General features: G+C 43.8%; 1 protein-coding gene and 1 pseudogene across 1 annotated transcript; both read left to right on the top strand.

Annotated features, from left to right (window-relative positions):
• The first annotated feature begins 37337 nt into the window (after positions 1-37337).
• On the top strand, positions 37338-48280 carry LOC119516071 (cystatin-13-like). Its single transcript, XM_037812246.1, has 3 exons — positions 37338-37565; positions 40906-41019; positions 48197-48280. Exons 1-3 carry the CDS (start codon positions 37338-37340, stop codon positions 48278-48280), a joined length of 426 nt encoding a protein of 141 aa, XP_037668174.1.
• A 14100-nt stretch (positions 48281-62380) lies between these two features.
• LOC119516066 lies at positions 62381-63697 on the top strand (annotated as a pseudogene).
• Positions 63698-72089: the final 8392 nt, after the last annotated feature.

Genomic DNA, 72089 nt, shown 5'->3' with positions numbered 1-72089 from the left:
GAGTGGCGTGTTGCCAGGAGCAGAGCAGAGCAGAGCTGGCTGCCGAGCCGGACTTATTTCCTCACCTCGGAAGATGACAGCCCCACACCAGGGCACAATGAACTCGCCTTTATCCCTCACATGCAGTGCGCTCAGCCTCGGACTCCTGGATTAGCAAAATACCTCAATCAGTTGGTCGATGACTTGATTTTCTGAGAACTTTTCACTTTACTTATGAAAAAATAATCATAGATTCTCAGACACAGGAAACCATCTGAGACTTTTTTTGAGGACTATCTGATAAAAGTATTTGTGTTTAAGCATAATTTACAGAAGGAAGTTTATGAGAATAGATATACCAAAGAAAACTAGTTGGGCTTTATTTCAGTAATATGTCTCAATGCCTCAAGATTTTCTTATGGAGGGAAAATGCGTACAGATTGGACCCATTAATAAAACCAAACTAAGATGTTTAAATATGTAAAAAAATACAAATGGCCAAGAAACACATGAAAAAATGTTCTAAGAACAATAATTAGGGGGAAACTCAGAAACAAATGTCAGACACAAAAATACTTCTTAAATAGAATTTCAATCTTTATAAATATCCTCTTTAAAGTGAATTTCAATCTTTAAAAAATATTAATGAGATTTCTGGTTCCCAAAGGATAGTAGTGGCTGCTTAAATATGAATTTTTCCACACATCCTCCAAACACCATACGCACCAACAAAGAGCAAATGCATGCCCGTAATCCGTGCAAGCAGCAAAACTAGGAGACAGAATACAAAGAACATCAATTTAAATATAACTGGGTAAATAAAAGTCCAAAGCTAGCAGAGCGAACATGAGAGCCCAAGCTGAGATGTGAAGTCAGCAGGAACTATCTGGACAAAACAGAGTAAAAGTCCAGCAAGAGCAGGTCCCACCCTGAGTGGGACAGACTGGGAGCAGGCAGACCTGGGGGACCAGAGCACCAGCAGGTAGGAAATGAAGGAAAGGGGCTGGACCAGGGGTGGAAGTCTTCAGGAGACAGGGCTTCTGAGAGAAAGGGAGGCATTTCTATGGAGCCTTAGCAGTGAGGTTAAAGAAAGCAAGTGGTGGAAATAAATTAAGACTCTTAACTGAAACACAGGAATTAGAAGTCACACCAAGCCCTTACCCATCCCTCCAAGACACCGCTCCTTAAAGAGAGGATTCAAACTAAGGAAGCTGTGAAGCCACCCAAACCCCCATCTCCTGTCAAAGACACACATGCTTCTGCTGGTCAGGAAACTCCAAGACACTTGAAAATAAACAGAAAAAGACAAGAAGCAGTCACAAGAAGAACCAGTATCCATGTAAACGGAGTCCCTGAAGAGAGGGGAAGGGGGACCCAATGGAACAGAACTAATATTTAAAACTACAATATCAGAAATTTTCTAGAAACAAAAGAAGACTTGAATCTAAGTATTGAAGAGGTCTACTATGTGCTGGGAAATTTGACCCAGAGTGGTCAACTCTGAAGCACACCCCACAGTGAGAATATAAGATTTTATAGATTTGAAAACAAGCAAACAAACAATCAAAAAAACTTTGGGGTTCCAGGCAAAAAGTTATAAAAGAAAACCAGGTTAGCATCAGACTTGAACAGCCACGTGCAAAGCTAGACAACAGAGGAGGAACATTTTTTCAAGAAACTCAAGGTCAAAAAAGAAGTGTAAGCCAAGGATTATATGACCAGCTATGCCATCTATCAAGTAGCATTAATATAAGCACTTTAAATAAGTAAGAACTCAAGGAATACTGAACTGTACTGACTTCCAGCTAAGAGATAACTAGGGAAACATCAGTAAGAAAACTGGGGGTAGCACTGATTATGTTTTCTTACTGATTCAAGACTAAAATAAAAGTAGGGACAAGGTCAACGAATAGAATAGAAATGTTAGGTATTCAGACAAAGTAGAAGTAACTTAAAACAGCAACAACAACAAAAGAACAATGGAGAAAATAGGAAGTAGAACACATTCACTGATTGGCACGTAAGGAAATAGGTGTTTTCCAAAGAAGACACACAAGATAATAGATGCCTAAGTAAGGAGAAGAAGCTAAGGGTATTAAAAAAGATATAGATAGTTGATTTTTTTTTTAAAAAGAGTTAATTAAAAAAAAACAATGAAAAAATATGCTGAGCCCCCTTGAGGAGCTGGTGGAGAATGCAGGGGTGTTGGGCTTCCCCACCTCGATGGTTACTGATGTGCTCACAGACATAGGGGACTGGTGGTTTGATGGGCTGAGCCCTCTACCACAGGACTTGCCCTTGGGAAGACTGTTGCTGCAAAGGAGAGGCTAGGCCTCCCCATAATTGTGCCTAAGAGCCTCCTCCCAAATGCCTCTTTGTTGCTCAGATGTGGCCCTCTCTCTCTACCTAAGCCAACTTGGCAGGTGAAATCACTGCCCTCCCTGCTACTTGGGATCTGACACCCAGGGGAGTGAATCTCCCTGGCAACGTGGAATATGACTCCTGGGGAGGAATATGGACCTGGCATCCTGGGATGGAGAACATCTTCTTGACCAAAAGGGGGACGTGAAAGGAAATGAAATAAGCTTCAGGGGCAGAGAGATCCCAAAAGGAGCCGGGAGGTCACTCTGGTGGGCACTCTTACGCACAATATAGACAACCCTTTTTAGGTTCTAATGAATTGAGGTAGCTGGCAGTAGATACCTGAAACTAACAAACTACAACCCAGAACCCATGAATCTTGAAGACGATTGTGTAACAATGTAGCTTATGAGGGGTGACAATGTGATTGGGAAAGCCATATGGACCACACTCCCCTTTGTCCAGTGTATAGATGGATGAGTAGAAAAATGGGGGGGGGGGGCACCCAGTGCTCTTTTTTATTTTAGTTGTTCTTTTTCACTTTAATTTTTATTCTTATTATTTTTGTGTGTGTGGTAATGAAAATGTTCAAAAATTAATTTTGGTGATGAACGTACAACTATATAATGGTATTGTGAACAATTGAATGTATGCTTTATATGACTGCATGTTATGTGAATATATCTCAATAAAAATGAATTTAAAAAACCAATTTAAAAAATACATACATTGAAAACACCATTAAAATGTTTAAATTTTGTTTTTAACTGTAAAACCCTAACCCTAACCCTAACCTAGCCCTAACTTGAGAAGAATGTTGTCTATTGTATTTGCCCATATATTTATCTTTTTTTTTTTTTGCTCGTCCATTATTCCTGCTGTTCCAAGTTAACTTCTGTTATCATTTTCTGTCTGTCTGAAGAACTTCCTTTAGCATGTCTTTTACAGCAGTCTGCTGCCAATGAAATATCTTAGTTTTTCTTCATCTGATGATATCTTTATTTCAGTACCATATGTAAAATATATTTTCACTGAATATAGAATTCTATTTGGTAGTTCTTATCTTTCATCGCTTTAAAATCTTGTTTTACTTCCTTCTGGTCTCTAGGGATTCTGATGAGAAAACTGAGCCATTCAAATCTTTATTTCTCTATAAGGAGTGTCATTTTTCTCTAGGAGATTTCAAGATTTTTGGTTTTAGATTTTAGCAGTTTGATTCTAATGTGTCTTGAGGTGGATTTCTTTGGGTTTGTCTTCTTTGGAGTTTACCGAGCTTCGTGAACCTGTAGTCTTATGTCCTTAGACAAATTTGGGAGACATTCTCTTCAAATTCTTTTTGCTCTACAATCTTTCTTCTCTTGTTCTGGGAATCTAACGACATGTCTGTTAGACCATTTCATATTATCCCACAGGTCTCTGAAGCCCTATTCATGTTTTTAAATCTCTTTTTTTTCTCTCTTTGTTGTTAAGATTGGATAATTTCTATTGATATAAATTCAAGTTCATAAATTCTTTCCTTTGACATCTCCAATCTGCTCTTGAGGCCATTTAATGAGTTTTTTTAATTTTGGGGTTTGCATTTTAAAACTGTAAAATGTCCACTTGGTCTTTCTTTACATCCTCTGTTTCTTTTCTGATATTTCCTACCTTTCCATTTGTTTCAAGAGTATTCACCCTTACTTCTTGGAACATTTTGATAACTGTTTTAATGTCTGACAGATAATTCCAATATCTGGTATCTATTGATTGTTTTATCCCATGAGAGTGGAATATTTTCTGTATTTTTTCATATGCTGAGTAATTTTGGATTGTATTCACTGTGTTAAGAGACACTACATCTTCTTTAAGTCCTGTGTAGAAGGTTGATATTTTTGTTTCAGCAGGCAGTTGAGCTGGTTACCATCCCTCTGTGGGTTGTGTTTTCCATGTCAATTTCAATAGCCTTTGCAGTGCTACTTGGATCAGTGTTGGATGTGTACCATCCAGTGGCCAGTCTGGCTAGGTGGTGGTCTCTGCTTTAGTTCAGTTCCAGAAGTCCTTGATATGCTCTTTAGGGTTACATTCACACTTGTGCAGCTCAGGGTTCTGCTCAGGCTTCACCATTTTAGTTTGTTAGGCTGCTCAAACAAATACTATGAAATGGCTTTGCTTAAACAATGGGAATGTTTTAGCCTCCAGTTTTGAGGTTAAATAAATTCCACATCAGGGTGTCATCAAGACAATGCTTTCTCCCTGAAGACTGTGATGTTCTGGGCTAGCTGCTGGCAATCCTTGACTCCTCTGAATGTGACAAGGCACCTGGCTGTCTCCTGGTCTCTCCCTTCTGTTCTAGGTTCCATTGTTATCTGACCTCTTGCTTCCTGTGGCTTTCTCCCTTGTTGTCTGAGTTTCATACTATGATAAGGACTCCAGTAAAAGGATTAAGACCCATTCTGATTGGGCTGGGATAGACACACTCTAACTGAAGAAACCTCATCAAAGTTTCTACTTACAGTGGGTTCATCCCCACAAGAGTGGCTTAGATTTAAGAACAAGGCTTTCTGGGGTACATACAGCTTCAAACCACCACAATCACTTTCCTGAACTTCTCTCTCTCTGTGATGTCTACAGGGTTTTTGAGTTACCTGAGCTTCACCTTTTCTGCTCTCCAGACAGACTGCTGGGGGTTTAGTTGCCTTGCTCTGCTGTACATTCCCACATCTGAACCCAGTTCTGGGCCAGACAGGGAATAAAGCCTTAGGTTTTGCTCTACCTCTTGGAACCTCTGCTTCTCTATGTGAGAGGAACATTCCCCTAGCTCTGTGTTTCATTGGGCCTGAAGATCCTATGGCCTCTGCTGGTGTTGCCATGGCTGCTGCTATGGGATTGCCTAGGGGCTGGGGCAGTGAGGCCACTGAGAAAGGATACAAGGGGGACTGCTCCCACTCTCTATGAGCTTTGTACATCTCCTTTACTGCATCTCTAGCCAGAACTAGAGGGATTCTCCTGGAGCTTTCTCTGTCTTCATCCTGGTGTCCACTCCCAGGTTTGTGGCTGTCTTGAGTCCCTGCTGGGGGCACCAGAGGAAAAGAAATGGTAAAAGTCTAACTGGTTCAGTGATATGTCAAATTATGTTTTTCTTCTCCAATTTGTCGGCTATATACATGTTTCAGAGCCCTCAAGTAGCTGCTTCATGCATTCTGTCCAGGTGTAATGGTTGCATTCTTTGGAAGAGTCAGGGTGGCTTGTGTCTAATTCATCTTATCTTGAAGCAGAGCTCCGTTCTGTTTGTTATAAGCTATATTTCCCAACTAAACACTCCTACATCCAAGGGGGCCTCTGTCCTGGGGCTTCAGTTTGGTTTTATTTCCTCTGGATCTGGTCTCCACCAAAATGATTGCAGAGAGGATTTTTTCCATTCCTTCCCCTTTCCTTTCCCTTCCTTTCTTTTTCTTCCTTCCTCCCTCCCTCCTTTTGGCACTGAATTTCTTTTTTTAAAAAAGTGGAATTATGACATTCCTTCGGGGACCCACCCCTGCTGCCTGCCTTGACTCCAGTCATGTGTTTAGGAGGAACAGAGCCTACTCTCAGCACCGAGAATGGGCTCTGCCTGATCCAGGCCAATCAGTACACAGCACAGTCCTGTCTACATATGTGCGAGGATGGGCATGTAACTCTCATCCCAGCCAGTGACAGAGCATCAGGAGATGTGTGCTGGGCCTTCCAGGAACAAGAAACCTCTCTTCCTTCTTCCCATTGCCTCTCCAACACTTATTTTCCCTGGTTTTGTTTTGTTTTTTAATAATTTCCCTGTTTTTTAATCCTAGTGGCTGTGAAGTGCTATTTCTTTGTGGTTTTGCTTTGCATTTTCCTTATGGTTATTGATGTTGAGCCTCTTTTCATGTGCTTATTGATCATTTATCTTTTTGGAATAGTGTCTATTCAAGTCTTTGCTCATTGTTTAATTGGTTTCTGGGCTTTTTGTCATTGAACTTTGGGTGTTCTTTATATAATATGGATATAAAACCCATATCAGATATATGATTTGCAACTCCTGTTCTGTAGTTGTCTTCATTATCTTGGTAAAATCAAGATACTGCAGGTGCTCCACAGGGGTTGTCTGAATCTCACCATGAAGACCTTCCACTGCAGGCATCTGCAGCTTTGCCTGAGGGCTTTCTCTGGCCACAGGGTGTGTTTACCCACAGGCAGACTAGACCAAAGTGCCTGGCTATTTATGCACCTGGGAGCAGCCCTCTGTAGATGACAGACAGGGCTGACATTCTATATCCCTGCTTCTTGGCCCCTCAGCTGGGAATCTCTGAGGCACATGCTGTACACAGTCTCCCAGAGATCTCCACTGGACTGAGCCCCCATTGCCCATTGCAGCAGCCTGCTCCCAAATGCACCTTGACTTGTCTTCCTTCCTTCACCTCTCACTTCCCCTTCCCTGTGTTTCCTGGACACTAACAGCAGCTGCAGGTGTTGGCAGATGCTGGAGCCCTCACATATGTAGAATTAAATGAAAACCACCTAAATGAGAACCATCAAAGCTTTATTCAGAGCTTGATATAGCAAAGGAGTCAGCCACCATCACTTGCATTTGGCAGAGACTCAGAAGCAGGCAGAGAAAGATTTAGAGTGGAAAAATGGGAAAACTTCAGCTATGCCATTGTCGGAAGCTGTTGGCCTGGAGGTGGGCTAACTAGGAGCCAGGCATCCTATGTGGTCGAGTAGAGGAGGATATTTAGCTTCCTCCTGTCGGTCCTAAGTTGGAAACAGAGGTCAAAATTAGGGAAGCTGCCACTTATTGATCAAGTCATTGCAATTTGGGGCTGATTGCTGTAGAGAATGGTAAATGTCCTGGAATGACTGTTGCAGGTAGTGGGTCTGAGATTCCTGGTCATTGTCTGCTTTTTTTTAAATTTAGTTTTAATGAGATATATTCACATACCATACAATCATCCATGGTGTACAATCAACTGTTCATAGTACCATCATATAGTTGTGCATTCATCAACTCAATCTATTTTTGAACCCTTTCCTTACACCAGAAAGAATCAGAATAATAATAAAAAATAAAATTTGAAAAGAACACCCAAATCACCCCCCCATCTCACCTTATTTTTCATTTATTTTTTGTCCCCATTTTTCTACTCATCCATCTATACACTGGATAAGGGGAGTGTGATCCACGGGGTTTTCACAATCATACTGTCACCCCTCGTAATCTACATTGTTATACAATTGTCTTCAAGAGTCAAGGCTACTGGGTTGGAGTTTGGTAGTTTGAGGTATTTACTTCTAGCTATTCCAATACATTAAAACTTAAAAAGTGTTATCTATATAGTGTGTAAGAATGTCCACCAGAGTGAGCTCTCAACTCCATTTGAAATCTCTCAGCCACTGAAGCTTTATTTCGTTTCATTTCACCACCCTCTTTTGGTCAAGAAGATGTTCTCAATCCCATGATGCCAGGTCCAGATTCATCCCCGGGAGTCAGGTCCTGTATTTCCAGGGAGATTTACACTCCTGGGAGTCAGGTCCCATGTAGGGGGGAGGGCAGTAAGATCACCTGCCAATATGGCTTAGTAAGAGAGAGAGGGCACATCTGAGCAACAAAAAGGCACTCAGAGAAAGACTCTTAGGAAAAATTATGAGCAGGTTTAGCCTCTCCTTCGCAGTAACAAGCTTCATAGGGGCAAGCACCAAGACAGAGGGCTCAGCATATCAAGCCATCAGTCCCCAATGTTTGTGAGAACATCAGCAACAATCCAGGTGAGGAAGTCCAACACCTCCGCATCCTCCCCCAGATCCTCAAGGGAGCACTGAATATATATTTTTATTCTCCACCCAAATTACTTTGGGATGTGTTGCTATTTCACTCTAACCTATACAGACCTACCATATCTCACTTCCTATTCAAAGTTCCACGTAATTATGGTATTTGAACAAACACTGTAGTAGTTACATTGCTTAGAAAATATAAACATCTCTTCCCTTGGTCTCACATGGAAGTTGAAGTTTTAAAACACAGTCAGTTTCAACCTTTACCCTTTGACCAATTTGCCCTAGTCTTAACCAGATCTGCTTCATTCATATCTCTAATTGATGTCTGGGCTCTTTTTCAGCTTTTTTTTTTTTTTAATAGTTGCTGTATGCATTAACACCGACATTCATATCTGCTGAACTCTAGCTCTGAGTTTCAGGTGTCACACAGATATCTGATGTTCCAGAGACCAATCAGGTTATACACCAAGGGATCAACATCTCAGAGTTTGGAAATAGCCATTACAATTCAGGAATAGATTTGACTGCTGTAAGAGCTTATAATCTAAGGATGATTACAATAATCATTTCCCTGTCAGGCTGTGCTCTAAGATTCAATTCTGAGTTTACACATTGTAGTTAGTCTGTATTGGTGAGGCAATATAGCATTTGCCTTTGTTTCTGGAGTAGTTCACTCAAAATGCTAACAACAAACAAACAAATGCTGAGAGACTTTGCCAATAAAAGACCTGCCCCACTTCAGATTCTAAAGGAAGCCCTACCAACAGAGAGACAAAGAAAGGAGAAAGAGATACAGAGAATTTTACCAGACATATATAGTACCTTACATCCCAAATCACCAGGACACTCATTTTTCTCTAGTGATCACAGATCTTTCTCCAGAAGGGACCATAAACTGGGACATAAAACAAGCCTCAAGAAATTAAAAAAAAAAAAAATTGAATATACTCAAAGGACATTCTCCAAAAACAATGGAATACAAATAGAAGTCAATAAATTTTGAACTATAACTCCACTATTTACTTCCTACATGATAAAAAATACACAAACTCTAAGGACAAATCAGTGGTTTTGAACACAATGTAAAACATGTAATTTTAGACAACTATATAAAGGTGGGGGAAGAAGGAGTATAGGAACATTGTTTATGTGCCCTGTTGAAGTGAAGGTGGTATCAAAGAAAAACAAGATTGATAGGGATTTAAGAGGTTAATTTTAAGCCCCACAGTAAACACAAAGAAATTATCAGAGAATATAACCATAGAGATGAAAAGTAGAGTTTGGGTTAAGAGAAATGGGGGAAGGGGCAATGGGGAGTTAAGAAAGGAGTATAGGGTTGCTGTTTGAGGTGAAGGGAAATTTCTAGTAATGGATGGTGGGAAAGAGCATAACATCATTCTAAATGTGATTAATCCCACTAATGGAAGTCTAGGGAGGGGGTGGAATGGGAAGATTCAGGCTGTATATATGTTTCCACAATTGAAAAAAGAAAAGAAAAAAAAAGACAGTCTAACTAGATGACAATTGAATGCTAAGGATGAACTTGGATGGGATTGGAGGGTGGAGGACAGGTGGCTCAAAGGGACACAGTTGAGACATAAGGAAAAGGAAATATAGAATGTAAGCATTGTATCATTGTTGAATCTCTTATACTTAGCTGTGCTTAATGGAATTACATAAAAGAATGCTCTTGTTCATGGGAAGTACATACGTGAATTGCAGTGTATGTTCAAGGATGTGTGCAGCTAACTCTCATATGTTCAGAAGACAGAGAAATATATGACGGATGATAGATGGGGAGGGAGGGAAAGAAATAGTGATGTGACAGCATGTTAAAGTTGGTGGATTGAGCTATCAGGGGAGGGGGGTCAGGGTATGATGGAATTCTGTGTATGGGGCTAGTATTGTTTTTGCAACTATTCATGTAACTTTGAATTTATCTCAAAATAAAAAAATAAATAAAATAAATGCTATCTACAGGATCCCTTCACCTCCTTGTGTGTCTCACAACTTCACTCCGTCTTGTAGTTGCTCAATATTCCATTGTCTGCATACACCACAGTTCATCATTCTGTTCCTCAGTCAGTGTGCCCTTAGGCCACCTCCACCCATTGTGAATCATGACTACTGCCTCCATAAACACCAGTGTGCAAATGTCCATTCATGTCTCTGCTCTCAGATCTTCCAAGTACATACCCGATAATAAGGTTGCAGGACCTTGTGGCCCCCACATACTTAGCTTCTTGTGGAACTACCACAGTGACCTCCAGAAAGGCTACACCATTCTGCCTCCTCATCAATAGTAAGTAGGTACATCCCTCTCCCCATGTTTTCTCCAGCACTTTTACCCCTATTTATATTTTGTCCTACAATTTTATACAGATATAGTCACAAAACATACAACCATACACAGTGTACAATCAGTCATTCATGGTATCATCATATAGCTGTACATTTAACACCACAGTCAGCACTTGAACATATTGATTACTATGAAAAAGTTTTTTTGGTGAATAATAAAAAGATAATAAAAATAAAAAGAAAATGTTATATAATACAATATATTAGTAAGGAAAGAAAACAACACCACTAACAAAAATCCCGTATCCCTCCCTTATATCCCCCTCTCATACATGTTTAACTTTCCTATATTGCCTTTGTTACATTTAATGGAAGCATATTACATGTTATTGTTGACCATGGACCCCAGTTTGCTTTGATTATGTTTTTCCCCCAATACAATCCCTTTTTCAACACTCTTCATAGTTGACATTCTTTGTTCTCCCACATGTGAGAACACTTTTAAATTTGTACATTTAGTAACAGTCATTGGCCACTCCAGCTTTTGCCAAGTTATACAATCTCAGTCTTCATCATCTATCTTCACCTCTGGTGTCATACATTCCCCTATCCCATGTCTTTCAGCTTTACTCACAGACATCTTTGTTCAGTGTACTTACAATATTGTGCTACCATCACATAGTATTATGCTATTTCTGGATCTATACAATCAATCCTGCTGTACATTCTGTGCTCCTTCAGCATCAAATACCTGATCTCTACCCTCTTTCTATCTCCTGATAGACTGTGTTATCAGATTTAAAGCTCAAAGTTTGCTCATTAATGTTAGTTCATATTAGTGAGACCATACAGTATTTATCCTTTTGTTTCTGGCTAACTTCACTGAACATAATGTCTTCAAGGTTCATATATGGGCTGCTTCCATCTCTTGGCAATCATGAATAATGACGCAATAAACACATGTCCTTCTGTGTCTTAACTTTCAGTTCCTTTGAGTATATACCTGGCAATGGAATAGCTGGGTTATTTGGGGCAATAAATTTCCCTCTCAGCACTGCCTTTGCTGCATCCCATAAGTTTTGATACATTGTGTTTTCATTGTCATTTGCCTAGAGATATTTACTAATTTCTCTTGTAATTTCTTCCATTACCCACTGGTTTTCTAAGAGTATGCTGTTTAGTCTCCATATATTTTGTGAATTTTACAATCTTCTGCCTGTTATTTATTTCCAACTTTATTCCATGATGATCCAAGATAGTGTTTTTTATAATATCAATATTTTTAAATTTGTTGAGACTTGCATTGTCCGGCGCCGCCCCGCTCGACCCCTGTTCCCTGGCCGGCGAGGGGAGAAACAAGGGATGAGAGAGAGAGAGAGATGCAGACCACGCAAACTGACCTGGCTGGAAGTCACGACTCGAGCCACACGGCGGTTGCGAGAGCAAGTCTTTTACTGAAGCTAGATAAGCATTCTCTGTTACAGGTTTCCACGCGGGGCAGAGTGCCTCGCGGGAGAGCAGCCTCGATGTGGCCGTCAGGTATGGCTCCTAGTGGGCTGTCTCCCCGAGGTTCGCTTGGGCAAACTCTTAAGTACTCTACTCATAACCAATGATCTAGCGCCGCGCATATGCACTCAATTGGCAGATAGGAATAGTGAGTGTGCACGTCATAAGCGGAAGCAGGATATGGGTGCCATCTTGGCTCATTCGATGGGCGGGGGGACTTTGGAGCAGGTTTACAGCGCATGCGCTATGCCCGTCCCGGGAGACGGCTCTCCACATCTCCCCCTTTATTATTTATATCGACCCAGTGTCCCCAGTGATGAGTGTGCTCCCGTGAACCCAGATGGCTCACAATTTGTTCCGGTGCTTTGGGGAGTCTGGACTAGGTCTCAGCCATTTAGCGGCGGAGCCTCTAGCACCGACCAGAATGCTCACCTCATATGGAGACAGGAGAGTCCGTGAGCTGGAAACAACATGACTCTCCCTGCAGTGCTTTGCCTTGCAACTGGGGGACAAAGGCGGGGGCAGGGATAGCATTAACCAGAGTCGGAGGTGTCACTAGGCGTCCCTATGCATTGGCTAGAGTCAAGTCTGGCCACAACTATGACTCTGCCTTAGGGATCTACCTGAGACAAAAATTATGACTGCTGGCGTCGCCCGTTATACCCGGGACACAGCTGCGCGCTTAGCTACAAACCTCGCTCCCGAGTGCCCCGCCCGAGGCGGCCAGGATGGGGTATGGCCATCAGAATGGTCGCTGTTGGGGGTATCAAAGGTGGAGGACATAGCCATCATAATGGTAACACGGTACTGCCGCGCTTGAAACAGGCGTTCTAGCAAAGATTTAACAATGACTAATCCCACCAATGGTCCCACCATCAAGAGAATCCAATTAGTCAAATTGGGCCAAGAGAACCAAGAGGTGACTTGGTCCCACAGATTTTTTACAGTCTCGCCCAGTGTGGAAAGGTCGAAACTAACAGGCTTCAATTTCCTAATGTTCTCAAGTCCCTGAAGGTCGGATTTCACTTGGTCGGAGAGATTGGTGAAGTTGGGGAGATAAGTGTTCTTGAGCCACTCGGCGACATCTTGCTGCTCCTCTGTCAAGTTCACCCTAACCGGGGTGACACAAAGCCTCCCGAATAACCATCGGGTATCACACGTCTGCTGGAGAACTCTCCAGAGTCCATCTATTTCTAGTCCAAGTTCATCTATCTCCGCTAGGAGTTTCTGAATGGCCTGGAAATTTAAGTTCAGCATCTGATTGTGGCGGCGTAGCACGTCTCGGGTAAGGTATGCCTCTTGGACGCCGATCCTCTTTTTGGGCAACCGCGGGGTGGTCAGTCCTCTTGTCGGTCGTCGCCATCATCAGCAGGGTCGGAGGCTTGGTCTAATGGTTCAGGTTGTATATTCGTTGGCGTTTCTGACAGCTGTTCCTTGGCTTCTTCAGGTGATGTCACGGTTCTCACCAGTCTTTCCGGAACCCACACTGGTTGACTTCCTGGTTCCTGGGGAAAAACACAAACAGAGCCTCTGGCCCAGCTGAGCACCGGGTCAGGGCCTTTGTGGCAACGGCCACACGGCCTGGTTACTGCACCTGGTTCGCCAAACCGTTGAGTGGCAGGGGGCTGACGTCTATTGGGACAATCTCTCTTAAAGTGCCCTGATTGGCCACAGCCATAGCACCCGTTAGACTTTGCCCCTAAGGTTCTCGGGCCTTTTGTAGCCACCTGTAGGGAGCTAGCTAGCATGGCAGCTAGACCTGCATTAGTTAAAGGGCTGCCAGTATCTCTACAGAGCCTGACCCACTCTGTCAAATTTTTTGCTCTGTTTTGTGCCAGGATAACTTTGCACTCCTTGTTGCACTGCTCAAAAATCATTTGCTTAACCACAGTCTCTGCTACTCCTGGATCTGAGAAGATTCTCTCAGCTGCGGTTTGCATCCTGGCTACAAAATCCGCAAATGGTTCTGTGGGGCCTTGGTGTATATTGCTGAGTGAGGCCTGAGCCTCTCCCTTACCTGTTAGCTTTTTCCAGGCACCCACAAAACAGCGGAAGATCTGGGCGTAGACCTCTTGTGGGAAACCCGTTTGGTTCTGGGCATGGGCGCCTCTCCCCAACAGCATGTCAGCATTCCACCCGCCACGTCTCCCCGCCGCATTCCTTGCGGCCTGCTCTTCAGCTAACTCCTCAAACCATGCTTTCCAATCTATGAATCGGCCTGACGGCAAGCAAGCACGGGCTAGCTGAAAAATATCTGCGGGTGTATGATTTAGAGCAGAGAGGTTCTCGATCATGTTCAAGGTATAAGGGGCATTGGGGCCATACTGATGGACGGCCTGCCTCAATTCCCTCAATAGTTTGTAATCATATGATTCGTGCTGATTGCCACCTTGGGGATTGATAATAACCGGGTACATTTCTGAGACTGGCTGCGGCTCAAGTGGCTGGTAGCCACCCAGCATGCCAAAAGGTCTAAATGTTGTGAAAGGGTTCCATCTCCAGAAATGTCTTCCACCACTACCTAATGGCAAAGGGTCCTGAGGGCCTGTGTACTCGGGCGGGGGGTACGGCAAAGGTTGCCCCTCCCCTGACCGGCCCATTGGGGTTTCCGGGTCTGGCAGCAAAGGATAATTACATTTACTGGGCATGGCCACTAGAGGGAGCTCTCGGCGAGGTCCTTTGGTGGGACCGCCCAAGGCGTCAGTTGGGAGCCGGGGTGTCCCTGGGGGTGCAGCGGTAGACATTGGCGGGGCGGAAGGCCGCACGGGTGTGGCGGGAGGCTCCTCCCACTCAAGTAGCGGGGATGCTTCCGCCTCCTCGCCAGTATCGCTATCTGACTCTGAGTCAGAGTCACTGGACTCCGGCGGTTTGCCCTTATAGGAGCCGTCCGCTGACGAAACTGACTGGGTTTCTTGGAGCGCGCACCGTGCTTCTTGCAAGGCAGAGGACGGGCTTAGGCCGGCAGCCGATTCTAGTTCAAGGACCGCACGGACGGTCTCCCATATGGGTACTAGAATCGGGTCCATACACACGCCCGTCTGGCGCGCTCGGTCTATGTCGCGACCGAGCTTCATCCAAGAGGGTAGGCTAAGGCTGCCGGTGCAGGCAAACCAAGGGGCAAAAGTATCAACATCATCAAGAAAACGCTGAAGGGAGCTTTTCCTGACCGAGATACCCCGTTGTTTCAAAAGGTTCTTTAAGGGAGCTAAGAGAGGTGAACTTCCGGACTGCCCCATGATTGCAGTCGGCACTATACTTCAGTCACTCGGAGAGCTCTTCCGAGTCCCCCGGGGTCACCTGAAAACCCACGGGCCCTAACTATCATGTAATAAGACGCACTCACCTTCTCGCGTTGATCAGGCGCGGGAAGTCCGCCGTAAGCTCGATGCGCAGCGCTGCTCTCCTCACAGAGGGACCGTCGAGAGCGAGGCAGGAGGAGGAGCGTTCCCCGTACGGGCCACCACTTGTCCGGCGCCGCCCCGCTCGACCCCTGTTCCCCGGCCGGCGAGGGGAGAAACAAGGGATGAGAGAGAGAGAGAGATGCAGACCACGCAAACTGACCTGGCTGGAAGTCACGACTCGAGCCACACGGCGGTTGCGAGAGCAAGTCTTTTACTGAAGCTAGATAAGCATTCTCTGTTACAGGTTTCCACGCGGGGCAGAGTGCCTCGCGGGAGAGCAGCCTCGATGTGGCCGTCAGGTATGGCTCCTAGTGGGCTGTCTCCCCGAGGTTCGCTTGGGCAAACTCTTAAGTACTCTACTCATAACCAATGATCTAGCGCCGCGCATATGCACTCAATTGGCAGATAGGAATAGTGAGTGTGCACGTCATAAGCGGAAGCAGGATATGGGCGCCATCTTGGCTCATTCGATGGGCGGGGGGACTTTGGAGCAGGTTTACAGCGCATGCGCTATGCCCGTCCCGGGAGACGGCTCTCCACATTGCATGTTGCCTATCTTAGAGAATGATCCATGAGCACTTGAAAAAAAATGTGTATCCTGCTGTTGTGGGGTGCAGTGCTCTATAACTGTCTGTCAAATCTAGTTCATTTATCATACAATTCAACATCTCTATTTCTTTGTTGTTCCTCTATCTAGATGTTCTATCCACTGATGAGAGTGGTGTATTGAAGTTTCCAACTATGACTGTGGAGTTATCTACTTCTCCTTTCAGTGTTCTCAGTGTTTGCCTCATGAATTTTGGGGCACTCTGGCTTGGTACATAAATATTTATGACTGTTATGTTTTCTTGATGAATTGACCCTTTTATTAATATATAGTGTCTTTCTTTGTCCCTTTTAATTGTTTTACTTTTGAAGCTTACTTTGTCTGATATTGATATAGATACTCCCACTTTTTTCTGGTTGCTGTTTGCATGAAATATCTTTTTCCAACCTTTCACTGTCAGCCTATTTTTGTCCTGTGTCTAAGGTGAGTTTCTTGTAGACAGCATATAGATGGGTCCTGTTTTCTAATCCATTCTGCCAGTCTGTGTCTTTTTATTGGGGAGTTTAATCCATGCACATTTAGTGTTATTACTGTAAGGGCAGTACTTTCTTCTATTATTTTGTCTTTTGGATTTTATATGTCATGTCTTATTTTTACCTTGCTCTCTTTTTACCCTTTTTACCCTTCCTGATAATCTTCATTTTTACACTCTTCTCCAAACCTCTTTCTACTCTCTTTTCCTATCAGCCTGTAGCACTTCTTTAGTATTTGTTGTAGTGCCAGTCTCTTATTCACAAACTCTCTCAGTGTTTGTTTCCTGAAAATATTTTAATCTCTCCCTCATTTTTGAAGGACAGTTTTACCAGATATAGAATTCTTGGTTGGCCTTTCTTCTCTTTCCATATCTTAAATATATCATAACGACTATCTTCTTGTCTCCATGGTTTCTACTGAGAATCTGTACATAGTCTTATCAAGCTTCCCTTGTATGTGATGGATTGCTTTTCTCTTGCTGCTTTGAGAATTCTCTTTGTCTTTGACATTGGAGAATCTGATCAGTAAGTGTCCTGGAGTAGGTCTATTGGGTTCTATTCTGTTTGGGGTGCACTGTACATCTTGAATCTCTAATTTTCTGTCTTTCATAAGAGTTGGGAAATTTTCAGTGATTATTTCTTCTATTATTCTTTATGCCCCCTTTCCCCTCTATTCTCCCTTTGGGACACCCATAACAAGTATATTTGTGCATTTCATGTTGTCACTCTGCTCCCTAAAACCCTGCTCATATTTTTCTATTATTTTCACCATCTGTTCTTTCATGCATGTGAATTCCGATGTCTGGTCTTCCAATTCACTGATCCTTTCTTCTGCCTGTTCAAGTCTACTGTTGTATCCCTCCATTGTGTTTTTCATCTCCTCCATTATGCCCTTCATTCCCATAAGTTCTGCCATTTGCTTTTTCAAGTTTATGAATTCTTCCTTATGGTCATCTAGTGTCCTCCTATATCTTTCATCCTTTTGCTATGTCTTCCCTCAGTTCATTGACTTGATTTTTGAATTGATTTAGCTTTGTTTGAACATATCCAATTAGTTCTTCCTTCAGCTCATTGAATTGATTTAGCAATAATTGCTTCAACTCCTGTATCTCAGTTGAACTATTAGTTTGTTCCTTTGTCTGGTCCATATTTTCATGTTTCCTAGTATGGCTCACTATCTTAAGCTGTCTAGGCATCAGACTTTCTTTATTAGTTTATTCTGGAGCTTGTTTTCACTCTTTTACCTAGCATTTCCTTGTTGGTTGGCTTTGCTCTCTAACCTTTGGTGTTCAGTTCAGCTTATTCTAGACCTTTAACTTAGATTCTGTTTAGTTGATCAGAGTTTTTCACCTCTTGTTTTTCTATTTCTTGTCCTGCCTCTACGTAGCCTTTTTGTGTGATGGTCTCCTCAGATATGGTCAACCCCAGTCAGGTTTTCCCAGTCCAGGAGGAGGATATGGAGTTTCCTTGAAAATAAGACCATCCTGTGAGGCCTTTAGACTCTGTGCTTCTCCTATGCTGTCCAGCAGGTGGCACTTGCCAGGCAGCAGCTCCCCCACCACTGTAAGGAAGCACGGAGACTTTAGTTCTCCTGGTGACCCTGACCCTGCCAGGGGCATGGCTGACTGAAGCTGGTTTCTGAGTTCCAGCCCCTGGGATCTGAGTTCCCAAAAGGAGATCTATGCCTGGAGCTGGGCCATGTTCCCCTTTTCTTGGGAAGTTGTGGTGTTTAGCAAATTTTCTCCACTAGTGGACTTATTGTTTTGTCTCTCAGAGCTATCTTAGCTCTGCTCTTGCCTGGGCCCAAATTGCAAGTCTTTGAGGGTTTCTGTAACAGGCTTCTTAGAATAGTTGTTTTACAAAAAGAGAAAAAGATTTAAAAAAAAAAAAAAAAAAAGGAAGGGCCCAGTCTGGACTATTTACAGTCCTTGCACATCTAATGAGCTATTGAAATGCTAAAAGACAAACAGTTGAGGGTGATTAAGGAACAATCAAGAAAGCAGAGAAACCAGTTTTTCAGGTAAGGGCCCTGGCCCCCTGGATTTGCATAGTGCCTCATTCTGTTTCAGCCTGGCCCTTCTCTGTTTTGTGTTCACCTGAATTCCAAAAAGTCTGTTTTTATGTTGTTGTTGTTTTTTTTTGTTTTGTTTTGTTTTTGCTTGCCCTATCTCTTCTCTGCTGGGCTGACTGCTTCCATATTCTCTGGTGTCTGGTCTCAGTTTACCTATGGTTGGAGTTTTTGTTTTCCCTCCTGGTTCCCAGCACTGATAGCTCCTCCTCCCATGGGATTGTGCCTCTCAGGGAGGGGCATGGGTCCCCTGACCTCAAGAACTTACAGATTTCACTGATCTCAGCTCTTCCACATGTTTGTGAGTGTTGTATGAAGTATGTCAAACCTCAAATTCCTCTGTGGTGTCCGGTCCATGCAGTTCCTGGCTTTCAACCAACTGTCCGGAGGAGTAACTAAAACCCACACCTCACCACTCCACCATCTTGGCCTGCCTCCTCTCATTGTCTGCTTTGATATCAATCTCCCACCTGCCTAAAAAGGACTGGCTGGAAGCTCTACCAGGTGTAAGTGCTCCTTTCTGATGGCCCCATGAGGAGGGTGTGGGTTAAGCAACATGATGGGAGGGGGAGTTCTTGCTCCACTGCTTGGGAATGCTGCCTCACCTCTCTGGTCTCAGAGCTCCCGTCTCTACAGAGGTGGAGCTGGTCTGCCAAGACACCAGCTACAACAATAAGTGATTTTTTGTCAGACACAACAGGGCATTTTCCCATTGTTGAATTGCCCCTTAGGTCACCCTAACACAGAATTTTCTATGAAACATGCCCCCAGTGCTGGGACAATGCCTGCCCTGCTATGGTGGTGGATTCTTTTGCCTGATATGCTCAAATGACCAATTTCTGAGACACCAGGGTTTCAAAGAGAGAAGGAGTTTTATTGCTAGGTGCAAAGCAGAAGAACAGATGGCCTATCTGTCCAAAATCTGTCTCCCCGAACTGCATTAATTCTGATAGTTTTATGGCATCAAACATGGGCATGTTTTAGGATAATGAGTACAATGATCAGATTATGTAATTAGAAGTGATCTAATTGCTGAGCATGCACCGATTGATTACATGCTTAGTCATAGAATATATGTAAGAAAATGGCAGACTTAATATGATGATGGGCGTGATTTTTAGTATTATAATGAGGTATAGGTCACTTATAGGTTGAAGTCTAAGCTACTGCACATATCCGGCAGGCCCATTTTGGTTAGACCCAGCTTCAGTTATCAAGATAACCTTGGAATTGGGGTGGGTTAGTTCTGGGCTGACCCAAGACCTTTCATTAATACATATTAAGCTTTCTTCAGTGATCATTAAGACTTTAAAGTCAAAAAACTGGATAAATGAGTACAAGTGAAGGTTAGTCACAAGGTTTTACTTTTATAATCAGAAGGGCACAATATAAAGACTATACAACCATTATCAGAGATCAAGGCAGTTGGATTACAGTTCAGGTTTCAGGTATTTCACTCTGTCTACTCCAATATACCAGAAAGTAAAAAGGAATATCTGTATAATGATTCAGTAATCATAATCAGTCCTTAAATCCCAAATTCTGTTGCCCTTTGCCACCTACCAAGGGGACTGCTGGGTCCCAGGACTGTGGATGTTTTTCAAAATGAATTTTATTCTAAAAGAATCTCAAACTTACAGAAATGTTGTAATTGCAATTCAAAGACCTTTTTATTCTAAAAGAATCCCAAGTTTACAGACATGTTGAATTACAGTTCAAAGGACTTTTTTCCCTGGAATGCCTAGGAAGTTGACAACATGTTGCTTTATCACCCCCAGTATGTTAGTGAGTAATTCCTATAAGCAAAGACAACTCCTGTGGCAGATGGAATCATGTCCCCATAAATGTCCCCCACAATGTTCAAGTCCTAATTGCCTGTCTTAGTTTCCTGGCTGCTAAAACAAACACCATACAATGGATTGGTTAAAACAATGAGGAGTTATTGGTTCAATGCTTATAGGCTAGGAGAAGCTGAGAATGTGGTGTTCTGGGTCTAGCTAGAGCAATCCTGGATTTCATGGCTTTTCTGACTCATGGCAGTGCACATGGTGGCGTCTTCTCCTTTCTTTTCAGGGTTCTGTTGACTTCCAGCTTCTGGCTGATCTCCCTGGTTTCTCTCTCTGTGGTCTTCTCTATAAGGTCTCCAGTAATAGGATTAACATTCATCCGGATTGGGCTAGGCAACCCCTTAAGTGAAGAGACCTCATTGAAAGTTCCTATTTACATTGGGTTTGTACCCACAGGAATGGACTAAGATTATGAACATGTTTAACTGGGTTCAAAACTCCAAGCCACCACGCTCCCAGTTCTGTGGGTGTAAAGTCACTTGTAAATGGGATCTTCAAAGATCCTATTAAGACAAGGCCAACTGAAGAAGGTCTGCCTTAAGCCTAAATGACCAGAGTCTTTATAAGCAAAGGAAATTTGGATATGGAAACACAAACCACAGGAGGTGACAGAAGGAGACCAATGACCATGTGCTGGAAGCAGAGATTAGCTATGGACTGCTGGCAAGTCACCAGCCTGGAACACCAAGGAAGTTGACAACTTGAACATTACAGACTTTGGAGAAAGCTGATTCCCTGATGTTGGACTTCCAGTGGATAAACTGTGAACCAACAAAGTCCTGTTGTTTAAGCCAGTCAGTGTGTGATATTTTCTTATAGCAGCCATGGCAAATGAGGACACCTCCCTAACCACCACACAACCACTGGATTCAGGGAAGTAACACAAAAACATCACTTCCATCTGCTCCTCAGTCCCCACTCAAGTGTCCACAATTGGCCTTTATAAAAACAGCATCTGGTTCAGAATCAGGTGCTGCAGTTGGTCTTTTTCAGCCTGGCACAGTTCCTCAGACTTCCCTTCACACTCACGGCCTTGATGCTTTTGAAGATTAGAGGCCTTTATAATTTGGATTTCCCTGTATCTTTTCTTATCTATCAGGATGGCATCCTGGTAACTGCTCTCCCAGTGCAGAGCCTCCCTTTCCTGGTTGGTGCCCGTGGGCAGCTGTGAAGGCGCATCTCTGGTTTCTGCTGGGTCCTGGGCTCTTCCTCTACCATGGGCTTCTGAAGTCTCCACCTCCTGAGCCAGAGGCCAGCTGAAAAAGGGAATCTCTCTTCTTGCAGTGGGAGCATTCCCAGTTGTCTCAGTAACAATCAGGTGCTTTAAGAGCTACAAAATAAGATTGTCCCTGTAGCAAAATATTTACTCACTGTCTTATCATCCAACAGCAAGGCCGAAGGCATGAGACAGGCAGGTAGCCAGGGCCTGTCAGCCTTTGCCTGGATTCCTGGAGCATTTAAACCCTAGCTGTAATAGCATCCCTGTCATTTATGGAATCCACATTCCCCCCCTGCAAGGAGCCCTAGGACACTCACAAAATATATGCCTGATAATCGGAAGAAGATTCCCATAACTTTGCAAATGAAAGGCATTTTCTTTGCATCAGTTTTTTTTTTTTTTTTTTTCCTATCTAGACCTACTTTTCAGAATCCTCAAGAGGAAAAATATCCTAACAAATATATTACTAATGCCAGATGGAAACCTGGATGTGGTCTGATGGGTTTCCCTTGCTTCTTGGGAATAACTGATCTCAAATATGATACAATTAATTAGAGTGGAGCCCTGGAAACGCATTGGGTATAAGTAGAAAGGTCAGCTCTGCAGAAGTCCACTGGGCAGACACAACTTTGAGGGATGGTAACATTGGCCCCGATGTTCTTTGCAAACATAAACACTTTGGAAAGAGGCAGTAACCCTGAGGTCAGCCGGTGGACCAGGGGAGACTGAGCAGGTGAGAAGTTGGGTCTGTGTTTGGGGAAGGGGATGTTCTTCCCTTCTGCCCTACCTTACGGCCAGATTGGGCAAAGCCACAGGGCATTACAGGCAGCAACTTGCTTTCCAAGTTACCTTCCAACTTGCCTTTTGTGATTCTAAATTCTCCATCCCCTTGATTTTGCATCCAGGCACCAGCAGAACTCACCAGTCAGACCCAGCCAGCTCTCTGCTTTGTCCATGAGTCCTGTGGGTCTGGTCACCTGACCCTGTCCTTGTGGCCTGACTGTCACAGGTTGGATGGTAAAATGTCCCCACTGACCCTCAAAGGGCAGTGCTGGACCCTGCCCCAGAAGCCAGGGGCAGAATGGGGATGTCTTAAAGGCAGAGCTATGTTAGGAAATTCAACACTGTTTTAAATGGATCCAAACTCTCTTCTTTCACAAAAACCTCTTGAGGATAAAGGATTACAGGGGAATTTCCCAGGAAGCAGTGACCACATCCTTTCTGCTTCAGGCTCAGGCCACCCAGGCTCATGGGGTCCAGGTCTCTCCAGAGTGGCCTTGCCCAAGGCTGCCTGACTGACTAGAAAGCCTCCACCAGACCTGCAGATGATCTCCAACAGGAGCAGCTCAACTCGGCACTTCCCTGCCTGCACCGTGATGCTGCAGTTCCTCACCTGGGGACCGGTCTGGTCTTGGTGGTGAGTGCTCGGGGGCAGACACTACCCACTGCCCTGGTGTGGAGCTGTCTCATCTCAGTCCTACCTGGGCTGGAGCAAGTCTCAGGAGGAAGGAGAGGAGAGAGTGGGGTCACCAGGGGCATGAATGGAGGAGTGGGAGGCAGTGACTTTCAGTGTCCTGGGGAAAAGCATTTAGTTTGTCTAAGCTGTGGGAACAAAAACTGGAATTTTTGCAAAGAAGAAGAGCCGTGGTAAATATCCTGGGATATCACTAGAGACCCTGAGGGGCCACATCCCTTGAAGCCCACCTTAGAATCTTCAAAGAATGGGAAGAAAATACCTAAGAGCTTAGAATTCTATAAGTGACATAAACAGTCTTCAGAAATGAAGGCTAAATATAGACATCTTCAGACCCTCAATTGAAATTGTTCAGAGTATATTCTTTGTCTACAGCCAGACATCCAAAATGAAGACAACTTGAAAACCCCTAGCTTCCTTTAAATCAAACAATGTATAACTAAACAATTCATGGGTTAAAGGAAAAACCACAAAGGAAATAAGAAATGAATTAAAAGATCTTGAACATATGATCAACCAGAACTTTGGGGATGCTGCTAAAGCAGGACTTAGGGGAAAATTTATATCCTTAAATCTCTGTATTAGCAGTGCTTGGAGGGCACAGAGGGGAGAGAGTAGAAGTCCAGGCTGGAAGTGTTGGACAGGGGCTTACATGGAAGTGGAATTGTTTAGTGGGAAGACTGATTTGATAAAAGCCACGATAAACATCAACAAGATCCAATCCAAAATAAATATTAAAGAGAGTTATTTTGGGGGAAGAAAGTGATCCCAGGTGGAATCAAAGTAATGTCAAAGGAAGCAAGCACAGCAGAAACGTAAATATGTGGGCAAATCCAAATGAATAGTGAGTGAATAAAACAACAATAGAGTATTGTTTTATGGGCTTCAAAATATGTCAAAAACACATGACAACTATAACATATAAGGTAGAAGAGGGTAAAAGGAGTGAAAGAGTTCTAAGGTCATTTCATCATACTAAAATTGTAAAGTACTAACCAAGAGTAGACTCAAATAAGGCAACAAAGCTTATTACAATCTCTACAGTCACTGCTAAAAGAAGAATAAAAGAAAGTATGAATAAATGAGGGGAAGGAATGGGTTAATAAAAGACTTTATCAATCTGAAAGAATGCAAGAAAGAAGAAAAGAAGGAACAGAGACATGAAATGAACAGAAATGAACAGAACATGAAAAGCAAGAGGGTTTATCGGAAACCAAACCTATCAGTGGTTGTAATATTAGTCATCAGTAAACAACAATAGGAGTAATTCTAAATGGAATATATACTCCAAATAAAAGACTATCAAACTGATTTAAACAAAAAAACTATTTGGTGCTTATAAAGCCACATCTTAATTATGAAGACACAGCACATTGAGAGTAAGAAGATAAGAGATGAAAGAAAAATATAGATCATGAAAATATTATTTAAAACAATGCTAATATAGATATTAAACAAATAGTAAACAAATAAGGCAATTAATATTACTACTTCAGATGAAAAAAATATTTCATTATGATGACATAGGTGTAATGATTCTACATGCATCAGCACTTAATGACCTCAAAATATATAAAACAGAAATTGACAGAAAAAAAAGATAGAATAGACAAATCCAAAATCAGAGTGGGAGATTTTAATGCATTCTTAGTAACTGACCAATAATAGAAGACCAAAAACAAAAATACAACAAAACAAAAAATAAAAAGAATGACGTAAAAAGAGTAAATATATAGAAGGTTTGCACAGAATGGCCTTAGTGAGATACATAGATACATATTTTGCATCTAAAAGGTGCAGAATATACATTCTTTACAAGAGCACCAAGAATCTGGACCATATTCTGGGCAAAAAAACACAAATCTCAAAAATTTCAAAGAAAAGTCATGAGAGAAAGGATGTTCTCTGACTCTAACGGACTTCAACTGGAAATCAGTAAGAGAAATGATGATCAGAAAATCCACTGTGGTAGGAAATTAAACATTACACTCCTAGATAAATTATAGGTTAAACAGGACTTCACAGTGGACACAAGAAATGAATATAAGACACCTCAAACTGGGAAGATAAAGGCAGATTAGTCACGTATGTCACCAGAAGGAAAGGTAGAGGTGAAAACATGGGAATGTATAATACAGTGAAACTTCTGATGTCTCTGTTTAACAGTACAAATATTAAAAAAGTTCTTTCATGAACTAGAATAAATGTATGGACACTATTACAAGGAGTTAATATTAGCGGGGTATTTGGGATAAAATGTACCTGTTGCAAACTATGGACTATAATTAATAGTAATATCTTAGAATTCTTTCATCACTGGTAACATATGTACCACACCAATACTGGGGGTCAACAACAGGGGGATTAAGGAGTATGGGATATTTTGGGTTTTCCTTTATATTTTTATTTCTTCTTCTTCTTCTTCTTCTTCTTCTTCTTATTATTATTATTATTATTATTATTATTATTATTGGAGTAATGAAAATGTAAAACTGTGGTGATGATTGCACAATTATGTTATGATGCTGGGTGCCATCAATAGTATACTTTCGACGAATTGTATCATGTATGAATATATAGCAATAAAATTGCATTTTAAAAAAATCATTGAGGCAAGAAGCAGAGGGAAGTAAAAAGCTGAAGCAAAACAATTGCCAACCAAGAATTTTATATCTGATGAGATTGTTTTTCAAATATAAGGGAGGGATTAAAACATTTCCAGATAAACAAAAGCTGAGGGAGTTCTAGTCACCTCTAGACCTGCCTACAAGTGTTGCTAAAGCAAGTTATTTGGATTGAAAGGAAAGGTCACTAGACAGTGGTTCAAAGCAGCAAAAAGAAATAGAGACCTCCAGTAAAGGTAACCATTTGGGTAATTATAAATGCCAGTACTATTGTATTTTATTTTTCAGTATGTAATTCCACTTTTTATTTCCTACAGTAAGGTTCTAAAAGGCAGATGCAATGAACAGTAATGATAAATCCATGGTTTTGGACATGCAATATATAAAGATATAATTTGTAACTTGTTGGGGATCCAGAGGGGTATAAAAGAGAGTATGTGAATGCTATTGTAGTTAAGTTGATATCAATCAAACATGATTGCTATAGATTTAGGATGCTAAATTAAATCCCATGGTAACCACAAAGAAAATATCAGAAAAAAGTATACAGAAAGAAATAAGAAAGCACTAAAGTGGTACACTAGACAAACTCAAGTATATATGAAAGTAGGCATAAAAGGAAGAATTGAGGGACACAAAAGGTGTAACACTTACAAAGAAACAAATAGCAAAATGGCAGAAGAAAGTCCTGCATTATCAGTAGTTATTTTAAACATAAATGGATTAAACTATCCAGTCAAAAAGTAGAGACTGGAAGGATAAATAAAAAGGCATGACATAACTATATACTTTTTATAACAGACTCATTTTAAATTCAAAGACACAGGTACGGTGAAAGTGAAGAGATGAAAAAAATTATGCCATGCAAATAGTAACCAAAAAGAGTTGGGTAGCTTTGCTAATATCAGATAAAATAGACTTTAAGTCAAAAGCTGTTGAAAGGCAAAAGGATGGTCACTGTATACTGATAAAGGGGTTAATTCAACAGGAAGACATAACAATTATGAATATCTATGTACCAAATGGCAGGACCCTTAGCTGACACCATATGCAAACATTAATGCAAAATGGATCATAGTCCTAAATGTAAGGGTTAAAGCTTTAAAAGTCTTAGAACAAAACATTGGTGTAAACCTTCATGACCTTGGATTAGTCTTTGGTTTCTGAGATATGTCACCAAAAGCACAATCAACAATTGAAAAAAAATAGATAAACTGGGCATCATCAAAATTTACAACTTTTGCACTTGAAAGGACCCCATTAAGGAAGTGTTTTAATTTGTTAAACTGCTCCAAGCAGATACCATAAATTTGGTTGACTTTTAACAATGGCAATTTAGTAGCTTACAGGCTTACAGTTTTGAGGCTGTGAAAATGTCCAAATCAAGGCATCACCAAGACAATGACTTCTTCCTGAAGATTGGTTGCAGACAATCCTGGACTCCTCTGTCACATGGCAAGGCACATGGTGGCGTCTGCTGGGCTCTCCCTTTTTTTCTGTATTTCGTTGCTTCAGATTCTTGCTTCTGTGGTATTCTCACTCTGTCTGAATTTCACCCTCTTATAAAAGACTCCTGTAAGAGGTTTAAGACCTACCCTGGGCCATGCCTTAACTGAAGTAACTTAATCAAAAGATCCTATTTACAATGCATTTACAATTCACAGCTTTAAGAATGTGATTTTCCGGGGGTACATACAGTTTCAAACACCACAATATGAAAACACAACCCACAGACTGGAGAAAACATTTGTAAATCATCTGTGTCTAGAACATATGAAATATTTAGAACACAATAATAAAAAGAAAAATAATTCAATTAAAAATAGACAAATGATTGAATAGACATTTTTCCAAAGAAGATACACAAATGGTCAATAAATGCATGAAAAGGTACTCAACATCTATAGCTATTGTGGTAGATAGAATTATGTACCCCAATTTAGTCTTAAACCACGTTCCTATGGGTGTGAGCTCATTATGAATAGAAACTCTTGGTGATGTTATTTTTGGTTAAAGTGTGGCCTGAATGAATGAGGATGGGCCTCAACCCAGATGACTGGAGGTCTTATAAAGAGAACCAGTAAGTCACAGAGTGAGAAAGGAGAGAGCATTGCCATGTGATAGGAAAGCCAAGGAGCCCCAACCCCAGCAGCCACCATCAGAACATCACTGTCTTCAGGGAGAAAGCAAACCTTACTGATATCTAGATTTGGACTTCTGGTAGCCTCAAAACCATTACCCAATAAATTCCTATCATTTAAACCAACCTATTGTGTGGTATTTGTGATAGCACCCTGGAAAACCAAGGCAGCCACCATGGAGAAATGTCTATTCAAGTCCGTTGCCTCCTCCAGGGGCTGTTGGCTTTTAATGCTATCATGGAGCTGGAGACAGATGATGGGATTAAGGTAAGTTAAAATACCACAAGGCCATTCTTACCAAGATTCAACTATTCTTCTTGAATAAATGTCCCCTGCATTGTTGCTAGCCTTTGGATAATTTCCAGAGTTCTCACATAGTTGATTTTTGCCAATTTTCACCAGTGTTTCCTATAACAGAGGAGTGGATTTTTGCCCAGTGACAGCATTTACTTTTAAAGGATTCAAAATGCCTGGCTCTATGGCCCCAAACCCTTAGAGAAGAGGGAGAGAAACACTAAGTACGGAGCTGCTGAGCCTTCTGAAGCCGTGGTGGAAGGAGGAGGTGTGACCACACTCCTGGCCGCCCTGCTGATCCCTGTCCCTTTGGTCTGGGCTCAGGTGGATGAGACAGAGGTCAGATACAAGGTGCCCATGGGGAAGGAGCAGCTGACCACTCTGTGAAGAAAAGTTTCCTGGCACCACACAGTTCCACCAGGCAATGGAATCCTGTTGGGAAAGGAATGTGGGCTCAGTGGAAATTAGCTGCATGCAGGGAAGACTTTCATGAGAGCACTGGGCAGTGGTCTACCATATGCGTGCCCAGAGTCTCTGGTCTGACTTAGGGCCATTTCCTCATCTCTGTTCTCTTGGCAGTCTCTGCCCGTTGTCTCTCCCATTTGGTGGAGGGAACCAGATGGGGCACACGGGTGATATTGTGTGGAAGGGCTCAATACCTTTTGCCAGACCCTCATGCTCCTGCACTAGCCCTAAAATGGTCTATTTCTAGCTGTGTTCTGTGCCCCCTTCAGCCATGCTGGGCACTGGAAGGCAGGGTGGGGGTGGAGGGGATGCCCTCCTCACTCCCTCCCTCAGATGACAGTGACATCTGAGCAATGACAGGAAGGGTTCCTGGGTGATCAGAAAAGAAAAGAAAAAGAGTGGGACTATTGGAACATAAGGGCTAAACTAAATTTTTTCCAGAGCTCTGGAGAAAGGGAGGAGTGGAGTTGGCTGGCATTTGGTGAGCTAAGACTGGTCAGGGTCCTGCAGAAGAGCTTCCTGTCTGCTCACAGTGGCTGTGGTGTGGAACTCGGGGTTAGTGTGACATGAGATGGATTAAAGCAGCTTTCTCTCCCCCATGAGCTGCTTAGAACAGGGTCAGGAAAATGCCTCTTCTATGATTCAGTGCTGGACCTACCCCCACCTCAAACATCGAGCAAAAATGAGCTCTTCATTCTCTTTCTGCTCATTAGTTTTGCATGATTTTAATTCCTTTTACAATCCTCATTTATTTAAGCAAACCTGAAGAGAAGTTTATATCTTTTATGTCCTTAATTAAAGAGCCCCATTTACAAAACCTGGTGAAGTTTTAAAAAAAAATTTGGAATGAACTAAATTAAGTCACATTTCCCTCGAATGTGAACTTCATCATTGATCCAGAGTTGCTGAAGGTGATATTCCCAGCATTGGGGTGGGTGTATCTGGGTGTGTGCCTATGTGATCTTGTAAGTGTGTGTGCCATATATAACTTTGAGTGTGTGTGTGCATGTGCCTGTGTTCATGTGTTTGTGTGCATGCACACAGGTGACTATGTGCACTTGCCTGTGTGTGAGCCTGTGTCTGTGTGTGTGTGCAGATACATTGTATGTACCAATGTGTGTGGGCATGTGTGTGTATGAGTGTGTCTGTGTATGGTTCAGGGAGCTGGGATAGAAAGGCTGTGAAGACAAGAACTGGAACATGAAGGACCAGCAGTGGATTTTTCAACTAGACATGGGAAAGACAGTGCCATGGGGTGCGTATTGACTGGACAGTGATATTCTAGCATCCCACAATGCTTGTTTGTCCTTTGTGGACATTAATGGGTCAGCCTCTAGGGGCTGCCCTGGTACCAGATCACACATCACAACATACCTCATCTCCCCTTCTTCCCCTCATCCAGAGGCCATGGAGGAGTATGGAATTCTCCTTTGTGGGGCTCCTGACTTCACTATGGCCACCCTCCTACCATACATGGGTGGGATGTTTTAGAAGGGGACAGCATTGCAGATATTTGGGATCTCTTATTTGACTGGGAATAGTTCACCAGGGCCCTAAGTGCTTCTTCTGCATCGTGGTCATCTGGTCTACTCCTTGGCTTCAAGATCCCCAGTCCATGGAGCATACTCTTTGAGAGGGCACCATTCTTTGGAAGTGCTCAACTCTTGGATCACAGCTCTTCATCCCTTTCCAGCAGGACTTGCTCTAATACATCAAGTTCAATGATGGAATCATCCATCTCAGTGGAAGACCTGGATTTCCTATCTGCTCTTGGTCAACATCTGCCCTGTCTTTGAGTTGGAAATAGATCATTGGTCTCCCGTCCAGAGTCAGGAAAATTAGCAGATAAATTAGGGAGCTGAAATTCTCAGCCACAGAAGTCAGTGACCCTGATGTTTCCTGGTCCTTCTCCCAGTGACCACAACACATACAAAGCCTAGGCATCAGAGAAAAGCTTCTGATCCATAGATTGGAGAGCAGAGTGTAGCCTTGCAGGGCCAGGAGCCAGGGCTGCCCAGCGAGATGGCTTTGATGGAAATCCCAGCTGTGCCATGCACAGATGTGGGACTTGGGACAAACATTTTCCTCTAAATTTTGGTTCTTCATCTATCACATGGGAATGCATGGGTAATCTGCCTTATGGATGGTTGAGAATTGATAAGACAATGTATAGGGAAAAATGCATCCTCACTCCCTGACACATGGTAAGCACTCAAAAAAAGACAACTATGGTTTTGATTGTTATCAACCTCTGCAGATGTCAAGGAGCATGAGACATACAGATTTTCTAGAAGAGGAATGTCATGCAATAGTTTTTTTTAGGGCTCCAAAGTGGTAAAATGTAGGGGAAAAGAAGGGAGGGAAAACATGTGTTCTAGTTGGCTAATGCTGCCAGAATGCAAAACATCAGAAATAGATTGGCTTTTATAAAAGGGGGTTTATTTGGTTACACAGTTACAGTCTTAAGGCCATAAAGTGTCCAAGGTAAGTCATTAACAATCAGGTACCTTCACTGGAGGATGGCCAATGTTGTCCAGAAAACCTCTGTTAGCTGGGAAGGCATGTGGCCGGCGTCTGCTCCCGAGTTCTGGTTTCAGAATGGCTTTTTCCCAGAACGTTCCTCTCTAGGCTGCAGTTCCTCAAAAATGTCACTCTTAGATGCTCTTGGGGCATTTGTCCTCTCTTAGCTTCTTCAGAGCAAAAGTCTGCTTTCAATGGCCGTCTCCAGAATGTCTCTGCAAGCTGAAGCTCCTCTCAGTTCCAGTGCTCCTTTTAGTGTCCCTCTTGGCTGTGCTCCTCTTCAAAAAGTCACTCTCAGCTGCATTGAGTTCCTTCTGTTTGTCAGCCCATTTATATGGCTCCACTGATCAAGGCTCACCCTGAATGGGTGGAGCCACACCTCCATGGAAATTATCTCATCAGAGTTATCACCCACAGTTGGGTGGGGCACATTCCATGGAAACACTCAAAGAATTACAATCTAATTAACACTGATATGTCTGCCCACACAAGATTACGTCAAAGATAATGGCATTTGGGGGTCATAATACATTCAAACCAGCACAACATGCCACTGAGTTAGCACTTTATTTGGTAAATGTTGGAAGGCCACAGAAGGTTTTTGAAGAGGTAGGCCATTACATGACTTGAATTCTCTTTAGGAAGGTTAATCTGACCACTGATGGGACCCAATTTGGATACTCTTGAAACGATATCACTAATAGACTAAAGGGAGGCTGAAGCAGGGCTTTATGAGGAGTCAGAGGGTGTGGGAATATGGTGAAGGGTCTAGAGGGACTATTTCTGGGGTGAATGGAAAAGAATCAAAGGTGTGTCCAAGATTGAAGACAGTGGGACTGGGGACTGGAAACACACAAGAAGCTGGTTTGAGGCATAAGATGACTTTAGCTAAGATTGACTTTAGCCATATATATTTTTATGCAATTTTATTGAGATATATTCATGTATCATACAGTCATCCAAAGAGTAAAATCAGTTGTTCACAGTATAATCATATAGTTGTGCATTCATCACCACAATCAATTTTTGGACATTTTCATTACTCCAGAAAAAATTAAAAATAAAAATAAAAGTAAAAAAGAACACCCCAAACTTCCCATACCTCCCATACCCCCTGTGCCAGTTTGGATTTATTATGTTTCCCAAAAAGCCATGTTCTTTAATGCAAACTTGTGGGGACAGACTGATTAGTCTGTTGATTAGGGTGGAACCTCTTATTGAATTATCTCCATGGAGGTGTGGGCCCACCCATTCTGGGTGGGTCTTAATCAAATCCCTGGAGTCCTATAAGAGAGCTTGCAAACAGAAGGAGCTCAGAGCAGCTGAGAGAGACTTTTGGAAAGACCCAGATGCTTACTGATGCTTGGAGATTCAGAGAGAAGGACGTTTGGAGATGCTAAGCTAAGAGAAACCCAGAGACATTTTGGAGAATGCTGTTTTGAAATGCAACCTGGGAGTAAAGGAAGAGCAGACCCCAGTCACGTGCCTTCCCAGCTGACAGGTGCTCCAGACGCCATCAGCTATTCTTCAGTGAAGGTATCCTCTTGTTGATGCCTTAGTCTGTACTCTTCTATTGCCTTAGAACTGTGAATTTGTAACCTAATGTATCTCCTTTATAAAAACCAATCCATTTCTGTTGTTTTGCATAATGGCAGCATTAGCAAACTGGAACACCCCCTCTATTATTTGTTTACTTTTTGTCCCATTTTTCTACTCATCTGCCCATATACTGGATTAAGAGAGTGTGAGTCATAAGGTTTTTACAGTCACATGGTCACACCACGTAAGCTATATAGTTATACAATCGTCTTCAAGAATCAAGGATACTGGATTACAGTTCAACAGTTTCAAGTATTTCCTTAATACACTAGAAACTAAAGAGGGATATCTATAACACATAAGAATAACCTCCAGAATGACCTCTTGACTCCATTTGAAATCTCTCAGCCACAGAAATTTTATTTTGTTTCATTTCTCTTCACCATTTTGGTCAAGAATGGTCAAGAAATGATTCATTTCTCAATCCTATGTTGCCAGATCAAGGTTCATCCCCAGGAGTCAAGTCCCACATTGCCAGGGAGACTTACACCCCTGGGATTCATGTCCCATGTTGGGGGGAGGGCAGTGAGTCCACCTGCTGAATAGCCATATGGATTTTGATCTGTGTGTGGTATGCTTTTCCTGGACACATGAGCTCAGAATTGTGGTCTGTGTTGGGGCTGGACATCAACCCCACGTGGTGATTTTAAACTGAGCCATATACTTTGTGACACTCCTCTCACTGAGAGCCTGGGTCTATGTCTGTGCTTTGCTGGAACCTGGGCAGGATTTCAGCTACTTTGACTAATAGAATTTGGCAGAAGAGATGCTGCATGTTGTCTGGGACCAGTCAAAAAACGCATGCAGCATTTTCTTAGTCTTTTCAGGGTGCCCACTCTGGGGCAATCCAGCTGCCATGCTGGGGAGGGCACATGTGCTCTCTCGCTGACAGCCACAGCCGACAGCCAGCATCACCACCACCAGGTGAGTGCACCATCTTGGATGTCCAGCCCAGCTGAATCTTCAGAGGACTTTATCCCAGCCCACTCTGGCTGCAACCCCCATGACACACCCTCAGTGAGAAACACCAGCTGGGCCCTTCTGGAATTCCCAAGTCATACACAATCATGAGCAAAATAAAATGCTCATTATGAGGCAACTGTACTTAGAACAATCAGTATCTGTAATTCCTGATGAGAAGCAAGGGAGCAGTAGGGCTCTCTCACCTCCTTACCCCATCAGTGGAAGTGTGGGAACCTCTGGGGCCCCTTCGTACTACTGAAGAGGAGGAGCCCAGGGCTCACTCTCAGTCCTGACAGAAGCTCATATGAGTTATCATTTTCCTTTCAGATTTGTGTCCATACCCATCATAGAATTCAGCACCCCTTCCCCCTTAACTTTCCCCAGGACGACTTTCCTCTGGAAAAGGTGTGGGATTCACAGGGCAGGCCATGGTGTTTGTTCTGGGTTGTACAATGTTCCCAGGATAACTGTGCTCCATTTTAGACACAAGGTGCCAGGAGGAAGATAGACCAACAGGGGCAGGGGGAAAGAGGTCCCACCAAATTGGTGTGTGGCCAAGACCACAGATGGCCATGAGAGAGAGAGATGGACTCCCTTGGCCTATATTGTCTGTTCAGATTCTTGGTTCATTTTTCAATTAAGGAAATTGTCCTTTTCATTTGGATTTTAAAGAGATTTTCCATAAAATCCTCTGCCAAATATGTTCCAAATAACTTATTTGGTGCTCCCATTTTGTGGTGTGTTTTGTTATTTAAAACATGTGGCTGAATTTATTATTTTCCATTATGGCTTCTGTGTTTTGCACGTGCTGAGAAAGACTTCCCTGTTCAAGCTCATGGTTTTGTTGCAAATACTTAAACTTTTAACCAGACTCCAAGGCCTCGTGGACCTCTCTGACTTTGTTCAGAAATCTATCTTTCATGTCTGGGATATGGCCCAGTTTGTGAGCATCTATATTTTATCTTGAAAAGGGAACTAACAATCTCCAAACTTGCCAGTGCTTGGGAATTGTCTCCATCTCTGTGTAAGATCTAAAGTGCAAGTGGGATGAAGACTTGTACTCAGAGGACCCTGGCTTGGGCAAGGACCCCAGAACCACAAAACAGGAAATTCCAACCAGAGGGAGGTAAGCAGATTCAGGAATCCTTACCTGGGACAAGTTTAAAGATGGGGGAAGATAAGTTTGACAAGGCTAGCTGGGATCAGTATGGACACCCTCATCCATTCTTTCACTCATTCATTCATCATTCATTCATTCAACAGCAAGGGTTACTGGCAGCTGATGACTTTGACTCACTGGACAGGCCTCCTAGTCCTGTCCCAGGCATCCCTGACCACTTCTCCTCCTAAGGGCCTCTTGGTCCCAGATTCCCTGAGTCTGGCTGTTTGGTGCCTTGTCCTTCCCCTTAGACCATGGAGTCACAAGGCGGGGCCTGATGGAAAGGGGCATGGAGGTGCTTTTTGTTCCCACTGGTTCACAGCAAAGCCAGAGATTTACCCAGCAGGAGGTGTGGGACAAAAGGACCGATGGCCCTCACGTTGAGGGAAATCACTGGTGGCTCTCATGTCCTGGGGATGTCTGGGGGCTGGCAGGATCCCTGCCAAGAGGCCCCTCACCTGGGCAGCATCAGAGGTGCTGGGTTACCTCACAAAGGGGCTCTAGGTGTGACCGAGACCAGAGTCAGAGAGCAAAGGGAGCCCAGAGCTCAGGCCAGCCTGAATCCCTGGCCAGGGGCAGGGCATGAACTGTGCACTCTGGGCATCGAGAGTGGCCAGGGGTTGGAGTGAGCCAGCACTCAAGAAGGAATAGGGGCCATCAGTGAGTCTGGAGAGTCAACGTTTCTGAGGTGGGTCTGGGGTGTAGCTGTGTCCTCTGAGAAATTACTCCATCCAAGAGTAACCTCTATGTATGCACCCAGGCAAGCTGTATTCCAGATGTCAGGGAGCAGGAAGGATCCTGGAGCAAAGTTGGATGCTTGAATTCTATGGTTCATTAAATCAATTTAAAGCATCATGCAAGGAGCAAGGCAAAGAGGGTAGGTTATTAAGATTCAGGGTGCAAGCGAGATGGAGGCGGAAGTACCACATACCTGGACCCTGGGGGCCCTCCAGGGTCTTGCACCTGTCTCTTCCTGCTGCATCAGCCTTCCCACTGAGGGTGTGGTTACAAGGGCCAGCATGGAGTCAAGTCCCAGACCAAAGGTGCTGAGGGTCAGTACTGCACCTTATTCTGCAGAAGAGATGCAGGGCAAGTCTGCACATCCACAGCTGTTGCTCATACATGGGCATCTGCACATCTTGGGCTTTATTTGCCTTATGTTGAGGAGAAGACACATGGAGCCAGAATGGTATCCCCAGTGGGTGGTCAAATTAAGACTTCACGGATGGTCTGTGCTGCCTGAGTCTCAAGGATGTTAGTGTCTGAGGAATATCAGGTGTCCCTCAGGTTTGCCATCATGTTCTATGTTCACCCTCTATCTGCTCTACCTACCACTTAATTTTTAGTTAACATAACACAAATTCTGCCTGTCTCTCTCGAACTAGTTGCTTACTCATCATCTCAACTTAACACAACCTAAGGGTTTGGGAAGTCTTGCAAACTACACCCTGATTTGTTTTCTACAGTAGAACTGAGCATCCTCAGAAGCAAACCCACATTACAAGTTGAAATCCATATATACATGGCCCTTAGATTGAGGCCGGAGTAGAAGGGTGTGTGAGGGCAGGCAGCGAGTTAAAACCCAGAGGGATGCTTCAATCAAGTACGTAGCCTTGGGATTCACTCTTTAGGAGCCTCTTTAGGCTCTTTAGGAGGGGTTGCTAATTCCACTGGCCCTCATGGGAGGTGGCAATGATTGAATGAGACAAAATGTGGGAAGAACTTATCGCAGGGCCTGGTAATACTCAATAACACTCAGTAATAGACGCTTGCACTCTTATCAGTGAGCCTGACCAGAGAGGGGAGAGGGGCTGGGGGTGCAGTTTTGAGGCCTGTGTGAAGGCTTAGGATGCTGAGTGAGGAATTTCTTGCATACCCCAGAAAGGCTTTGAGAAAATAAGATGAGTTCTGACAGCCACGTTCTGCAGTGGAAGTCCTTCTGCTTGAGGACCTGGTGCCTGTGTGTGCATTCATACCTGACACAGGTAGCCTCCTTCCCTGAGCGTGGGGGGACCTACACAAGTGAGGAGATAGGAGGTCTGCCTGGTAGGGAAGAAAGGGGTGTGTGCATTCATGCACATGTGCAAGTGTGTGCACACATGTATTGGTGTGTGCACATGTGAGTGTGAATGAGCACACGTATGTGCATTGTGTGCATGTGTTGCATGCATGTGTTGCTTGTGTACATAGGTATGTGTGTGTTTACATATGTGTAGGTGCATGCACATGGGTGTGGGTACACATGCATGTGTACACACACATGTGTGCGCCTGTGTGTCAGCTCCCAGGTATGCATGCACAGAGGCATGAATTCTTCCAGAAGGGAAAAGGTCAAGCAGGGCACATGGGCTGAGTTGTAACTGCAGATTTCTCAGGTGACTTCTCTTGGGGGAAAGAGGAGAAGCTGGAGAAGACAATCATGAGAGAACCTCACTCCTTTCCAACCCCAGCAGTGCTAAGAGGAGCTGCGGGCCCTGCAGAGACAGCTGGAGCCCTCCTGCCTACAGCCAACCCACACCCTGGCAGGACAGCAGGACTCAGCCCCTTGCCCCCTTGGCTGAGGAGCCATGGCCAGACCCTGCCAGACCTTGCTGTTCGTGGTGGCAGCTACAGCGCTGGTGCCCAGAAGTGTGCAAGCCTGGGGCTCACCCAAGGTGGTGAGGGCATTCCAGGACATCCCCACAGACTATGTGTACGTGCAGCAGGCACTCTGGTTCGCCATGAAGGAGTATAACAAGGCCAGTAAAGACAAGTACATCTTCCGCGTGGTGCAGATTCTCAAGTCTCAGGAGCAGGTTGGTGCATCATTGGCTCCTTGTTCTTCGTTTCTGGTCCTCAGCCGGGGGTGGGGAGGAAGCCTTAGCCATGGATGGCTATCGAAGGAGAGGATGGATAACACAGCTGAGAGATGCCTTTAGCTAAAAATAATATTAATTTTATGTTAGAGGTTTTTGAAAGAAAATCAACTACATGTAAAGAATGCTTTGTTATTTTGAGGTGAATCTGGGGCTGGGACATCCATTAAAGTAACTTAAAATTGGTTATAGTTGTGTAAAAAGTCTGGGTAACAGCACAGAAGGTAGCTTGAAGGGACTTTGAATGGCCTCAATGTCCTGCCAGGATGGGGGTTGGCTGCAGGTGGGAGGGCTCCAAGTTTGGGACAGTAGGAGCATCAAAATGAACAATGCCCGGGGTGGGTTGTGACATAATGAACAAGCAAAGACATTGCAAGTCCAGCCAGCCCTGAAAAGGGGAGCTGGAGCAGCAAGGAGGGTTCTTCTTTACAGAACATGCCTACAGTTAGATGTTAAAGTGACTTGTCTATCAAGTCACCTTTTGCAGCCACCAGGTGATAAATGCAGGGAACGTTCCATCAAAGGTGCAACAGCCATGGGGTGAGAGAGTCATCGGGGAACCAGTCACTGCAGAGATTTATTCCTGACAAAGGAGCAAAGAAACATTTACAGACAGGAAATCTGAGACAGGGAAACACCTCCCTCCCCAAATGCTCATGCTCATTGATGGGATGGGTTGAGGAGGACACAACATCACATCTGTAGTATTATTGCCCCAAATGCATACCCAGAATCTAGCCACAAGGAGCACGTAGATATTCTGTAAGACCACCCAAAAATATCCATGTCATGAGAAACAGAAAAAATGCTGGAAAGCTGTTGTAGATTAGAGATGTAAGAAACATGATGACTAAATGTGATGTGGGGTCCTTATCTAGGTCTGGTATTAAATTTAGGCATTATATTTTAGATCCTGTAATGTCTGATTTTTCCCAAATCTGCCATGTAGTTCTTAAAATAGTTTTCACTCTTCTTCCAGAATGATCATTTTGGGCTTTAATCTTATCTGTTTTGCCTCTTCCTGTGTCTGCAAACGCAGTCCCATGACTTGATAAGAGTCATGGGAGCAGAAACTCGACTTGAGTTTGACCAAGAGAGAAAAGGAGAAGATAAATTAGAAACTTTTCTCTCCACGTACCTCTATGTTTTAAAGCTGGCCACAGTGCTGTGAAAACATCTAGTATTTTATTTCCTAGCTGCTCCATAGTAATCTATGATGTGCATCTACTACATCTTATCTATTCCCCCCAAAATGAATACCTATTTGAACTCCACTTTCTTGCTACCACAAGCAGTGTTGTTATGAACAACCTTGTATATGCCCCTTACAGACCTGTCTGAGAATTTCTCTGGGATGTTCCCAGGAGCGGGAATACTGGTTCAAAGGGTATGTATTTATTTAACTTGATCATGTACCAAAAGATTATACAAAAGTTCTTATATACTCTCTTCTCCACCAATACTTGGCAGTTTTCTATCTTTTTTTTCAATTTCTGGTCTGTATAAATTGAAAAACTGTTGACTTAATCCATATTTCTTTAAGTTTCAGTTTGAACATCTCTGTTCATGCCTGTTACCCTTTTGGGTTTTCTCATTTGTGAATTGTGTCTTATAGCCAGTTTTCGCTTGAGGTCCCTATCTTTATCACAGAAGTTTTTGTGTATGCTATCTGATAGTCTCTTGTCAGTTTTAGATATTGTAAATACCTTCTCCCAATCAACCACCTGTTAACTTTGTCTGCGCTCTCCTTTTTCTTGCAGATAAACCGTTTTGATGGAATCAAATTCTTCTTTTCATTGTTATTCATGAACTGGAGCCCACAAAGATAATCTATATTTGCTCTTTTTTATATTTGTCTTTAATTCTTCTGGATTCCCCTTTAGTAAGTTAGGAAGCCAGTTTCATTTTTCTCCATGCAGTGTCATTTTTCTGAACATCATCTGCTAAAGAGTCTATCCTTTCACCATGAATTAGTGGTTTCATATTTACTGACTATTAATTGGCATATACACAGCTGGATATAACCTCTCAGGGAAGGTTTCTTGTAGCCCATAGTATTCATTTCTTATTGCTGTATAACAAATTCCTGCAAAATTTATACCTTAAAACAACATCCACTGTATTAGTCAGGGTTCTCCAGGGAAACAGAACCAGCAGGAGATGTCTGTAAATATGAGATGTTAGAAAAGTGTCTCATGCAACTGTGAAGATGCACAAGTCCAAATTCCGTAGGGAAGGTCATGAGCTGGCAACTCCCATGAAGGTCTTTGATGAACTCCCCAGGAGAGGAGAGTTCCCTTAAAAGTCTTTAACTGATTGGATTAAATTCAACTGATTGGATTCTCTCACTGCAAAAGACACATCCTTACTTGATGGTAGATGTAATCAGCCACAGATGCAATCAGTTGACTGATGATTTAATAAACCAGCCTTCTGATTCATTAACCAGCCATGCAATGTCCTTGCAGTAACGGTTAGGACAGTTCTTCCTTGACCAGATGACTGGACACTGTCACCTGGCCAAGTTGAAACCCACCATCAAACCCACTTTTTAGCTCACAGTTCTGTAGGTAGCTCAAAAGTCCAGCCTGGTGTGGCTGACTTTCTGCTCAGGGTATGGCAAGGCTGAAACAAAGAAGTTGGCTGAGCTGGATTTTGTCTGGAGGCTCTGAAGGATAAAATACACTTTTCAAGCTGAGTCTTGCTGTTGGCAGAATTCAGTTCTTTGTGGTTGTAGGACTAATGTCCCCACTGGGGTCCTCTCCCAAGTTTTAGAGGTCCCCGCATTCCTCATCATGAGACCCATCCATCTTCAATTTAACAACAGCCCATTGGATTCTCCTCATGCTTCAAATCTCTGACTTCCCAGGAGATCCTCTTTCCCTACCCACACCCCATCCCTTGGTAACCTGTATTCTAGATTCTGACTTTATGAGTGTACGTATTCTAATTATTTCCTATTAATGAGGTCATACAATATTTGCCCTGAATAAGAATAATGAGGGAGGGATTGAGGACCCTACATTTTTTGGTATCCACTAAAGTGTGAGACCCACTATAACTGTGGGTGACTGTGACACACACACACAATTATCAGGGTAAGATAATTTAGATTACCCTAAACCTGCTGTCAGGAAATTGTAGAAGAGAGAGTTCAAGGAAGGGGGCAGACTTTCTTTGTCCTAAACAGTCAATGACGTGTTTATTTATCAGACATGGCAATAGACACAGTATACAGTCTTCGTTTATGATATCTAATTTCTTAGTTGTTCATCGACAGGTCACAGATAGTTTGGACTACTATATTGAAGCCCAAATTGCCCGGACAATGTGTAAGAAAATTTCAGGAGACAATGAAAACTGCTTATTTCAACAGGATCCCAAAATGAAAAAGGTATGTGACCGAGATCAGCAGGGGGCAATGGCCCTGTAGGTCTGCATACCAGAAGCAAAATGATGGAACTGACCCTATTTTGATTCTCTAGTTTCCTTTTTGAGCCATATTCTGTTCATGTTCAGGACTGTGAATGGCCAGGTTCTAGACATGCAGCACTCTTTCTATTACATGTTGCTGATCTCACCACCACCCCTCCAACCCACACATGCACTTAGAGGTATAAAGCAACAACGGTTTATTGTTTGTCCTATTCTGCAATCTTGGCTGGGTTCTGATGGGCAATTATTCCACCCCCTGCGGAGTCTGCTGGGGCAGGACCATTCCAGATGGCTTCTTTACTCATATTTCGGGTGCCCCAGCTGGGATGGATGACACAGCTAGGGGAGTGGGCCAGATGTCTTTCCAATTCTGCTTAAGCCTCTCCGTGGGGCAAACGGTTGGGAGATCAAGGTCCTGGCTTGTTCAGGACCAGAGTTTTCCTGGCTTGCCTGTTTGAATGTATTATGTCCCCCAAAACACCATTATCTTTGATGGAATCTTGTGTGGGCAGACATATCAGTGTTGATTAGATTGTAATTCTTTGAGTGTTTCTATGGAGAAGCAACCCACCCAACTGTGGGTGATGATTCTGACTGGATTGCTTCTGTGGAGGTATGGCCAGCCCATTCAGCATGGGTCTTGATTAGTTTACTGGAGCACTATATAAGCTCAGGCAGAAGTAGGGAGCTTGCTACAGCCAAGAGGGACACTTTGAAGAATGCACAGGAGCTGAGACAGGAACTGCGGTTTACAGAGACATTTTGGAGACAGCCTTTGAAAGCAGACTTTTGCTCTGGAGAAGCAAAGAGAGGACAGATGCCCCAAGAGCAACTGAGAGTGACACTTTGGAGAGAAACTGCAGCCTAGAGAGGAACATCCTTGGAGAAAGCCATTTTGAAACCAGAACTCTGGAGCAGTCTCCAGCAAACCAGAACACCTGGGATATGGGACTTTTAATGCTACACTCAGGAAAGCCCTGGGCAAACTGGAACAAGTCAGTCACCCTCTACTTGGACTTCCTCATGACATGGTGGTTCTAAGGGAGTTAAACATCTTAACTAGTTTCCAAGAGGAGAAAGCAGAAGTACCTACCAGTCCTCCTGAGGCCTCAGCTGCAAAGTTCCAGAATGCCACTCCATCTCATTCTATTGCCCACAGCAAGTCACCAGGCCAGCCCAGACACAAGGGGAGGGCATCGATTCCTTTCTATACTGTGCTCTCTGTGTGCCATGTCCTGGCAGGGAAGGTGTTGGAGGCAGCTGTCTTTGTAGACTATTGTTCTGGTTTGCTAATGCTGCCAGAATGCAAAATACCAGAAATGGATTAGCTTTTATAAAGGGGGTTTATTTGGTTGCAAAGTTACAGTCCTAAGGCCATAAAAGTGTCCAAACAAAGGCATCAGCAATAGGCATCACTGAATAATGGCCTATGGGGTCTGGAAAACCTCTGTCAGCAGGGAAGGCACAGGTATGTGGCTGGCATCTGCTCCAGGGTTCTAGTTTCAAAACGGCCTTTTCCCAGGACATTTCTTTCCAACTGTCTAGCGGTGTTCTCTTAGTTTCTCCCAGACAAACTCTGGGCTAGCAAAAGTGTGCTCTCAACAGCCATCTCCAAAATGTCTCTCTCAGCTGCAGCAGCCTGGGCCTGTAATCACTCTTTTTAAAGAACTCCAGTAAATTAATCAAGACCCACACTGAATGGGCGAGGCCACATCTCCATGGAAATAATCTAATCAAAATTATTACCTACAGTTGGGTGAGTCACATCTCCATGGAAACAACCTAATCCAAATATTCTACAAGATTGGATTAAAAGATCATGGTTTTTCTTGGGGGACATAATACATCTGGCACAACTATCTACCCCAGATACTTTTTATCTGTGGGTGCTGATTTGGGAAAAAGCAAGCTGTGACCTTCCCCCAACTGATGTCCTTGGAAGGGGGAACCTCTCAGAGCTGGGACTACACAAGCTTGAAATCTCTTTGAAGCAGGGAATGTCAGAAGAAACTCTTCTTGACTGGTTCCAACAGCCCGACTGCTGTGTGGAAGGCTGCAGGGTAACCCTAAAATTAAGATTCAGTGTTAAGTGCTTCCTTGACATCTGGGAAAGTCAGGAAGGCCTCAATGGCCTAGCTGCAAGAATATATACATGCATAAAGGTTTTCATTGTTGCACCCTACCACTACCCACTCTGCACCCACAGATAAGGTCCCCCTTATTAAGGGAGCCAGGTACGTGCATTTCCTGCTTATCCTAGAGTCATGGGTTTCAGTTCACTGCCAGCACATGGAATTATTCAAACAAGCCAGTTACATCTTCCCAGGGGAGCCAGGGATAACCCTGACCTCTTGTTACTACAAAGCTTGCCCCTGCTCGTTCCCTCTGCCCCAACCCCCAGGTGGTGGTGGTGTCCTCTTCCCCCGGCCAGTGAGTATATGCCACTAATAAACTACCGTCCACCTCATCTGCCCAGTGACAGGTGCCATGTCTCTGGCTATCCCCACAACCCTAGGGTGAGACTCCTTCCCTCACCAATGAGGAGAAGAGGAGGAGATAAACACAAAGGCCTGGGAGGCTTTGGGGCAGTCTGGAGACCCCCAGCCTGGTGGCCCCCATGCCCAACATGGCCTTGTATGATAAGTGTTTTGCTTCAAATCAGAGGTAAGAAGCAATCCCAGCTGGGTCTGGTGCTGCCAGGCCTTGCACCAGATGGGGGATGTCAAAGAGGGGCCAGTTCATCTCTCGGCCTTATTCGAAAATGTCCTTACTCTCATCACATTTCACTAACAGGAATATGGTTGGTTGAAATGTAATTATTTTAAATGCACACAAATATTTTATAAAAATACATTATCATTTAAATATGCAAAAGTGATGACATACTCAACAGGATATCTTGAATATGTCCCAATTCCCCTCCCCTCCACAGGAAATACTGCTGGGATCCTTTGTGTGGAAATCCACAGGAAAATTTCCCTTTACATTTCCATAAACATTTCCTTTTTAAAACATAACTGGTGAGGTACTATGTGCATTTTGGTGCAACTTCCTTTTTCATCTTTTTAAATTTGTCTTGTCCATCTACTTCCTACTTTTCTCTTTCATAAACAAAGCAACAATGAAAACCCTTATGCATGTATATTTCTGTGCCTTATGTGTTTTTTCTTCACCAATTTATTATATAACCAAAGTTGGCACAAGACATGGCTAGGCATAAATAATCACAGATTATTGGTTGCCAAAAATTGCCTAGTACATGCTCAAATTAAAAATATCTTAATACTTTAATGAATAGTAGACACTATGTCAGGATGCCAAAAATGCAAGTGGATGGGAATATCAAGAGAGTTAACTCTTGTTATACATGATTAGAAATGTTTTTAAAAATTAAGTAATACTTCAAAAATCCAGGTAAGTACTGGAAGAAATTTTCAAATACCCATGTACCTGCCACACAGATTTTACAACTGTTATCATTTTATCCCATTAATTGTAAATATTTTAAGAAGTGAAATGTGATAATCTAGTCCCCCCCCCCAAAGATAACAACTCTTCTAAATTTTGTGGGTAACATATTTTTCCATGTTTTAAAACTTTTATATATGTGTTCTAATTTGCTAAGCTGCCTGTTCCGGTTTGCTAATGCTGCCAGAATGCAAAACACCAGAAATGGACTGGCTTTTAAAGGGGGTTTATTTGGTTACACAGTTACAGCCTTAAAGCCATAAAATGTCCATCAAAAAAGGGTACCTTCACTGGAGAAAGGCCATTGGTGTCCAGAAAACCTCTGTTAGCTGGGAAGGCACATGGCTGGCGTCTGCTTGCTCTCAGGTTGAGTTTCAAAGTGGCGTTCTCCAAAATGTCTGCATCAGCTTCCAATGGCCGCCTTCAAAATGTCTGTCTCAGCTACAGCAGTGAGCTCCTTCTGTCTGAGCTTATATAAGGCTCTAGTAAACTAATCAAGGCCCATGCTGAATGGGAGTGGCCACACCTCCATGGAAATACTGAACCAATAGGTTCCAACCTAATTCACACCAATACATCTGCCCCAACAAGACTGCACCAGAGAATATGGCTTTTTCTGGGTGACATAATTTATACAAACCAGCACACTGCCCAAAACAAATACTACAAAATGGGCTGGCTTTTAATAGTGGGAATTTATTAGCTTACAAACTTATAGTTTTGAAGCTGTGAAAATGTCCAAACCTGGACATCATCAAGATGATGCTTTCTTTCTGAAGACCAGCGACAGGTGATCCTGGGTCCTCTGCCACATGGCAAGGCACACAGCAACATCTGCTGGTCTGTGCCTTCTCCTTCAGTGCGTCCAGCTTCTTGCTTCCATGGCTTTCTCTCTTCATCTGAATTTCATTCCCTTATAAAGGACTCCAGTAAGAGGATTAAGACCCACCCTGAATGAGGTGGGTCACATCTTAAGTTGAGATCTTACTCACCAAAAGATCCTCCTTACAATGGATCCACACCCACAGAAATGAATTAACTTTCAGAAAATACTTTTCTGGGGTCCTATAGCTTCAAACCATCATATTATACATGTAGAGTTTTGTGTGTTTTTCAAAATTTATATCAATTTCAGAACTTGTATATTTTTTCACTCAACAAAATGTTTAGAGATTTATTCATGTTGGTACAATCTGTTGTTATTTACTTAGGCCTAATGATTTTTTGTGCCTGTTGATATATATAGAAAGTGGCAGAAAAATGTTCTGTTAATTGTATATATTATAAGACTATATTATATTGTATTTAGCCATTTCCCAATTTTGGACACGTTTGGCTGTTTTAATTTCTCATTTTTAGCAACAATGCAGTGAACTAGTGAGAATTTCTCCAGGGAGGAACTTGGCAGTGAACCTGCCACATGTAGAGCATGGTCAACTTCAACTTTACTGTAGGCCACACAGAACACACACCTTTCATTTTACTCTCCATAGTGGCTGCACCAGCATACCTTCCATCAGTGCAGCATGTGACTGATCTTCTCACCACAGCCTTACCTGCACTGGGTGTTATGGGTCTCACGTTTTTCCAGTCTAATATAAATGAAATGTTTTCTCCTCATTTTATTTGGCATCTCCCTGATTTCTAGTAAGGTTGAGATGTTTTATATTCCCAGTGGTCATCCAGGTTTCCACTTCCATGGTTTGTTTCTCTTATCCTTTTCCCTGGTGCAATCAGGGGCCCCTGACAGCATTCTTGGACTTACGGGGAAGAACACAGCCAATCCATTGCCACCCTGCTTGCACTCCCCTCCTGCCTCTCTCTCCCCTCTGCCAAATATAACCAGAAACCAGAGGGAAGGGTTCCCCTTGACACAGTCCAAAGAGGTCAGCATTGTAAGACAGAGCCAGGTAAAACCAGATGGGATGCAGAGCTGGAGGGACAAACAGGAAATCGAGCCCATGTTGGAAAAAGGGAGATCAGGTAGGAGTCTCCAAGGTTTGGGAGGTTTGAGAGGTTTGGGAACAGTTTACCCTCTTGTTTGTTTCCTTATGATTCCACCCTCCATACCGAGTGCTCAGCACTCCATTAACTTCCATCAGCTTGCTCACATCTGCTTCTTACCATAAGGAGACTTCTTATCTTCGTCCTTGTATGAGGTTCTTTTCTGGTTCCGAGTTCCTCTAGGTTTGACCTCATCTATTTTCTTTGGTTTATTTTTTGGGATGTAGAAAAGAAGAAAGGGCTTTTTAGGACATAAAATTTAAGACATGATATTTTAAGGAGATTATGGGAGATATTTTGGAATTCTTCAAAAATATTGAATAGCTTAAAATCAATCATAAATACCCTCAAGTAAAGTATACCATGGTTAATAGATTACTCTATATCCTGTTTTTCTTTATTTATACTATATCCATGCTTTTATATCATTGGAATCACTCTGGTTTATAATCTAGAGTTTCATTTAATAATAAAACCTAAGCATTTCTAAAACTGTAAAATTGTTTGAGAGTATCATGCAATGAAATTATTTGATTTCATTTTATGGTTCTAGGTTCACGTATTATTAGTCATTACCCAGGAATTAGTTATTTAAGCTTTTCTAATTTTTAACTAGTATGAACAGTGTTGTAAAGAATATTCTTCTTTATATCCATTTGTATATATAAAGCAAAGCTCCCAGAAGCTGAATTACACATCTGGTAACCTGACACATTTTAAATATTTTAAATACACATTGCTGAAATGCCCTCTAGGATTAGGCTTTTCAATTCCTCTGCTTCCTGGTGATTTTTGGTCTACCTTGGCTGATCCAGAAGTTAAGCTCTTAGTCAACCCCCTAATAAACCCAGAGCCCACCCTCCCTGCTCCCCCCACTGCCCCGTGCAGGCTCACCCTCATCCTGGACGTCCCCCTCCAGCCTGGAGGCACCGAGGAGGGCAGGACTCATTTCTTCAATGGCCTGTCTGGGTAGCTGGTTGCCATTTCCTCCCTCACTCTGATCATATCTCATAGAACATCAACGATCCTTCATCAGCCCAACAGTGCTTCCATTTTGTTATGGAGACACTGTTGTTTGATCTCCTCATTCTAACTGAATAACAATTTTAGCAGAGAGAGGAGGGCCACAGGTATGCTCATTCTGACACCGTGAGCCTGAAATCTAGCTCATTCTGCAGGACTCTGGGAAGAGATCTATATATCTCTCCCCAACTCTGTCCACTGCAAATTCTTCTTCTTGGTCTCTGGCCAGATGTTGACCCCCTTTGCCTGTGGCATGCAGGATTCTGTCCTTTCTGTGATGCCTCACCTGGTCAGAACCTGCTGGGTCCTGCATGCAGCACAGTGTCTCTGTGGGCTAAGGGGAAGCTGGCGTGGTTGGCTGAAGGGCTCTAGGGCTGGAGACAGGGATGACCGGCCCTGGCTTTGACCCTTGCTCCATCAGAGGATGGTGATTGCCAAGGGCTTGGCGAGTGAGGCCGACTCTGCCCCCAGATCCTAGGTCAGCAGCCCTGTGAACCACGAGTGCATGGTCGACTCCGACAACCTCTTTGCCCACCCCAGACAAGATCCCGGCACCTGAAAATAGGAACTTTTTCTGTTTTTGTTTATCTGTTGCCTGTTTCTTTCATGCAACTGATGATTGATCTTCTTTTCTGTTTTAGACGGTTCTTTGCACCTTTATTGTCGCATCCAAACCTTGGAAATTTGAACTCAAAATGCTGAAGAAAAAATGCGAAGATATCTAATTGTCTTCTAGCACATTCTGCCATGCTCACTTCCGTTTGAAAGAAGAAGCAAAGATACTCAGAAAACATTTAAACAACACAACTGACCCATTTACTGCATTTTTTTGTGGACTTTTTGCTTTTTTGGGTGTTCTTCCAGGGCTGTTGGTGAGATACTTTTTACAGCGCTGGCCCTAACTGCCCAGATCATCTACTAGCAGGGACAGTCTGCTATCAATAAATTGAAAACAGTGTGACTCTGTTTACACACCTCTCCAGTCTCTGAGTGCAAATTAATTTTCACTGGTAGCTTTTTCTGGATAACTAACCAGAGGACTCAGCCTTCAAATGCTCTGATTACTGTGGATGCTTTCTATAAATGGTTCTACATAGTTCCGGGGATTTGGCTGCCTCGAGAGTGTCCTAGATTCCTGGGAAGACATTTTCAGTTTGGTTTTGCTTTGTTTGAGGGAGGGGCGAGGAGAGTTGTAGGCTACAGATTCAAGTTATTTAAAGGATGTTAGAATATTTAGATTTTGTTGAGTATATGTTTTTCATAAGCATGTATCAGAACTTAACCCTTTTCTGAAAAAGTGTGCAATTCAGGTAAGATTTTTCAATTAGTCAGGGTAGGATAGAAAGTGCTGCAGTAAGAAATACCCCCCTGAATCTCAGTTGCTTAACACAACAAAAGTTTAATTTTTTTTTATTTAATAAATTTTATTTTGAAATAAATTCAAACTTACAGGAACAGTTGCAAAAACATACAAACCCCATACATAGAACTCCAGCATATCCCGACCACCCGCCCCCTATACCCTGATCCACCACCTTTAACATCCTATCACACCACCATTTCTTTCTTTCCCTCCCTCTCTCCCTCCCTCCCTCCCTCCCTATCTATCATCCATCATCTATTGCTCTGTCCTCAACATATGAGAGCAAGCTGCACATATCTTTGAACAAACAATATAATTCACATATACCTTTCCCATGGACAAGAACATTCTTTTATGCAATCCCATTAAGTACAGCTAAGAAGTTCAAGAAATTCAACATTGATACAAAGCTTACATTCTATGTTTCCTTTTTTGTTTTTTTTCTTATGTCCCATCTGTGTCTCTTTGAGCCTCCTCTCCTCCATCCTCAAATCCCATCCAGGATCATCCTTGGCATTTAATTTTCATCTATTTAGACTGTCTTTTTTTCTCAACTGTGGAAACATATATACAGCCCAAATCTTCCCATTCCACCCCACCCCAGCATTCCATTAGTGGGATTAATCACATTAAAAATGTTGCAATGCTATCACCTTACCACCATCCATTACTAGAAGTTTCCCTTCAACCCAAACAGAAACGCTCCACTCATTTATTAACTCCCCATTGCCCCTTCCCCCGCTTCTTGTAACCCATATTCTACTTTTCATCTCTATGGTTCTATTCTCTGATACTTTCTTTGTGTTTACTGTGGGACTTAAATTTAACATCTTAAATCTATAACAATTTTGTTTTTCTTTGATGCCAACTTAACTTCAACATGACACATAAACTATGTTCCTATACTCCCTAATTCCCCCACCTTTATGTAGTTCTTGTCAAAAATTGCATATTTTACATTGAGTCCAAAACCACTGATTTATCATTACAGTTTATATATTTTAGATCCTGTAGGAAGTAAATAGTGGAGTTACAAATCAAAAATGCAGTAGTATTGGTATTTATATTTACCATGTGATCTTTATTGGGAATCTTTATTTCTTCATGTAGTTTCAGTCAATTGTTTAGTGTCCCTTCCTTTCAGCCTGCTCAACTCCCTTTAGCATTTCTTATAGGACTGATCTACTGGTGCTGAAGTCCCTCAGCTTTTGATTATCTGGGAATATTTTCATCTCCCCCTCATTTTTACCCTCCAGGTGTTTGTGAATTCTCCAAGTCTCTGATGGTTATTGACTTCTATTTGTATTCCATTGTGGTCAGAGAATGTGCTTTGAACAAATTCTTTTTTTTTTTAATTTATTTATTGAGGCTTGTTTTTATGTCCCAGCATACAGTCCATTCTGGAGAAAGATCCGTGATCACTAGAGAAGAATGTGTGTCCCGGTGACCTGGGATGTAGCATTCTGTATATGTCTGTGTTAAAATTCTCTATATTTCTCTCTCCTTTCTTTGTTTCTCTGTTGGTAGAGCTCCCTTTAGTATCTCAAGTAGGGCAGGTCTTTTATTAGCAAAATCTCTCAGCATTTGTTTATCTGTGAAAACTTGAAGCTCTTCCTCAAATTTGAAGGAGAGTTTTGCTAGATAAAGTATTCTTGGTTGGAGATTTTTCTCTCTCAGAATTTTAAATATGTCATGCCACTGCCTTCTCGCCCCCATGTTGGCCACTGAGTAGTCACTATTTGGTTTTATGTTGTTTCCTCTGTATGTGGTGAATTGCTTTTCTCTTGCTTTCAGAACTTGCTCTTTCTCTTCAGTATTTGACAGTCTGATCAGAATATGTCTTGGAGTGGGTTTATTTGGATTTATTCTATTTGGAGTTCGCTGGGCATTTATGCTTTGTGTATTCATATCGTGTAGAAGGTTTGAGAAGTTTTCCCCAACAATTTCTTTGTATACCCTTTCTAGACCTTTACCCTTCTCTTCCCCTTCTGGGACACCAATGAGAGTTAAATTTGGACGTTTTATTTTATCTATCATATCACTGAGATCCGTTTCGATTTTTTTTATTTTTTTTCCCTATTCTTTCTTTTGTTCTTTCATTTTCTGTTCTGTGGTCCTTGAGGAGGCTGAGTTGTTGTTCAGTTTCCTCTAATTTTGTATTATGAGTATCCAGAGTCTTTTTAATTTGGCCTACAGTTTCTTTAATTTTCATAAGATCTTCTATTATTTTATTTACTCTTGCAATTTCTTTTTATGCTCTTCTAGGGTCTTCTTTATGTCCTTTATATCCTGTGTCATGCTCTTCTTCATGTCCTTTATATCCTGTGCCATGCTCTCATTGTCTGTCTATAGTTCTTTGATTAATTGTGCCAAGTACTGTGTGTCTTCTGATCTTTTGATTTGGGTGTTTGGGTTTGGGTTCTCCATATTGTCTGGTTTTATCATATGCTTTAAGATTTTCTATTGTTTTTGGCCTCTAGGCATTTGCTTTACTTGATATGGTTCTTTCTGGATATAAAAAATACCGATCTCTAAACTTTCTCTAACTAGGCAGCAGATGGCATCTGAGAGTCACCTATTCCCCTCAAGTCAGTTCTCCCTGACTTTGTCTTGTGGTGTGTGTGGGGATCTGACTCTTGTGGGGTCCAGTTGGTGCACTTAATTTGGGCATGTTGTCAGTGCTGTCTGCCCTGAATGAGGGGCATGTGTCTGAGCGGTTAGGGAGGAAGGGCAGCTTTAATAATCAAACCTCCCAGGTGTTCCCAGAGATTTAAGGCTGTTCTCTGCTGCTGACCCAAAAGTTCTTGGTATTGGCGTAGGTTCCCTGGGATTTCCGAGCAGGCTCCCCTTCCCTGCTGTGCTCTTCCAGGACCTCTGCTGAGGGAGGGCTGTGCCACATCACAAGTGTGTACCAGCCTCCAGGGAAGCCCTGGGTCACCGGGCCATGCAGGGGCATTCCCAGCCTCCTTCAAAGATGGTTGAATGAGGCACATTAACTTCCCCCTTTTCATACAGCTCTGCCCTCCCAGCTCCGGGAGAGTCAGCCATGGGTGTATTAAAGGCCACTGTCCACGGCCGATATTGTGGCATGTGCACAGTGCTGTGGGAAAGACTCTCCGTCACACTGGGTTTCCTGGCGCAGCTCTGGGCTATGGGCCTGGCCCCGGGCAGGAGTGTCCCCCGCCCGCCAGGGAGATGGCTGCAAGTCATGCAGTTTTTTCTCCTTTTGGCTCCCCTTTGCTCCCCTGGCCCTGAGGCAACCAGTAGCAGGTGTGGGAAGGGGTATCCTCCATGCCAGACACCGAGGCGTTAGCCCAGCCTGCTCCCACCGTGCTTTACTGCACGGCTCTCCTGGTCGTATCTGCAGCTGCTCCCAGGCTTTTTTTTTTTTTTTTTTTTTTAAAGAACTAGTCCATCTCCAAATGCCAAGCCACCATTTCCCCACACCACAGCACGGCCGCGGGACTCTCAGCCAACTCACTCACTCGTTTAAGAATGCAGACTCCTGGTTTCACCAAATGCACGGTCTCTGTGGTTTTAGCAGACCTTATCTGGCTGGTGCATCACTGAAACTGGTGTTCTGGGTCACTTTCTGGTTTTTATCTAGTATTTTTCACGGAGGTGTCTTTTTGCCCTGTCTCACCTAGCCGCCATCTTAGGTTCTCCCAAAGGTTTAATTTTTACCCGTGGAAATCCAACATAGCTTAGGCAGCTCTCCTTGACATTTCTTTTCCAATGGTGCTTCCTTTGGCTTCTGAGATGATTCCCTCTTACAAGGTCTCGGACTTGAAACACGTTTGTTCCAGATACATGCACAGCAGAGAGAGAGTATCTAATTTCCTTCTCCCTCTTTCCCATCTCCCTCTCTGTTTTCCTGATAATTCTTGCTAAATGTTTATCTGCATCTACTAGTCTTTTCACTCTATATGTGGTTTAGTTCATTACTTCCCTTTTCCTTCTTTAAAAATTTTGATATTTTATCATTAATTTCCTTTCTACTTCATTTAAGATTATTGTGTTCTTTTTCTATCATTTCTCACTTTTTAAAAAATGCATTGAGGAGTATAAATTTCAAGGTAATACTGCATTCATTCCCATTTGCAAGTTTTAAAATTTATTATATCTGTTGTTTAAAAATAAGTCACCATTGAGTTATTTGGGGATAAGTTATTAACTTATCCAACAACATGCTTTAGTTGTATTTTTACTATTTTTGTGGGGGTTTTTTTTACTAATTAAATTTAAAGCTGATTTTTTTAGTTTTACCAATTTATATTACTATGCTAAAAAATTTTTCATATTCAACAAGAAAGTAACATCTCATTTCCACTCAAATAGCAATTTCATTGTCAATCCAACTGTGCTTGTTTTGATACCAACCTGCATCAAATGATGCATTAAAAACTACTAAGCACTTTATAGTGGTAGACCTTGCAGAGATTTTAAAGAATCTTAAAATATGATCTATTCCTTTCAAATAGTATATAATTTAGTTGCAGAAAAATCCATCTATACTGTTTTGGTTTGCTAAAGCTGCTGGAATGCAACATACCAGAAATAGGTTGGCTTTTTCAATGGGGATTTATCAGCTTACCAATTTACAGTTCTAGGGCCATGAAAATGTTCAAATTAAGGCATAAAGAGTAAGATACCTTCTCTGAGGAAAGGCCACTGGCATCTGGGTTCCTCTGTTGCATGGGAAGTCACATGGTGATCTCTGCTAGTCCTTCTCCTGGGTTCTGGTTACAAAAATGGCTTTTTCCTGTGGTGTTTTCTCTCTAAGCATCTCTGAGGTTTCTCCAAATGTCCCTGCCTTTTATCTTCTCACAGAGGACACCAGCAAGGGGGTTAAGACCCACCTTGAATGGGTGGGATCACATACCCATGGAAACAACCTAATCAAAAGGCCCTGCCCTCAATCGGTCTGCATCCACAAGAATGGATTAAAAGAACATAGGCTTTTCCAGGGTACATAACAGATTCAAACCAGAATACATACCTAGAAACTAACAATATAATTGGGTATTTTTATCTGATAAGACCAAGTGGGATGGATTGAAGAGGAACTGGAAGACAAGAGACTTTTGACTATTATTTCCAAAAATATGGCAGAAGAGATATCCTGAAGTACCCTCCTCAAATAAACCCAAAGTTTCTGATTAAAATATTAAACATGTTACTATTTTGCAGTCACTTTTTATTAATTTAATGATAATTTACTGTGCAATTTAAACTACTAATTTAATTATGTTATCGTCAAGAAATACAATTAATCCAAATAGTGTTATTGTTGGATTATCAATGTTGTTGCCATATTTTGCCACTTTAACCTCAATATTATCAGATCATTGTTTGAAAAATGTACGATCTATGATGGGTACAGGGATTTACAGAAAACTATTGAAGTGGAATAGTTAACTGTAATTTTCAACTCAACTGTGTCCTTTATGATGTTTAGCTGATTTGATATCAGCTTCTGCTAGATGTATTAGAATCTCCCAACACGACTGTGCAGTTGTCATTTTTCCTTGTAATATCAATTGTTCTGTCACACTATTTGTTGCAGGTTTATGACGATTATAACTGGTGATGGATTGCTTTTTCAATCTCATATCATGTGTCTCTTTATGACTGTTGGTGCTTTCAGCATTAGACCCAATCATGTGCTGTATTCCTATTGCTACAAGAACATCCTCTTAGTTGTCATTTGCTACTGATGCTAGGAAAAGCATTGAAGTGGAAAGCAATAAAGTTCTTTTAATGTGAGCTACTGACTTCTGTACTCAATGGCTCTCTTGTTAGCGGGGGGGGGGGGGGGAGTTTATCCATCTCTGCCCTAATGTGAGGGAGAAGCCTGGCTTTGGCCCTTGTTGCTTCTGTGGTTTAGGATGGAGAACACACACCCACGGCGCAGGGGGATGTGGGATTGCTCCATGCGGAGTGAGGAGAGGACAACAGGTGACGATGTGGGGAGCATTGTGGGAGGGGGTGGATGAGGGTCCCTGGAGCACCTGAGCCAGACACCCCTCCAACCTGGACCCTCATTTCTGGAGCAGGCACTACACTCTCACTCTCTCTCTATTTGCTGTGCCCTCCCTGGCAGACAATTGGGTATATTTTGATCATTGTGGGAGTGAAAATAACTCCCAGATTCTATGCTTGGCTGTCTTATCTGTGGCAGCAACAAGCCCTGCCTTAATGCTCTGACCCCAGGGTGGTGGCCCGAGTCCAGATGCCCGTGAAGTGAAAAATGTACAAGTTCCAAATGTACCTGCAGCAGAGATAATGGAAGTAGTTACAGTGCAGAATGATTCCCCATGTGGGCATGGAACTTTCCAGCTAACACAGCATTTCCACCTCATGACCCAAATTCATGCCCCCAAATATCATGCTTTTGGGAAGGCATGGGCACTTCTATCCCCAGTGGGAAGTGGGAAACCAAGGCACAGAGGGTACAGGTGCACAGAGCATGGCTGAGCTCAGTGGCACTCAGGTCTCCCAGCCCAGGTGCCCCGTGGTTCCTGGAGGAACTCAGTTGAATTCACAGGAGCCATCCAACAGCTTGGAGGGAACCCTCAGGTCTCAGTGGGCCTCACACCATGAATTGTCATTTCTTACTCACAGCCCAGGGTGGAAAGGGCTGGCCATAGGGCCCAGGGTCCTTGCTGCAGGAACCACTCAGACACAGACCCTTTCCTCATGTCCATGGGCTCAGAGTCCCCATCTGTGTTCTCCCTGTGCCCTGCAGTCCTGGTAGAGAGGATGTGCAGGAGCTCAGGAGCTCACAGGTGTTTCGCCAACCTGGAGAGGCCAACTTCAGGAACTCCCTCACTCCACTGTCCAAGCTCCATCACAGGCTGCACCTGATGTCCCTGTGTGCTGGAAGGAATCGAACGAGCTGCTGAGCACATGGCATCGTTTCTGTCACTCTGACCTTGGGCCTCTGACTTCTATGGCCATTCCCATCGTGTCTGCAGGAAGCCTGAGGGCAGGCCTCTCTCTGTCCCCAGTTGACTGACTCAGCTGCCAGCTCCTACTTGTCTTTTCTGGAGCCTCTTCTGGCATGAGGATGCTCTGCCATAGTAGTGGGCCTGAAGAGCTGGGGAATAAATGAAAGCCTGGGGAGTAGGCTGCAACCCCAAGGAGAACTTTGCATTTCCCAGCCCCTTGGCTTGCATGCTCACCTTCTCTTCACCCACAAAGGTAGCTCTTGGCAGCTCAGCCCTTTGGCCCTGCCCCTTCCCAGCCTTGCTGCCCCCCTCCCTGCTGGTGCATCCATGGTCATCTTCTACCTGATGTCTTGCATCTGTGTTCTCTTCTCAGGGTCTGAGTCTGAGGGAGTGTCTGATGCAAATCAAAGGTGCCCAGGTCCATTCGGGCACTGGGGGCACAGTGTGGCTGGGATGGGTGTCCAGGAGCCCCTCCCCTCCCACTTCTGCTTCTCCCCTTCCTCTTTGGCTGAAGATGACTTTACACAGCTTTGCAGAAGGGAGGTGGAGTCACATTTAGGGAGGGCCAGGGTGTAAGAGCAGAGGGGGCAGCCAGGAGGGAGGAGTCTGCACTGGAGGACAGGAGGTTAAGCACTGCACCTGCGCCGGGGGAGGATCCTTTGGGAGCTGGAGCAGCCAAGGCCACGGCAGCCCAGCAGCCCCAGCCATGCCCAGCGTGCAGCAGACAAGGGCTCTTCCCTGGAGGAGGCTCCTGCTTCTCCTGGGGCTCCAGCTCCTGGGGACGCACGCCTGGATTCCCTCCGAGCTAATCAGGGATAAAAACCTGGACGACATGGTGCGGTATTTCCCAGCCACAATGGAGTACGCCCTGCACACATTCAACGTCCACAGCAGAGACACCTTCGCCTACAAGCTGCTGCGAATCCTGAGCAAATGGCAGGAAGAGGTGGGTCACAGGTTCTTCCTGCACTGCTCGCTCAAATCCGCTGGGACACCAGGGGTCCGGGGTGGGGGGTCTCATCAGAGAATCTCAGTTCACCATTTGAAGTCCATACTCAAGTGAATTACAGCATAATTTGGTTCATTCCAATTTTTGTAAAAGATTTATCTTTGAAGAGTTTTAAACGTTCCGTTTGTTTTACTGACATGTGAGATATATTTGTCAGTCCTCGTCAGTTTTATGCAATTGTTTAACTGAAGAATGACTTCAAAATATGGGCTATTAAGTAAATGAAGATGCGGAGTAAGGCAAAAAGCTTGAAAGAAAATGCCCACAGACATGGACTGAGAAAATATTTCAAGAAATAAAATAAAATGAGATAATTAGAAAGCCAGAGAGAGCAACAGAAAGAGAAGGAGTATGGAAGGAAGAGAGTAGGGGGGAGAGAGTGACATAGAGAGAGAAGGGGTAAGGAAGGGAGGGAGGGAGCAAAGAAGAGAGGGAAAGAAGGAGGAAGGGAGACAAAGAAGAGATGGGGGAAAGAGGCAGAAGGAGAGAGGAAGAGCAGTTGAGGATTCAAGGAGTGATAATGATTCTCTGTTGGTGTTCAGGTGGATTCTCTGATTCCCACTTGCCCTGAGTCCTTGAAGAGATCTCCATCTTCAGTCTACTTCTCAGTGGACTGAGCACTAGTTTGCACTCTTTTCCATATCTTCGTCCTTAATGGAACCACTACAGAATTCCATCAGGAATGCAATCTTCATCTGAGCCTCAGGCCTTAGCCATAAAGCTTTCCCCCAGAAGGAATCCTTCCTGTCTTCTGTGCCAAAGCCTGCAAGGAAGACCAAGCAGTCCCCACCCTACTGAAGCCTCTGGGGGCACTTCTTGGCATTCCCAGATGGCTCTGCAGCCTGGTTGTCCAGCTCAGCCTGCAGCCCATTGTGTAGTTGTGGAATCAGGGACCACTGGGTGGGATGAGTGGGAGATCATGGGACAGAATGAAACAGGATGGAATGGAGACACAAAGTACAGCAAATTTCAGAGTGCATTCTTAAATAGGGGAACACGTTGTTTCTTGAAACTATGTTCCAAGTATGTGCAAATGTGTGCCCCCAGTGTGACATATTTCCTGGTATAGGTGCAGGTGGAAGTCTTAACAACGCTGCTGTAGATAAGACCCCCTCTCTCAGGGCCCATATTGTCCATCAGTCTTTGGCACAGTCAACCCCTCCCAGGCAGACGGGCAAAGTAGCAGCTGCCATCCTCTAGGATTGCAGCTCTAGCTTCAGAAGCTTGCTGATGGGGAGGGGGGACTGTACCATGGGTGTGGAAGAGAGAAGGGTCTCACGTTCACGTGTGACTCTGTCTTCCCCAGAGACCTCCATCATGCCCACCTGCCTCTTTGTTTGTGACTCCCCAAACTGGCGGTGGCCCACCTTGTGTTTGACTTCCGGGGAGCAGAAGGTTGGGCTCGTGCGGTGGGAGTGCTGGGTCCCTCCCTGCACCCAACACACTGACTCGAGCAGCCACTTGAGGTGACGAGCAGGGGTGTCTCCACGTTGACGAGTGTTTGTGCCGCTGGTCCGTAGGCAAATCCTGACTTGGTGTTCTCCATGGAGCTGGAGCTGAGCCGGACCACGTGTAAGAAATTTGAGGAGGACATTGACAACTGTGACTTTCAGAACCCCCCAGGGAACCATGTAAGACTCTAAACTGATCTCTGGTCATTTTTATTCAGCTGTGGATAACACCTGGGGCAAACTTGAGAACACCTTCCCAAGTTGAGCAGGCTAGGCTGGGGACCAGCCCTGGTCAGTCCCAGCTTCCCGGGCTCTGCCACACTCTCCCCACCCAGGCTGTCTACACCCCTGGCCACGCCGAGGTTCAAACTGCTCTTGGTGCCCTTGTGTCCTGGGGTCCTGGCTCACCAAGTGGAGGAGTTCCCCTCTCTGGTCTTCATTCCCTAGCTCCTTTCCTTGCCTTTAGGAAAAGGAGTCCAAGAGGAGTGATCTCAGGGTGTTCCCTGGCACTGACCCAGGGCCTGTGGGGGATGGAGCTGAGGAGGGTCCCAGCTCTGGGGAGGTTGTCATGACTCTCCATCCTAGCTCCCCATTTTCAGCCCTTCTGAGGTCCCAGGACTGGAATTGGGAGCTTCTGGGGCAAGTACAAGCTGAGCCCTGGCTCTGGGATCGGTCCCCCAGTGAGTCAGCAGCTCACTGGGGCTATGGACTGCACGGGGCAGCCTGAGGGTTGTCAGGGACTGGACCCCAATCTGTCTTCCCTGGCAACAGGCTATGCCCTAGAGGACAGAGTGATGGCCATTTGTTTATGCCCATGCCACCAGCTTTCCAAGCCTCCTCCATCACTTGCTCATTCATTTAATTGCTCCCTCAGACCATCAGCTGCTTTTTCACCATCCGCACTGAGCCCTGGAAAACGGTGTTCACCCTCCTGAACAGCACCTGCGTGATGGGGAAAAACTGACTTGTGATCACTCTGCAGACCTGACCCGCGTTGTTCTCCTTTCCTTGGAACCAGTGTTTCTCTCCTAGTGGCTCTTCAAGGGCTCAACAGAACCATGTTCTCTTGTTTCTTTGGTTTCTAACTCTCTGGGAACTCACAGGTGCCATTTGGATCCTGTACAATGCAATACTCACTTCTCCAGTTTGATCATGTAGAATAGATCATTAAACATCAGCATGCTAAGAAGCCTTGTGTGCAGTGGTTTCTGGAGGGAGGGGAAGGACAGTGAGTGGAGGGAGTCATAGCAGGGCTGTGTTGGGGGCCCGGGGTGGTGCACCCACTGAACTCAGGGTCCCACATGGCCTTGCCCTGGCCTTGTACCAGACTTGAATGAATAAGACCTTCCCACCACCTCTCCTATCTGCTTCCCCTTTGGCTCTTTGCCTGGACATGGCTCAACTAGAAGAAGCGGAAAGTCCCTTTACCCAGTGTGGTTCCAGCATATGTTTTCCAAAGAGGTCCACACCATTCATTCCACTCCACTGCCATTTCCCAGGCTCTGTCTTGGAAACAGTCTCCTGTGTGGTCAGCACACCAGGAGGAAGGAGAGGCCCTAGGCCCCAGGTGAGCAAAGCCCTCTCCATTAGGGCATGGATGAGAGAAGCCAAAAAGTCCAGCATCCTTGACTCTGGATCTTTACACAGATGCATTACTCCTTCTCTTTAGATGTTACAAGTGTGTGTTTCTCAGTTGTCATTCATGCTGAGTGTCTTCTCCAGGACATCTGGGTCTGACATGGTCCCCATGGTGTCCCCAGGTCCTGAGCAGTGTGTGCAGGTGATGGGGGCACTTCGCAGGCTTGGTGGGACCAGCACTGAGCGACCTGTTCCAGTAGGAAGACCTCTGCTGCCCACCTGTTCCTGGCTCCTGGGGATGACCTGGTCCCTTCCCTTCCTTCCCGAATCTGGGGGTTAAGGAGTTGAGCATGGCTGTGAAATGGGTCCTGTGAGCAAATACGATGCAGAGGCAGAGGCAGGAATCTGTTGGAACACATTGTCCATAGAATTGCGGGGCCTCAGTCCCAAAAGAGCATGGGGACCACAGGCCGAGTTGCAGTGCTGGAGACCCAATCATTCTCCAGATCTGTGAGTCTAGCAGGGACTCTGCACCCTCCATCTCCTGGCTGTTCACCTGGGGCAATGATGTTGGCTTGGTTGACCTTGCAGCTGGGCATCAACGTGGCAGTGGAAGGAAATGTCTCAGTGCCCTCCAGCATGGTCTGTATTCTGCACCGTGGCTTTGGCCCCTCTGCTTCAGGGTATATTCAGACACTTTTCTTAATCATTCCCAAGGGAGGCAGGGCTGGATACGGCCCTGGGGACATAGTAAAGACAGGACTGAAGGCCAAGTGGCCTGAATTGGAGAAGTTGGGGGAGGTCATAGCAGACGCCGAGGGTCTCTCTCCTGGAGGTAGACATAGGGTGGCGGGGAGCTGGAGCTGGGGGGAGGCAAGGGGATGTCATGAAATAAACACAGGGACCACATCCAGGCTGCTGGGGCCTTTACCCCAATTTCCTCATGACTCCTACATATTCCCAGGAGAAAAGCCTGCAGCGGGGAGAGTTTGGGAGAGATACATAGACCTCTTCCCAGAGTCTTGAAGAATGAGGGGGGCTTCAGGCTCATGGTCAGAGTGAGCACACCTGTGGCCCTCCTCTCTCTGCTAAAATTGTTATTCAGTTAGAATAAAGATGTCAAACAAGAATGTCTCCACAACAAAATGGAAGCACTGTTGGACAGCTGAAAGGTGGTTAAATTTCTATGAGATATGAAGGCTGCCAGATCAGAGTGAGAGAGGAAATGGCAACCAGCACCCAGAAAGGCCACTGAAGAAGTGAGTCCTGCCTTCCTCAGTGCCTCCAGGCTGGAGGGTGATGTCCAGGATGAAGGTGAGCCTGTGCATGGCAGTGGGGGGGAGCAGGGAGGGTGTACTCTGGGTTTATTAGGGGGTTGACTAAGAGTTTAACTTCTGGATCAGCCAAGGTAGATCAAAAATCACCAGGAAACAGAGAAATTGAAAAACCCAAGTACAAAGATCAAGCCTCAAGTGCATTTTAGCAATCTATATTAAAAAATCCTTAGGGGTGACAAAACTACTAGAAGCGTAGTTTAACTTCTGGGAAATTTGCTTATAAAGAAAATGATAATCAGATGTACCACAACTGGATAAAAGAATATTCATTATGACGCTGTTGGTAACAGCTAAAAATTAGAAAAAAACTTGAATGATATATACTTCGACATTGGCTAAATATAAGAAAACATTTGAGGAGTGATGTGATCGATATGGTGATGTAAACATCCATTGAAAAAGCCTCCCCAGGGATTTAGTGAATAAAAGGACAAATTTCACTTGCTTTGAACTCTGGAGAAGGACTCCACAATGCTGAATTGAAGAAGAACAGAAAATCTGAGGCAGGAGAGAGTCCATCCTGGACTGCCGGTCGGTTCCCATGTCCCCTCCCCCTTACTCAGTCCTGTGTGACTCGGGAGCCACCCAGAGGCAGCCCAGCCCCGGGTCCCTCTCGCTGCAGACAGAGACTGCAGTGAGTTAGAACCCTGTGCATATCCAGGCACAGGGACCTAAGTCCGCAGAGACCCAGGGCGGAACAGGAGCTGCTGAGGTTGCTGCATATACAAAGACCCTCAGGGGACGAGGGGAGAGACCACCTTAGAAAGGCTGGTAAGAACTATTGTGACCAACCCAGTTTCAGGACACCTAAAGACAAAACAGACTTTTCTGAGGTAGCCCACCTTTCTGGATTGACCCCATCTGGCTCCCCAGGACTGGATATCCTAATAGGGAAGAAGCTGGAGGCAAGAAATCCTCACTGAGAAACAAAGTAGGAAGGGGTGTTAAACCGAACTGCTGTAAGTATAAGATAGGATGGGTCCCAGAACTGAAGAGTAAGGAAAATGGGGCATTGAATGAGGGCAAGAATTAAACAAATCATAGGAGCCTGGAAGAAAAGACTGCATGAAAACAGATAAAACAGGGTGAAGCCTGGCTCCCTGAAAGAAAAAAATCCTACCCTTGTGGCTCATCACCATGCCTGCTGACCTGTCCAAGAAGAAGGCAGCCAAAAAGAAGGAAGCTGCCAAAACTTGAAAGCGGCCCAGAAATGGACATAAAGAAAGCAGAGATGCTGTCACAACATCACAAGCGGCAGAGGAGAAAAATGAGGGGGCCAATGGCAGAATGGTCAGCAGAAGTGGATTTGCTGACCAAGGAGCGAGAGGAGTTTGTGATGAAGAAAGCTGTCACTCGAGCTGTCACTGGCATCCTGGCCTCTCATCCCAGCAGTACTGATGTCTACATTGTCAACCTCTCACTCACTTTTCATGGTCAAGAGCTGTTCAGTGACACCAAACTGGAGTTAACTTTGGGCCATTGCTACGCTATGGTCTTCTTGGCTTAAATGGAATTGGAAAGTCTATGCTGCTCTCTGCTATTGGGAAACATGAAGTGTCCATCCCTGAGCACATTGATCATTGATATCTACCATCTGACTCAAGAGATGCCCCCCAGTGACAAGACACCCTTGAAGTGTGTGATAGAAGTTGACACCGAGAGGGCCATACTGGAGAGGGAGGCCAAGTGGCTGGCTCATGAAGAGATGGATTGTGAGAAACCAGTGGAGCTGGATGAGCTCCTGGAGGAGCTGGATGCTGACATGGCAGAGATGAAGTTCTCATGGATCTTGCATGGACTGGGTTTCACACCTGCCATGCAGCGCAAGAAGCTAAACGACTTCAGTGGGGGTTGGAGAATAAGGGGTACCATTTCCAGAGTCCTCTTTATCTGACCCTTCATGCTGCTTCTGGATGAGCCCACTAACCACGTGGACCCAGATGCTTGTGTGTGGTTGGAAGAAGAACTCAAGTGCATCTTGGTCCTCGTCTCCCATTCCCAGGATTTTCCAAATAGTGTCTGTACTATTATGATATCATTAACATGCACAACAAGAAACTGAAGCATTGTATGGCTAATTATGATCAGCATGTGAAGATGCAACTGGAGCTGGAGTAGAACCAGATGAAGAGGTTTCAATGGGAGCAAGATCAGATAGCTTACATGAAGAAATACATTGCTAGGTTTGGTCATGGCACTGCTGTGCTAGCCCAGCAGACCCAGAGCAAGAAGACGCTACAGAAAATGATGGCATCAGGACAGACAGAGAGGGTTGTGAGTGACAAGACACTGTCATTTTATTTCCCACCATGTGGCAAGATCCCTCCTCCCATCATTATGGTACCAAATGTGCGCTTCAAGTATACAAAAGACGGGCCTTGCATCTACAACATTCTAGAATTTGGTATTGACCTTGATACATGAGTGGCTCTCTTGAGTTATATAACAAATTAGCTAACCTAGATGGAATGGAAAAATTCCTAGAAACACATAAACACCCAACACTGACTCAAGAAGGAATAGGAAACCTCAACAGACCAATTACAAGCAAAGAGATTGAATCAGTCATCAAAAACCTCCCAAAAAAGAAAATTCCAGGACCAGTTGGCTTCACAGGTGAATTCTGATTATTCCAAGAAGAATTAATACCAATCCTGCTCAAACTCTTCCAAACAAATTGAAGAGAAGGGAGCACTATCTAATTCATCACCCTAATACCAAAGCCAGATCAAATTACCACAGGAAAATTACAGACCAATTTCTCTTGTAAATATAGATGCAAAAATCCCCAACAAAATAATCAGAAATCAAATCTGACAGCACATCAGAAGAATTATATAGCATGATCATGTTGGCTTTATCCCAGATATTTTCAACATAAGAAGATCAATTAATGTATTATGTCACATTAACAAAAAGAAGGGGAAAAACTGCATGACCATCTCAAGTGATGCAGAAAAAGCATTTGGCAGAATTCAGCATTCTTTCTTGATGAAAACACTTAGGAATAGAAGGAAACTTCCTCAACATGATAAAGGCATATATGAAAAACCCACAGCTAATGTCATACTCAATGTTAAAAGACTGAAAGTTTTCCCTCTAAGATCTGGAATAAGTCAAGGATGTCCACTGTCACCACTGTTATTCCTTATAATACTGGAAGTTCTAGCCAGAGAAATTAGGCAAGAAAAAGAAATAAAGGGCACCCAAATTAGAAGGGAAGAAGTAAAACTTTCATTAATTGTAGATGACATAATCCTATAAATAGAAAGTTCTGAAAAATTGACAACAAAGCTACTAGAGTTAATAAATGAATTCTGCAAAGTGGCAGGGTACAAGACAAACACTGCAAAATCAGTAATGTTTCTATACACTAGTAATGAATGAGCTGAGAAGGAAATAAAGAAAAAAATCCATTTACAATAGCAGCTAAAAGAATCAAGTTTCTAGGAATAAATTTAGCCAAAGATGTAAAGGACTTGTACAGGGAAAACTGCAAAAAATTGCTAAAAGAAATCAAAGAACGTCTAAAAAAATAGAAGGATATTCCATGTTCATGGGTTGGAAGACTAAATATTGTTACAATATCAATTCTACACAAAATGATTTACATATTCAATACAATCCCAATCAAAGTTCCAACAGCCTACTTTGCATAAATGGAAAAGTCAATTATCAAATTTATTTGGGGGGATAAGTTGTGCCAAAAGGCCAAAAATATCTTGAAAAAGAAGTAGAGTTGGAGGACTCACACATCCTGATTTTCAAACATATTACAAAGCTACAGTGGTCAAAACAGTATGGTACTACCATAAGAATAGATATATAGACCAATGGAATTTAGTGGAGAGTTCACAAATAGACATAGGTGTGAGTATGGCCAACTGAGTTTTGATAAGACTGACAAGTCCATAACTGGGACAGAACAGTCTCTTCAACAAATATGGTGCTTAGAGAACTGGATATCCATATGCAAAAGAATGAAAAAGGAACCCTATCTCATACCTTATACAAAAATGAACTCAAAATGGACCAAAGACTTAAATATAAGGGCCAGGTCCATAAAACTCCTCTAAGAAAATGTAAGGAAGCATCCTTGAGATCTTGTGGTAGGCATTGGTTTTTTAGACTTTAAGCAATGAATAGATAAATGGGCCTTCCTCAAAACTGAATACTTTTCTGCTTCAAAGGACCTTGTCCAAAGGGTGAAAAGGAAGCCAACTCAATGGGAACAAACATTTGGAAACTGCATATCTGAGAAGGCTTTAATGGGCAGAATATATAAAGAAACCCTACAACTCAATAATAAAAAGACAAACAATCCAATTTAAAAAATGGGCAAAAGATTTTAATAGACACTTCTCCAAAGAGGATATACAAATGGCTAAAAAGCACATGAGAAGATGCTTAACATCACTACCTGTGCCGGTTTGAATTATTATGTCCCCCAGAAAAAGCCATATTCTTTGATGCAATCTTGTGGGGGAGACATAATAGTGGGGATTAAGTTGGAACGTTTGGATTAGGTTGTTTGCATGGAGATGCACCCCACCCAACTGTAGATGATAACTGATGGGATATTTCCATGGAGGCATGGCCCCACCCATTCAGGGTGGGCCTTAATCAGTGGAGCCATATAAATGAGCTTACTCAAAGAGAAGGAACTCAGTGCAGCTGTGAGTGACATTTTGAAGAGGAGCAAGCTTGCTAGAGAGGAACGTCCTGGGAGAAAGCCATTTTGAAACCAGAACTTTGGAGCAGAAGCCAGCCACTTGCCTTCCCAGCTAATGGAGGTTTTCCGGATGCCATTGGCCATCCTCCAGTGAAGGTACCTGATTACTGATGTGTTGCCTTGGACACTTTATGGCCTTAAGACTGTAACTGTGTAGCCAAATAAACCCCCTTTTTCTAAAAGCCAATCCATCTCTGGTTTTTTGCATTCCGCAGCATTAGCAAACTAGAACACTACCTATTAGGGAAATACAAATCAAAACCACAATGAGATATCATTGTACACCTACTATAATTGCTGCTATTAAATAAAGAGAAAACTATAAGTGTTGGAGAGGATGTGGAGAAATAGGAACACTTATTCCTTGCTGGTAAGAATGTAAAATGTTACAGCCATTTTGGAAGACAGTTTGGTGTTCCTCAGGAAATTAAGTATAGAATTTCCATATGGCCTGGCAATCCCACTACTAGGTATATACCCAGAAGAATTGAAAGCAGGGACTCTAAAAGATATTTGCACACTGATGTTCATAGTGGCACTATTCAAAATTGCCAAAAGATGGAAGCAACTCAAGCGTCCATCAACTGATGAATGGATGAACAAAATGTGGTATATACATACAATGGAATATTATACAACTGTAAAAAGGAATGAAGTCCTGAAGCCTGTGACAACACGGATGAACCTTGAGAATATTATGCTGAGTGAAATAAGCAGGCCAAAAAGGACAAATATTGTATTATCTCAGTGATATGAACTAATTTGAATAAGCAAACTTATAGAATCTAGAATATAGGTTACTAGAAGATAAACTGGGGTAGAGAATGGGGAGCTGATGCTTGATTTATACAGAATTTCTATTTAGGTTGATTGTAAAGATTTGGAAATGGATGGTGGTGATGCATTATTGTCAGTGTAACTAAAAGCACTGAAATAGGTATGTAAACGTGGTTGAAAGGGGAAGTTTTGGGTCATGTATGTTACTAGACGGAAAATTAGAAGATAAAACATAGGGCTGTATAACACAGTGAACCCTGTTGTGGATGATGGACTGCAGTTTATAGTACAAGTATAAAAAAGTTCTTTCATGGATTAGAACAAATGTACAACACTATTACAAGGTGTTAATAATATAGTGGTATATGGGGAAAAATACACCTAATGTAAACTATGGGCTACAATTAATAGTACTATTTCAATATTCTTTCATCAAAGGTACCACACTAATGCAAAGTCTCAACAATAGGGGGTATATAGGAATTTTGTATTTTTTTCCATGACTTTTCTGTAAACCTACAACTACTCTAAAAAAAAAAAAAAAAAAAACAACCATTATGCTAAGTGAAAGAAACCAGACATGATGTACTACATATTGTATGATTTCATTTATAAAGAACGTAAATACAAATAAACCTATAAATACAGAATTAGATTCATTGTTATGTAGGGCTGAGGAAGGATAGAGGGATTGAGAGGTAACTGCTAAAGGGTATGGGGTTTTTCTTTTTGAATAAGGCAAATGTTCTAAAATTGATTGTGGCGATGAATGCACAAATCTGTGATGATACTAAAAGCCATTGATTGTACTTTGGATGGATTGTATGCTGTATGAACATATCTCAATAAAGCTGCTTTAATAAAATACAAAGAATGCATTTTGTGGTCCTCCTGGGCAGTGGTCCTGAGCTCTTAAGAACTCCGTGTCGGGGTGAGGACTATCTGTTGAAAGCAGCCTGTTGGGGATTCAATCACGACCCCCATAAAGACATGTTCACGTGCCCCTGGTCATGTGGATGTGAACCCAGTTGTCTATAGGATCTCCCAGTAAGGAGAGTCACGACTGAATCAGGGTGAGCCTTATTCCAAATGACTGGAGTCCTTATAACAAAGGAAATGTGGGCTTGGAGGTAGAAGCCACAGGAGGAGACAGAAGAGTTAGTTCACCATATGACAGAAGCAGAGATTGAACCACCACCAGAGCACTGCAGACTCCAGAGAAAGCATGGCCGGCTGATAGCTTGATTTGGGACCTCCAGCCTCCAAACTGTGAGACAATAACTCGTCTGTGTAAGTCCACCAGCATTTGTCATGGCAGCCCTGACCAACCAAGACACACACAGCCTTCTCTTTCTCCATGGGTGTTAGTCTGGGTAACTGCTGGCCAAGGGTCTGAGAATGCTCCATTTTCCATTTTTTTTTTCAAATCATCTCACCTGCTGTTCTAACCCCTTCTGTGAAGACATTCTCAAGCCCCCATCCCAGGCCCTGAAGTCTAAGTTGCTTCTCAGTTCTGCTTTGTCCCATGTTCACTCAAGGGACCTACCCCGACCTTGTTTTTCTGCAAATGTGGTCCACTGACCAGGAGCATCTCCACCCTGCGAGCCCATAAGCAATGCAAGTGCTCCAGCCCCACCCCAGACCTGCTGGGTCAAGATGCAGAGGGAGGGTCCAAGAACTTGGGTGTCTTCCAGGGGATTCTGCTGCCCTCTACATTTACAAGCAGCTACAGGTAAGGCTGAAGGTATTTCACCGGACAAAGCTGAAGTCTTTTCTGGAGTGTGTTAGGTAGTCATTCCAGCTCCCCATTTGCCGCTCGAGTTAGAGGCTGTGAAGCTGTGTTTTCTGGAGCCCACCTCTCAAGGCAGGGACTGTGGTCCTGAGCTGTGATGGCCTGGCCACTAGAGGGCACCCACCACCACCAAATGGGCAGAGGCAGCCCTCAGGAGCTGGTTCTCTCTCTCTCTCTCTCTCTCTTCCTGTTTCTTTCTCCACACCCCCTCCTTTAGCTGCAAGAGGTTCCCTCCTTTGAACACCTTTGGAGGGAGGGCGTTTGCACAATCCCAGCCAGGCCTCATGGCCAGGAACTTGCCTGCACATCCTGGACTGGGAAGCTGCGGCTGGGGAGATTCAGCGAGCTCAGCTGGGAGCTCCTGGTTCTGGATTCCCTCCAACTCCCCTGGCCTTCCACTGAACCTCGTTCTCTTCCAGAACTCAAGAAGGCTGGGGAATGTCACTTAACAAAGAGATAATGGGATGGGGCTGCTGTGGTCCTGTCTTCCCCAAGGGCTGACCTGCTGATGCTCCCATCCCCTGGCCCACTATAAAGTTTGATGCACTGCTGCCAATTTAATCAGATTTCAACCTAGGTGAGTGTTGGCAAGCTTGGGGATTTCTTCCAAACTCACCTACCCTGACAGAAATGGCCTGAGTCATGGGCATCCTTAGAGGGCCCCTTGGGGCAGCTTTTCCAGCAGGAAGTAGGTTAGGAAAGCAGGAAACAGTTATCTTTAGAGCATCCCTCCCTCAGGAGATAACTCCTATTGAAAGAAAGTAAGGAGCAGAACATGTCTTCAGTCCACAGCTTTCATGATGTCCTGAGGATGTTGTCAAAGAAGAAACTGCACTGGACCATGTGAAGCAGGCAAGGATGGCTCTATTCAGAGCTACCATGGTATGGGAGAGAGAATGAACTCAACTCCATCCAAAGGAAAGTCACCAACTTTTTAAGGGATGGCTTGGAGGATGGTAAGGGACTGATCCCTGGGTGGCATCAGAGAGTTTCTGAGGTTGCCATTAGGACCATGTTGTGGCAATTGGGCCACCTGGAGTCTGTAGGGCTGGGAAAGAGGAGGCAGGAGACAAGGAATTGCCCAGTTAGGAACCTCTTATGTGCCTGGGGAGCTTAAGGGCCCAGGGGAGAGGCAGAGGGGAGGGGCAGATTGGGGGCAAGAGTGATATTTAGAATAGTGAGGATTTGAAGTTGTCTTTTTTCATTTCTTCTTTTCTTGCAGTCTGGTTTGTTTTTCTCTGCAGTCCCAGGGCTGGAAGATTAGTTTCCAGGTAGTCTGAGCAGGGGAGGGAGCAGGCAGGGGTGAGCAAGGAGCAAGGCTGGCAGCATGGTCAAAAGAAGGAAACACAGTCTGGCCCATGTTTTCATGCCCACTGCAATGAAATGCCTAAATGGAACACATGGATTGGTGCAGTGTGTGAGTTGGGACGGTTGTGGCTGGGAGTCAACCCTGACTGCCCTCTCAGTAGAGGAAGAAGCCACAAGTCTACCTGGGTCAGGCAGGAAAGTGGAGCCTCTGGGGTGTCAAGGGACAGAAAGCCCATTGTAAGAACAGGACCTTCCCTTGTAGAAATGGGACCTTCCCTTTCAGGAACAGGACCTTTCATTTTAGGAATGGGATTTCACAGGATTGCAGGAGTTACTGGGAGAGAGGGCAGAAAGGGGAGTGGGAAGATCAGAGGAAAGCCCCTCACCATCTTCCTGAAGTCCAGGGGGAGCTAGGAAAGGAGTCAAGGGAGGACTTGCCTGTGCCCGGCTTGACCTTGCCAGGAGGGTGGTGGGCAGGAGCCAAGCTGGACTCAACCAGGAGAAACGAGGACCTGCTGGAACCCATAGGACTTGGACAATGGAGTGAGGGGGCCCTGACGTTGGTCCATCCAGGTCTGTGAAACACCCATGAACTCCTGAGCTCCTGCATGTCCTCTCTACCCAGGCCTGTGGGCACACGGAGGACCCAGGTGGGGATTCTGAGCCCGTGGACGTGAGGAAAGGGTCTGGATCTCTGAGTGGTTCCTGCAGTGAGGCTCCTCCACCCTCTGGCCGGCCCTCTCCACTCTGGACTGTGAGTGAGAAATGACAATTCATGGTGTGAGGCCCACCGAGACCTGGGGGTTCACTCCCAGCTGTTGGATGGCCCCCGTGAATTCACCTGAGTTCCTCCAGGAACCACGGGGCATCTGGGCTGGGAGACCTGAGTGCCACTGAGCTCAGCCATGCTCTGTGCACCTGTACCCTCTGTGCCTCGGTTCCCCACTTCCCACTGGAGGTATAAGTGCCCATGCCTTCCCAAAAACATATTTGGGGGCATGAATTTGGGTCATGGGGTAGAAATGTTGTGTTAGCTGGAAAGTTCCATACCCATGTGGGGAATTATTCTGCACTGTAACTACTTCCATTATCTCTGCTGCAGATACATTTGGAACGTGCACATTTGTCACTTCACGGGCATCTGGGCCTGGGCCTTGGACACAGAGCATTAAGGCAAGGCTTGTTGCTGCCACAGATAAGACAGCCGAGCATAGAATCTGGGAGTTATTTTCACCCCCATGATGATGAAAATGTACCCAAGTGTCTGCCAGGGAGGGCATGGCAGATAGAGAGAGGGCGAGAGTGCAGTGCCTACTCCAGAAAAGAGGGTCCGGGTTGGATTTTATTTTATACTTTGGGTTATAGTCTAATATTGCTTTACTAAATTTTTGCATGAATTGTTCCAGCTTTGGCCATTGGGAGATCTTTCAGTTGGCTTCAGTGTCCCTTTGATGTATCCCCATCTTTGTGATTTCTTTTTTCCACTTCCTTACTTTCTTGCCCTACAAGATAAACTGGGCTCACATTGTGCCTGTCCTGCCCCAGGTCTAGAATCAGCCATTTGTCCATAAAGCCCTGGTACCTTTTATTGGAAAATAGTATTTGTGATGGTTAGGTTCATGTGTCAACTTGACCAGGTGATGGTACCCAGCTGTATGGTCAAGCAAGCACTGGCTTAACTGTTGCTGCAAGGACATTTGTGACTGGTTAATAAGCCAACAGGCTGGTTTATTAAATCATCAGTCAATTGGCTGCAGCTGTGACTGATGACATCAACGAAAGGCGTGTCTTCCACAATGAGAGAATTCACTTGGCTGGATTTAATCCAGTCAATCAGTTGAAGACTTTTAAGAGAGAGAGATAGAGGACCTTCACTTCTTCTTCGACTGACCAGTGAAGCGTTTCCTGAGGAGTTTGTCAAAGTTGCCGGTTCGTTTCCTGAGGAGTTCATCGAACATCTTCATTGGAGTTGTCAGTTTGCTGCCTGCCCTACGGAATTTGGACTTGTGCATATCCACAGTTGCATGAGACGCTTTTGTAAATCTTATATTCATAGATATCTCTCATTGATTCTGTTTCCCTAGAGAACCCTAACTAATACAGTATTAGAAACAGAGATATGGGACCACGGGTGCTCATTGCTACTGAGATGTCATTGATTCCAGGCCCCCTCAGCTGACAGAGCACAGAAATATATGTGTTTAGTAACCCATTGATCTATATGGTATAGAAACCTA

The sequence above is a fragment of the Choloepus didactylus genome, chromosome 19 (genome assembly GCF_015220235.1).
Source record: "Choloepus didactylus isolate mChoDid1 chromosome 19, mChoDid1.pri, whole genome shotgun sequence".
In the NCBI taxonomy this organism is placed as follows: domain Eukaryota; kingdom Metazoa; phylum Chordata; class Mammalia; order Pilosa; family Megalonychidae; genus Choloepus; species Choloepus didactylus.
The sequence above is the reverse complement of the archived record's forward strand: the minus strand, read 5'-3'. Positions and strand labels throughout refer to the sequence as shown.

What these genes read in the sequence shown, in the direction of transcription:
- LOC119516071 (XM_037812246.1), top strand. Translation starts at nt 37,338, where the DNA reads ATGGCCAGACCCTGCCAGACCTTGCTGTTCGTGGTGGCAGCTACAGCG. An exon ending in TTCTCAAGTCTCAGGAGCAG is followed by an intron (nt 37,566 to 40,905) that starts GTTGGTGCATCA and finishes GTTCATCGACAG; the next exon opens with GTCACAGATAGTTTGGACTA. An exon ending in AGGATCCCAAAATGAAAAAG is followed by an intron (nt 41,020 to 48,196) that starts GTATGTGACCGA and finishes TTTCTGTTTTAG; the next exon opens with ACGGTTCTTTGCACCTTTAT.